The 72,089-nt window shown below is 47.3% G+C and overlaps 1 protein-coding gene across 4 annotated transcripts; it reads right to left on the bottom strand.

Moving 5' to 3' along the window:
• Positions 1–30,992: 30,992 nt before the first annotated feature.
• Positions 30,993–67,702, bottom strand: znf653 (zinc finger protein 653). Of its 4 annotated transcripts, none has more exons than XM_087983104.1 (8): positions 67,410–67,702; positions 55,781–55,830; positions 50,093–51,013; positions 46,305–46,389; positions 43,778–43,889; positions 41,409–41,523; positions 34,647–34,746; positions 30,993–31,289 (listed from the first exon to the last, which is right to left on the bottom strand). In XM_087983104.1, exons 1-8 carry the CDS (start codon positions 67,700–67,702, stop codon positions 31,112–31,114), a joined length of 1,854 nt encoding a protein of 617 aa, XP_087839230.1. In that variant the 3' UTR covers positions 30,993–31,111. The 4 variants fall into 4 exon arrangements, with proteins under 4 accessions (XP_087839230.1, XP_087839231.1, XP_087839233.1 ...); XM_087983106.1 differs by having other exon boundaries at positions 31,164–31,289; positions 34,609–34,746; XM_087983105.1 differs by lacking the exon at positions 55,781–55,830 and having other exon boundaries at positions 67,410–67,701.
• Positions 67,703–72,089: the final 4,387 nt, after the last annotated feature.

Below are 72,089 nucleotides of genomic sequence, written 5' to 3'. Positions count from 1 at the left end.
TCTGACCCCTCAGGTGGAGGATATGGATCGGATTGACCCCTCAGGAGGAGGAGGATATGGATCAGTCTGACCCCTCAGGAGGAGGGTATGGATCGGTCTGACCCCTGAGGAGGATATGGATCAGTCTGACCCCTCAGGAGGAGGAGGATATGGATCAGTCTGACCCCTCAGGAGGAGGATATGGATCAGTCTGACCCCTCAGGAGGAGGCTATGGATCAGTTTGACATTGCCTGAAGTGAAAAGATTTTGTACCAGACTGGCTCTTGGAAATTAAGTCAATAGTTTAGTGTGTAGGCCTTCTGTTTACAGAAAGTCAAATGGTTTTGAAGAAAAGACAAGCTAAGGGTGCGTGGAGATAACAGATGGGCTTTCAGGCTCTTAGTTACTGTCTTGGATAAGATTATGGGTGTCTTTACATTACTGTTATCTCACAACCCGCAAGACCTAGGCAGTCAGTAAGGAGCTGCAAGCCTCATTCCGGCCATCAGCAGAAGTTTCTGGCATTCTGATAAAATTTCCAAATGTCAGTATTTCTAACTACCTTGTAAACCCTGAAAAAACTGAATTGTGAGCTCAAGACTCAGATGCAATTCAATTTCAGTCTGAACTGAAAATCTTCTATCAGCCTCTACTGTCGCCCTTCAGTATCTTCAACAAGGACAGCAGTGTGGGTGGCACGGTGGCTCAGTGGTTAGCACTGCTGCCTCATAGCACCAGAGACCTGGGTTTGATCCACTGCCTGTGTGGGGTTTGCATGTCCTCCCTGTGCCTACATGGGTTTCCTCCCATACATCCAGAGATATGCAGGTTAGTTCAATTGGCCATGGGGAAGGCTGGGTTACAGGTAAAGGGAGTGGGTCTGGGTGGGATGCTGTTCGGAGGGTTGGCATGGGCTGAAGGGCCTGCTTCCATACTGCAGGGATTCTATGTGGTGGAGTGCGAGAAGTCGTCATGTTCTAGTCTTTGTTTTCAGACCCTTGGCAGAGACACACACACACACACACACACACACACACACCGTCTCACATACTTTGACCCCTTTATGCTCTCACACACACACATATACACTCTTTCTCACAGACACTCACAACCCCCACACCCACCCCAGACACACACACACACACACACGCACCCTCTCACAGACTTAGACCCCTTTACACACACACTCTCTCTCTCTCTCACACACACACACACCCTCAACCCCCCACCCCAGACACACACACACCCAAAACCCAACATGCATACATACACATATACGTTTGTGGGGTGAATTTGTACTTGCAGAGTTACATTGTATTTTGCTCAAAACCTGCATGAATCCGTGTAAGATTCTGTTAACTCACTTTTTAAATAAGAATCAGTCTAAATATTATGGCACAGACAACAGAACACGGGGGGGCTAACACCTTCAACATCTTCTCTGGGCTGACACCAATTATTACAGTTAACCTGAGAATGTAACTTTTAAAATAAGTTTTGTGATTTACATATAAAAGAAACTATCATGGTCATTCTAACAGATGAGAGACTTAACAATCAAGGTATTTTCCAATGTATAACTTCAGTTACATCACACTATAAATTCTGTGCCTTACAATTGTGTACCCCACAACCACCTGATGAAGGAGCATTGCTCCGAAAGCTAGTGTGCTTCCAATTAAACCTGTTGGACTATAATCTGGTGTAGTGTGATTTTAACTTCATCTTCTCCTGCTATTTAAAAAAAAACACAATTATCTCTGCAGAGATTAATTGTATTGTGTGAGTGTGTCTGTTTCGGGGATTAAAAAGATACAGTTCTAACCTGGATTATAGATTATTTGTTAACCAGTGCTTGTCCAGAATATGTTCAATGTTATATTAGATGGATTATTTTGGGTGACAGACTCTTTTATTTTGGAAAGCATACAAAAGGGAGTCAACTGGCAATGCTGATGATGAAAACAATGTATTATTACAGCTGGTGGAAATTGATTATATTCCACCCATCAGTTGTGATAATCCAAGACCCCAAGCACCCCTTCCAAATGAAGTTGTGCTTCCCCCTAACAGCAATGTGGGTCCACCTACAGCATATGGACTGCAGTGGTTCAAGAAGGCAGCTCACCCCCCACTTTCTCAAGGCGGGGGGGGACAACTAGGGACGGGCAATAAATGGTGGCCCAGCCAGCAACGTCCACAGTTCATGTGTAAATTAATTTCTAAAAGATCCAGTCTAGCTGTATTTGCTGCGAACAATATAGTGTCCTCCACATTGGGGATTCTAGAACCAGGGATACAGACTGAGAATTAGGGCCAGAATGTTCAGGAGAAATGTTCGGAAGCCCTTCTACACACAAGGCTTCTCTCCACAAACAACGGATGGCAAATCAGTTGTTAATTTTAAATCGGAGATAGATAATTTTTTTTGGGTGGGCAAAGATATTTAGGGCTATGACCCAAAGGCAGGTGCATGAGGTCAGGCTACAGATCATTCCTGATGGAGGGCTCCGACCCGAAACGTCGATTCTCCTGCTCCTCCGATGCTACCTGACCTGCTGTGCTTTTCCAGCAACACACTCTCAACTCGGATCTCCAGCATTTGCAGATCTCACTGTCTCCCAGGCTACAGATCAGCCATGATCGCAGTGAATAGTGGAACAGGCTAGAGGGGCTGAATGGTCCCTACCCCTCTTCCAATGTTCCTGTAAGTGCAGACTAGTGACTGCTTTGCAGACAACATCACCCCTCAGTCTGCAAAGCATGAGCTCGAGTTTCTGTTGCCTATCAACTTAACTCACCTCTTTGGTAACCTCCTCCAACTTACCTCTTACATTCTGGTCCTTGGTCTGCTGCAGTGTGCTCCAGTGAATGTCAAAGCAACTGCAGGAACAACACTTCATCTCCCTGACTCAACTGTAAGTTCCATAACCTGAGAACATATGAGCAAGGGAACAAGTGTCGGTCACTCTACCCCTTGAGGCTGCTGTACAGTAAGATCATGGTGGATCTAACTTTAACCTCAACCCGCATACCCCCACCCCTCATTCATTCCCTCGATAATCAAGATTCCATCGACCTCTGCCTTAAAAATATTTAAAGGTTCTGCATCCGCTGCCTTTTCAGGAAGGGGGTTTCCAAAGACTGACAAACCCTTTGAGAGAGAAAAAAAAAATTTTTTCCTCATCTCTGTTTCAAACGGGCCCCTTATTTTTAAACTGACCCCAGGCTCGAGATTCACCCACACAACTCGGTGGCTCAGGGGGTTGGCACTGCCTCCTCACAGCCCCAGGGGCCCCAGGTTCGATTCCACCTTCGGGCACTTTCTCTCCTCCCACAGTCCGAAGACGTGCAGACTGGGTGGGTTGGCCGTGCTGAATTGAATTTATTGTCACGTGTACCGAGGCACAGTGAAAAGCTTGGTCTTAAGAGCGATACAGGCAGATCACAGAGTTAAGTGGCATAGATCAGTAAATAATAGGTAAACAGCAGCAAAAACAAAAACACAGGTACAGGCGAATGTTAAGAGTTTGTGAGTCCATTCAGTATTCTCACAACAGAAGGGAAGAAAACTGTTATGAAACCGGCTGGTGCGTGTGTTCAGGCTTCTGTACCTTCTCCCCGATGGTAGAGGTTGTAGAGAAACATTGCCAGGGTGGGATGGATCTTTGAGAATGCTGGCGGCCTTTCCTTGACAGTGGGCCCGGTAGATGGATTCTATAGATGGGAGGTTGGTCTTTGTGATTGCCCCGGCCATGTTCACCACTCTCTGTAACTGTCCCCGATCTTGAATGGTACAGTTGCCATCCCAGGTAGTGATACACCCAGACAGAATGCTCTCGATGGCACACCGATAAAAGTTGGCAAGGGTATTCGCCGTCATGCCAAATTTCCTCAGCTGCCTGAGGAAGAGGAGACGTTGTTGGGCCTTTATCCACATGACCGAAATTGCCCAGGGACATGCAGGCTGGATGGATTAGCCCATGGCAAATGCAGTGTTACAGGGGTTGGGTCTGTGTGGGATGCTCTTACAGAGGGTCGCTGTGGACTCAATGAGCGGTTTCCACACTGTAAGGATTCTGTGAAAGCATGCTCTGAAGTTTGATTTTTACCTCGGGCAGAGCTGCTGACCATTTTGCCATTCATGCCCACTCTGGGCAAAGGCTGAAACAAAAACAGTACTGGAGGAACCAGACAGCTGTAGAAAGAAAACAGAGTTTACCTTTCAAGTCCTGTGACACTTGGTCAGAACTGGAGAGAGCTGGGAAGTTGTGGGGGGGGGGGTGCGTGGAGGATGGGGGTGATATTTATGCTAATGATGAAATGGCTGGTGAGTAAACAGGGTACGTGGAGATAGAACAAAATTAGGAACTGTTGGAGAAACTCAGCAGGTGTGGCAGCATTTGTCGAGAGGGGGAGCGGAATGAGCATTTCAAGTCCAGTGAATCTTCTTCACAACACGGATATGGAGCCTACAGAGAACAAAAGGGAGAGGCAAACAAAGAGATAGGTGATGTTAAGCTCGAGAAATAGATTAATGCTAGGTAAGGTGCTAATAAGAAGTGTTCTGATAAAGTTGTCATAGAGTGCCCACAGTGTGGAAGTAGGTCATTTAACCGACTGAGTCCACAACGCCCCCAACAAAAAGCGTCTCATCCAGACCCACCCCTTATCCTATCCCTGTATGCCTGCTTTCCCCACAACTAATCCACCTGGCCTGCACATCCTTGGATATTATGGGCATTTTAGTACAGCCTGCATATAGAATAGAATCCCTACAGTGTGGAAACAGGCCCTTCGGCCCAACAGGTCCACACTGACCCTGTGAGGATACTGCCTGACCTGCTGCGCTTTTCCAGCAACACATTTTCGGCTCTGATCTCCAGCATCTGCAGTCCTCACTTTCTCCTGTGAGGAGTAACCCACCCAGACCCATTCCCCTATTATTCTCTATTTGCCCCTGACTACACATCCCTGAACACTGTGGGCAATTCAGCATGGCCAATTCACCAGACTTACACATCTTTGGACTGTGAGAGGAAACTGGAGCACCCAGAGGAAAGCCACACAGACACAGGAAGAATGTGCAAGCTCCACGCAGAGACAGTCACCCAAGGCTGGAATCGAACCCAAGTGCCCGGCGCTGTGGGGCAGCAGTGCTAACTGCTGAGCCACTGTGCCGCCCCATAAAAACCGAGAACCGATTATCTTTATCAAGTTACCGGAATTGAAACAGTAACACTGCCTTCTCCCCACAGATGCCCCCCGACCCAAGTTTCCCCAGCCATTTCGGTTTTTCTTTGCAATCAGTTGAGAACGGGGTGCCTGAGCAGGGGGTTACGGGGTACCTAGGGCTGTGGAGGGAGGATGTCCAACACAGAGCATGGTGAGCTCGCTCTGAATCGGTCAAACTCTGAACAGATGCTTTTGTATCTTTCTGCAAGCGTTACCACACACTGTGCCTTTTGTTTCAAGATGTCTAAATTAATATCTCTCTCTAACCAGTCCCAGACCTGTGTCCTTTCTATCCTTCTCCCCTCTTTTAACAACGTAAATAAAACTCATCAACTTCCTGTAAATTCCTGAAGAAAACATTTAAACATTAACTCTGATTTCTCTCCATTGCCAGACCTGTGTAGCTTTTCCAGAACTTTGTTTCTCCCTCCTCAGGTGCTGCCAGAGCTGTGCAGATTTTCCAGAAATTTCTTGTACTTCCTCCTCAAGTGCTGCCAGAGCTGCTGAGTTTCTCCAGTGTTCCCAGGTTTTATTTCAGATTTCCAGCATCTGTGGTATTTTGCGTTTACTGAAGCCTAAAGGGGATCTCAGTTGTTATGCAACATCTCATTAACCTCGTGTTTCTTGGGTTTTTTTTTAAACATGCTGCTTAACGCTCTCCATAGAGTTGGCAAAAGGCCTGTAATCGTGGAAAGGATCTACTGAATGTACCTGCATAAAGACAGAGAGGGAGGAAAAGAAAGGATTGTTTAGCCATCTTAGCACAATGTCAGTCTGACCTGGGTCTTTGTAATTAACTGGTTGTTTGTGTATTTTCTTCAGCTACAATGGGCTAATGGGCAAACAGCCTGTCACAAGCTCACTCTCCCACTCCACCGCCTGCTTTTTCAAAGAGAGATTTTCACATTTATTCACTCCGACTAAACCCTTTTATTAATGGCACTGCCGCAGTCTGAATCAAACCTTAATATTCATCAGTTCTCACATGCAGCTGTGCTTTTTAAAATCACTTTAATTGACATGGTAATTTACGCACTTCACATCAAAATAAACTGCATCTTCTGGGGAACATTAGCATAATGTATTGAAGTGGTCTTTTTTTTTGTTATTCAGATGCTACGCTTATGGAAGGAGTGAGAAGCCAGGAGGGAGGTGGTTGGGGAGGGGATGATGATGAGGGCGCGAGTAGAGGTAATTGAATTTGTGGGGGCTTTTTTTTGTCAGTCCCCTGCCCCCTTGTTGCCTCACACTTTGGTGAATTGGGATCTCCTCTACATGTCTAGCAACACTCGAGTGATCAAATCGGCTTGTTAATACCGAGGCTCAGCTTACAATGGGACAATTGCACATATATGGTGCACAAAACGAGAGCGCAGGCGAGAAGGAGACACAGAGAGAGATGGAGAAATGCACTGGGTATGGCAGCAACCGTGGACAGGAAAGGAGACGGACATATAATGGCGGCACAGGGAAGGTAGGCCCAGGAGCCTGACTGCTGCCAATCTGCTCCAGGCGGCCACTTTCTCCCTCCTTTCCTACCCTTTTCATCCTCCTTTCCTTCATCGTCGGCCTGTCGGTGGTGCCAGAGTGTGCAACATCACGGAGTAGAGCGGCTGGAGTGGGTCTCTTGGTGACTTGGCAGCAAACCTAGGCACTCCTGGCTATCGGTGTAGCATTGGCAACAGCTCCTGACTGTGGTAGGCCGAGACCCAGGGTCTGCTGGTTGGCAGTGGTGAGTGTGGGTCCATCCTGGCATCGGTGAGGTGGCCCAGTGACACAGGGATGGCACCTGAAGAGTGGTGACTCCGACGTTAGCAGGTATGGCACAGGCGACAGAAGGATGGCAGCACAGGTATCATTGGTTAGCGGGCTCAGGGCGTGGTGTAATGAAGATGGACTTTCTCTTTCAGCGATGTCCTTTTGTTCTTAAACTATTCAAAATGGTGGCAGATTGTGGCGACAGCTGAAGCTTTTCACTGTATTTAACTGTGTTGTTCATGGTGGAGCACAAGTGGCAACAAATCACCATTTGTATAAGCTTGAGACTGAAATCATCTTCTTTGGATGAACGGTCTCAAAGCATTAGCTGTTCCTCCCTTCACAGTTGCTGCCAGATCTGCAGAATTTCTCCAGCACTTTTTGTCCTACGTTTTAGATTTCCAGCATCCTCCGTATTTTGACTTTACTGCACTTGCATGGTCACTTTCATGCAGTTGAATATCCCATGACACTTCACAGAAATGTAGTAAAATTTCCATATTTCCAAACAGCTGCTGTCACATGAGAACGAGCGAGAGAGAGCGCGCGGGAGAGAGCGAGAGACTTGACCTGGTGGTAGTTTAACCTGATGGTCATCATACCTCTTGTGACGAAAGACTCTGAGAAGGGTAATCTTACCTGGTGCAGGAACCCCCTGAACACCAGCTAATCAATCCTCTCCACAATTGTAGTTCAATTGGCTGGATGCTATGTGAAGGCAACAACTTGGGTTCAATTCCTGCACTGTCTGGAGGTTGCCATGAAGACCTGAGACATAGTGGCCTTAGAATAAACCAACATAATAGAGTTGTACAGCATGGGAACAGACCCTTCAGTCCAACCAGTCCATGCCAATCATAATCCCAAACAAGTGCCACCTATCTGCGTTTGGCCCACACCTTTCCAAACATTTCTGATTTATGTACTTAAGAGTCATTGAGTTGTACAGCACGGAAACAAATCCTTTGGTCCAACTGTCCATGTCAGCCAGCTATCCTAAATTAATCTAGTTCCACCTGCCAGCATTTGGCCCGCATCCTTCTAAACCCTTCCTATTCATATACCCATCCAGATGCCTTTTAAATGTTGCAATTGTCCCAGCCTCCACCACTTCCTCTGGCAGCTTATTCCATACACCCACCACACTCTGTGTGAAAAAGTTGCCCTTTAGGTCCCTTTTAAATCTTTCCCCTCACCCCTTAAACCTATTCCCTCCAATTTTAGACTCTACTACCCTGGGAAAAAGACCCTGGCTATTTACCCCATCCATGTCCCTCATGATTTTATAAACCTCTATAGTGTCACCACTCAGCCTCCGACGGTCCAGGGAAAACAGCCCCAGCCTCTTCAGACCCTCCCTATAGCTCAGACCCTCCAACCCTGACAACATCCCTATAATTCTTTTCTAAAGCCTTTCAAGTTTCACAACATCCTTCCTACAGCAGAGGAACTCCAAACATCTTTTAAAAGGCATGACTGTACCTGAATCCACTTCCTCTGGAAGTTCATTCCACACACAAACCACTCCCTGTGTAAAACAAAAATTGCCCCTCATGTCTTTTTAAAATCTTTCTCCTCACACCTTAAAAAAATGTCCCCTAGTCTTGAATTTGCCAACCCTCGGGGAAAAGAACATCTGCCATTCAACTTATATCTGTCCCTCATGATCTTCCAAACCTCTACGGTCACCCTTCAACCTCCTGAGCTCCAGTGAAAAAAGTCCCAGCCTATCCGACCTCTCATAACTCAAACCCTCCATTCCCGGAAACAACCTGGTCAATCCTTTCCAATATCCATCTGTTAACAGGGCGACCAGAACTGGACAGACTACTCCAGATGAGGCCTCATCAATGTCCTGTACAACCTCAATATAATTAGAGCATGGGACTCTCGTGAGACAATACCACGCCTCGTACGGCAATAGTTTGACAACGGTTTGGTCAGAGTAACCCTTAAGAAGCTGTAAAGTTTAAAGGTGGTGGAGAGATGACAGCAAGAATGTCTCAGCTACCAACTGCAGTCAAAACAAAAATGAGGAAAGCAGAACAAGATAGAATTGGAGAGATGCAGAGCTTTGGTGAAGAAGTTTCTCCTAATCTCTGTCCTAAATGGTCTACCCTGTATTTTTAAGCTGTGTCCTCTGGTTCGGCACTCACCCATCAGCGGAAACATGTTTCCTGCCTCCAGAGTGTCCAATCCTTTAATAATCTTATATGTCTCAATCAGATCCCCTCTCAGTCTTCTAAACTCAAGGGGATACAAACCCAGTCGCTCCAGTCTTTCAGCGAGGTGCAAGGGGTGCAAGGCTGTAGATTATGGGGTTGCGGTCAGTCCTTCTTCAGTTCAGGTATCAATTTTGAAGCTGCCCAAGTTTATTTCACTAAGTATTTCCCTGGAAACGAGGGGCCGCCACCTTTTCATAATATATTCTTCAGGATTCAGTGCACTATCCCTACATTTGGCTGAACTGCTGACTGCGCTCCTGAGGAGTCAGACTAACTGCTAGCAATGGGGAATACTCCAGTTGGATCTCTTCATCTTCACTTCATGCACAAGCGGGCACAACCGGAATTCAACCCAAGATTCAGGATTACAGTCCCTGAGCACACACCCACCAACTCTTACCTCCCCAACTTTACAGGCAGACAGGTCCGCTAAGCCATTTATTTGCTTAGAGTTAAAGTAAGGAAAACAATAGACAATAGGTGCAGGAGTAAGCCATTCTGCCCTTCGAGCCTGCACCACCATTCAATATGATCATGGCTGATCATCCTTAATTAGTATCCTGTTCCTGCCTTATCTCCATAACCCTTGATTCCACTATCTTTGAGAGCTCCATCCAACTCTTTCTTCAATGAATCCAGAGACTGGGCCTCTACTGCCCTCTGGGGCAGAGCATTCCATACACCTACCACTCTCTGGGTGAAGAAGTTTCTCCTCATCTCTGTCCTAAATGGTCTACCCCGTATTTTTAAGCTGTGTCCTCTGGTTCTGGACTGACCCATCAGCGGAAACATGTTTCCTGCCTCCAGAGTGTCCAATCCTTTAATAATCTTATATGTCTCAATCAGATCCCCTATCAGTCTTCTAAACTCAAGGGTATACAAACCCAGTCGCTCCAGTCTTTCAGCGTAAGGTAGTCCTGCCATTCCAGGAATTGACCTCGTGAACCTACGCTGCACTCCTTCAATAGCCAGAATGTCTTTCCTCAAATTTGGAGACCAGAACTGCACACAGTACTCCAGGTGTGGTCTCACCAGGGCCCTGTACAGCTGCAGAAGAACCTCTTCACTTCCATACTCAATCCCTTGTTATGAAGGCCAGCATGCTATTAGCCTTCTTCACTACCTGCTGTACCTGCATGCTTACCTTCATTGACTAGTGTACAAGAACACCCAGATCTCTTTGTATTGCCCCTTTACCTAAATTGATTCCATTGAGGTAGTAATCTGCCTTCCTGTTCTTGCCACCAAAGTGGATAACCATACATTTATCCACACTAAACTGGGATGTGTTAATCAGCTAGAGTCTCATTTCTCACAAAGTCAATAAACGACCATATCTAATCTCCTTCTTTATTCACTCAAGATGTGGATATCACTGACAAGACCAACATTTGTTGCTCAGTGTCTTTGAGCTGAGTGGCTGCTTAGAGGACAACTAGGAGACAACCCCATTGCAATGTGACGATGATGTCATATACGGGCCAAACCAGATAAAGATGGCCGATTTCCTTCCCTGGAGGACATTAGTGAGCCAGCTGGGTTTATGATGACAGCTTCATATTAATCCTTAGCACAACCACTTTTATCGAATTGCTTTAATTTAAATTCCATCAGCTCCTGGGGCAGCATTTGACATGATATCCGTAGGGCCATTATTTTCAATTACTAGCCCATTCACTCTGCCACACCGCGGTATTATTGCCTCAATTCTCATGATAACAGGACCATAACTGGAACATGTGCGTCAGAGGAGCTTCACTTAGTCAACAATAATTTAGCATATTTGGTCGACCTGAACAAGTTGGACCAAAGGGTGTGTTTCTGTGCTGTACATCTCTAGGACTCTATAACAATTAATTATGAAAACCTCCAGCCCATCAAAATGGTACTGGCATGATAATCTGAATGGTCTCTTCTATGTAAGATTATCCTGCAATTCTATTACCTTCCTGTCTTTCTTTACTGTAATGAAAATAACAATTCCTCTTGTTTCTCCTCATAAGCAAACCATCATTCCTTTTCCGCTGAAAATATTTGACATAAAATGGGGCTCACACTGGATAAATATTTAATTTTCTAAAATAAGTGCAGATCTTGAAATTCTCACTCTGGCCCAAGGGAAAGACTCAAATAGTTAAAATAAACTACAGCAGAGCTATAAGGTTGACCCTGAGCATCAGAAGTCCCAGTTATGAAAAAAAAAGCTAACTGAAACTGAGAAGGGAACAGTGAGAGATGGTTTGGAAGAGAGAAAAAAAAAATTAGGAAACTACCTAGAGTTGAATCCTTGAGCCAAGATGAGGGACTTACAAATCTGAACTGATCAAATCCAAACTAATCAAATCCAATTCAGAATGGATGAAGGAAAGTTGTGCTTTACATGACATGGAACTCCCAACCCCTTCTCAACATATCCTTAGCCTTTGACACGGTTGGCCATGCTGGCATTGTCTTTCAACATCATCCATTTGACCTTAGACTGCTGACGAGTCTCATGACCTTTGAACTTCAGAATTGTAGTGCTGAACATGTTATACCAGATTCTAAACATCTTGCTTCTCTCACCCCATGTGCTGAGAGACCTGAGGAGTAGCTCCAGCATTTTCTGCTCCTCTTTCAGATTGCTGGCCGTTGGTAGGGAGCATTTTGCTTTCATTTCAGGCACTGCTCATGATCCCATCATTGCTGTTTATGACTGCAGACTCACCTTTTGTTTCTTTAGTTAAAAAATCACACAACATCAGGTTATAGTCCAACAGGTTTACTTGGAAGCACTAGCATTCGGAGCACCACTCAACCAACTGATGAAGGAGCGGTGCTCCGAAAGCTAGTGCTTCCAATTAAACCTGTAAGACTATAAACTGGTGTTGTGTGATTTTTAACTTTGTACACCCCAGTCCAACACCAGTATCGCCAAATCATTTGTTTCTTTAGATATCCCACTCCCATTTCCTTTTGGAATTTCATCACTCCAGCCTTCCTTCCCCTCAATCACCTTGTGCTTTTCTCTCTCCTCTTCTCTCCACTTTTCCCTGCCCCTGTACTTGGCTAATACCTTAGAACTTAGCATTAGCATTATTGTCAAATCAGTAGAGTGAAAAGTTTACAAGTCGCCACTTACACTGTCATCTTCAAAGGTACCTAGGCACAGATTGTTAAGTACAAATCCCTGGGAAAACAACGAGGAAAATACAAGAAATAAAAAAAGTCCAGCATTACAGATCATAGGAATGAATAAGAAGACAGAAATGAAAAGATCAGAAAAACGGTCTTGCCAACAAAGTCCAGTGATGCAAAAGGATTGACCAGATGTAAAAGTTGAAGTTCTAAATTGGAGAAAGGCCAATTTTGAAGGTATTAGGCAAGAACTTTCAAAAGCAGATGTTCGCAGGTAAAGGGACGGCAGGAAAATGGAAAGCCTTCATAAATGAGATAACGGGAGTCCAGAGAAAGTATATTCCTGTTAGGGTGAAAGGAAAGGCTGGTAGGTGTAGGGAATTCTGGACGGATAAAGAAATTGAGGGTTTGGTTTAAAAAAAAGAAAGCATCTGTCAGGTATAGACAGGATAGATCGAGTGAATCCTTAAGGCAGGAGGAGTATACTTAAGAGGGAAATCAGGAGGGCAAAAAGGGGACATGAGATAGCTTTGGCAAATAGAGTTAAGGAGAATTCAAAGGGTTTTTACAAATATATTAAGGACAAAAGGGTAACTAGGGAGAGAATAGGGCCCCTCAAGGACCAGCAAGGCGGCCTTTGCATGGAGCTGCAGAAAATGGGGGAGATACTAAACGAGTATTTTGCAACAGTATTTACTATGGAAAAGGATATGGAAGTTATAGACTGTAGGGAAACAGATGGCGACATCTTGAAAAATGTCCACATTACAGAGGAGGAAGTGCTGGATGTCTTGAAACACATAAAAGTGGATAAATCCCCAGGACCTGATTAGGTGTACCCTAGAACTCTGTGGGAAGCTAGGGAAGTGATTGCTGGGCTCTTGCTGAGATATTTGTATCATCAATAGTCACAGGTGAGGTGCCGAAAGACTGGAGGTTGGCTAATATGGTGCCACTGTTTAAGAAGGGTGGTAAGGACAAGCCAGGGAACTATAGACCAGTGAGCCTGACCTCGGTGGCGGGCAAGTTGTTGGAGGGAATCCTAAGTGACCAGGATGTACATGTATTTGGAAAGGCAAGGACTGATTAGGGATACTCAACATGGCTTTATGTGTGGGAAATCTGGTCTCATGAACTTGATTGAGATTTTGGAAGAAGTAACAAAGAGGATTCATGAGAGCAGAGTGGTAGATGTGATCTATATGGACTTCAGTAAGGCGTTCAACAAGGTTCCCCTGGGAGACTGGTTATCAAGGTTAGATCTCATGGAATACAGGCAGAACTTGCCATTTGGATACAGAACTGGCTCAAAGGTAGAAGACAGAGGGTGGTGGTGGAGGGTTGTTTTTCAGACTGGAGGCCTGTGACCAGTGGAGTGCCACAAGGATCCGTGCTGGGTCCACTACTTTTCATCATTTATAGAAGTGATTTGAGTGTGAGCATGAGAGATATAGTTAGTAAATTGGATGTGTAGTGGACAGTGAAGAAGATTACCTCAGATTATAAAGGGATCTTGATCAAATGGGCCAGTGGGCTGAGAAGTGGCAGATGGAGTTTAATTTAGATAAATGCGAGGTGCTGCATTTTGGGAAAGCAAATCTTAGCAGGACTTATACAATTAATGGTAAGGTTCTAGGGAGTGTTGCTAACAAAGGAAACTTGGAGTGCAGGTTCACAGCTCCTTGAAAGTGGAGTCGCAGGTAGATGGGATAGTGAAGGCGGCATTTGGTATGCTTTCCTTTATTGGTCAGAGTATTGAGTACAGGAGTTGGGAGGTCATGTTGTGGCTGTACAGGACATTGGCTAGACCACTGTTAGAATATTGCATGTAATTCTGGTCTCCTTCCTATGTTGTGAAATTTGAAAAGGTTCTGAAAAGATTTACGAGAATGTTGCCAGGGTTGGAGGATTTGAGCTATAGGGAGAGGTTGAATAGGCTAGGGCTATTTTCCCTGGAGCGTTGGAGGCTGAGAGGTGACCTTATAGAGGTTTATAAAGTTATGAGGGGCATGGATAGGATAAATAGACAAAATCTTTTCCCTGGGGTGGGGGAGTCCAGAACTAGAGGGCACAGGTTTAGGATGGAGGGGAAAGAAGTGGGAGACCTAAGGGGCAACATTTTCACACAGAGGGTAGTACGTGTATGGAATGAGCTGCCAGAGGATGTGGTGGAGGCTGGTACAATTGCAACATTTAAAAGGCATCTGGATGGGTATATCAATAGGAAAGGTTGAAGAGGGATATGGGCCAGGTGCTGGCAGGTGGGACTAGATTGGGTTGGGATATCTGGTCGGCATGGACGGGTTGGACTGAAGGGTCTGTTTGCGTGTGACTCCATGACACCTAGCCTCCACACCGCACTAGGCTACACCATAAGGTCAGCAGTCCACACTGTGACCACACTGAGATCAACTGTTCAGGACATTGCTGAGAGGAAAAGGAATGAAAAACACAAAAGAGGGGAAAAAAAAAAAGAGTAAAAGAAGCAGATGGAGCAGAGAATCTCCAGTTGGAAATTCCTATTTCACTGCCAGGTCATTTTCCACAAGTGGTGATGGCCCAGTAACAACATCACTAGACCAAAAGAATGGCCCCCTGCAGATGGTGAAATTTGAAATCAATAAAAATCTGGAATTAAGCATCTAACGATGACAATTGCCATCTGGTTCACTACCGTCCTTTAGGAAGGAAACTGCCATCCTTACCTCCACAAGTCTCCAGACCCACAGCAATGTCATTGATTCTTAACTGTCCTCAGGACAATTAGGGATGGACAATTAATTTTGATCTTGACACCTACATTCTGAGAATTAATAAAAAAGCATGGGTTGACCGGAGCTGTTAACTACGTTTCTCGCTCCAAGAGTTCTGGCTGACCTGCTGAGCAGTTCAGTTGTTTTCTGTTTATGTCGCAGAACATACAAACTTCAGCGAGAGATTTTGACCAACATTAGCATCGCTCATCATCTCTGTACTTTTGATATAATTGACGAAAAGTCTCAATTGGTGCATTCACTAGACAAAATTGATAAGCAGTTGACCTGAATCTTTAGTAAGAAACAAATTTCTCACGGTGTAAGGCACAGAAAAATAAAGTGAAGCTGCAAGTACATAATTGTTGCATTGTGCAATGGTCTGGAGGTATGAGATGTTAGTTCCACGTGCCCCTTTTACACCAAGCACTCTGATGTAAGGCACAGCAAAGGTCATACAGACTATACGCATAATGTTTCTTTTCAACATAATTCTCTAACCTTAGACGAGCAATTCATAGAGCTTCAACGTCATGATTCTTCTCTCTACAGACCACTGTTGTGGTTTATGAGTTACATACCTGGTTGACAGCTCGATAGAGCAGCAGAAACGTCATCGGATTAGTAATTCAGAACCCCCGGCTAATGTCTGAGAGACATGCGAGTTCGAATCTCACCACAGCAGGCGGCGAAATGAATTCTATTTATTAAATAGAAAATGCTGGGACAAAACATTGGTCTTATGGTAGCCAAGTAAGAACTTGGAGTGCTGTAAGTAACCATCTCACTTACAAATGCCCTTTGAGGATGGTAATCTAGTCTGGTTTATCTGTGACTCCAGACCCACAGCAACGTGGTTGACAATGAACCGCCCTCTGACATGACCCTAGCAACCAGAGAAAGTAGGGTGGACAATAAATGGTGGCCGAGTTAGCTATGCCTGCCTGCCATGAAAATTTGAAGTTAGCCAGATGGGGAGAGCAGAGCTGAAAAATGTGGTGCTGGAAAAGCGCAGCAGGTCAGGCAACATCCGAGGAGCAGGAGAATCCACATTTCGGGCATAAGCCCTTCTCCAGGAATGAGGAGGGTGTGCCAAGCAGGCTAAGATAAAAGGTAGGGAGGAGGGACTTGGGGGAGGGGCGTTGGGAATGCGATAGGTGGAAGGAGGTTAAGGTGAGGGTGATAGGCCGGAGAGGTCAGGAAGAAGATTGCAGGTCAAGAAGGCGGTGCTGAGTCCGAGGGTTGGGACTGAGATAAGGTGGGGGGAGGGGAAATGAGGAAGTTGGAGATGGGGAGAGCACTCAATATCAGTGCTGGTGCAATGCCAGTTGTATTAGGCGGAAATCCCAACAAAATTGACCAGTTTGTTCCTGAGCTCATTCCTAATTGGCACAACACAGGAAAATTCTGAAACAAAAAGTCTACTAGACACAATTACACGATTGGGTAGCACTCAGTGAACAATCTGGAGTGCACTAACACCTACAGTAGCAAATAAAGATGATTAATTAGGCACATACAGTGGCTCATTTATGCTGGTTAGAAGCAAAAATGTTTTCTGTATAAGAGATAGCTTGAAATCTTATGCATTTGCTGAATTACTCAAGAGCTTTACTCATATTTGGGAAAGAGTGGATGCATTAGGGATAGTCAGCACGGCTTTAAAAGGGGGAGTGTGTCTCATAAATTTGATTAAAATCTTTGAGAAAATGACAATGGTATTTGAGAGTAGAACAGTCGATATAGTCTGGAAAGAGTTTACTAAAGCATTCGACAAGGTCCCTCATTGCAGGCTGGTCCAGAAGATTAACTCACATGGGATCCACAGTGAGTTGGTAAGTTGGATACAAAATTGGTTCAGACTTAAAAGACATAAGTAGTTATGGACGTGCAGTTTTCTGACTAACTCTGTGACCAGTGGTGTTCCACAGGACCAGTGCTGGGATTTCTGCTGTTTGTAATATATATTAATTTGGATGAAAACGTAGGTGGTCTGATATGTAAGTTTGCAGATGACAAAAAGATTTGTGGAATTGTGGATAGTGAGGAAGGTTGTCAAAAGATACGACAGGATACAAATCAGTTGGAAAGTTGGGCGGAGAGATGGCAGATTGAGTCAACTCCCAGCAATGCAAGGTGAGACATATAGTAAATGGCAGGACTCTTAGGAACATTGATATGCAGAGGGATCTTAGGGTACAAGTCCATAGCTCCCTGAAAACAGAGACACAAGTGGATAAAGTCGTAAAGGTAGTTTACAACATGCGTGGCCTGATCTGTTGGAGCACTGATTATAAAAGTTAGCAAGTCATGTTACGGCTGCATAAAACATTAGTTTGCCACACTTAAGAGTATTGTGTGTAGTTCTGGTCGCCACGTCATAGGAAAGATGTGGAGACCTTTGCACTCAGTCCAGAAGAGGTTGACCGGGACTGGAGCATGTTAGCTGTAAGGACAGATTGGAGAAACTGGATTGCCTTCGCTCGAACATCAGAAGCTGAAGGGCAACCTGATAGTTTAAAAAATTACAAGTGGCATGGATAGGGTGGTTAGTTGAGTCTTTTTTCCTCCAGGGAGGAAATGTCAAATACAAGGGATATATAGGTTTAAGATGGGCGTGGGGTGGCAGAGTTTAATGCAGATGTGTGAGACAAGGATTTTGCACAGAAGGTGGTAGGTGCCTGAAAAGCACTGCTATGGAAAGTGGTAGCTGATGTGACAGCCAAGTTTAAGAGGCATTTAGACAGACACACAAGCAGGTAGGATGTAGAGGGACGCAGACCATGCACAGGCAGACGGGATTGGTTTAGAATTGGCACCATAGTCAGTGCAAACATGGTGGACAAAGGTGCTGCATGCTGTACTATTCTGTGATTTTTAAGAAGCCTACTGTTCCTCTGTCTAGGACCAGAGGAAACAAACAGTCTCAGAATTAACTGAGGTGAGCAGGAATTTCTTCTCTCAGAGGGTCAAGGGCCTTTGGAACTCTTTGCTACAGAAAGATCGAGATGGATAGACTCTCAGTCGGGGAATCAAGGGAAAGGTTGGAAAAGTGGACATGCAGAGTTAGATCAGCCATGTTACTGAATGGCAGAGCGGGCTCAAGGGGCTGAATAGCCTGCTCCTACGTCTTGTGGTCTTCGGTCAAGGCATTGTCTTGAGGGAAGCAAATCATTTGATCTGCCCACCGACCTTTCCCCCGTGAGTAAACATTGTTGCAAATGTTTGCATCCCAAGTGCAAGATGTAAGGCTTCATCAGCATTGTCGCCCCATCCAGCAACATTTGTGAAGTTCGACCAGCTCCAATTGGAAAGCGTCACCTCTGGCTCAGTGAGTAGCAGCCCGGCCTCAGTCAGAAATGTAGCTGTTCCTAAACGCGAACCTGTACCGTACTGGAACCACAGTGAGCACAATAAAAAACAGCAGCTACAAAACCAGAGGGATACCAAGAGCAATTCATCGTACAGAATTAATCACTCGGTTATGGCATAGATGGCTTCAGAGTGCATAAATTAGACTAAACTGTGAGTGCAGTAATCAGGGTATGTGCACTGTTGGAGATGCTGTCTTTCAGAGGAGACCAGCCAGAGGGCTTTATCTACCCTCTCACCAAAGCTTGCATAACATTATTTGAAAATGAGTAGCGTTTTGCCCCAGATCCTGGCCAATATTTAACCCTCAACAAATGTGCACAAAAGATTATCTTGTCATTTTCGGCCTTAGGAAAACATGCTGTCACCTATCTGATTTCTAACACCACGACTGCCTCAGTACTGAAGTGTCAGTCGCGATTACGCTCTCAAGTCCTGAGGTCGGGTTGGACCCCCCCCCCCACCCCCGACCTGCTGACTCAGCTGTGAGAGGGATGCAGCCGGGTCAAGCAAACAAGACGCCAACTGCGTGACAACCACCGAAGGCCCGCAGGAGAAAACAAACTGGTTAAGGGATAAATGGAAACACTGCACCAAGTTCCTGCTGAGATCTAACCGATGTCATCCAGCAGCTTCAGTGCTCTATTGAAAATCTTAAGGAATGAGACAATTATTTCTGACAGGTACTTGTTCAGAACACACCAAGTTCAAACACACTGAAGCTCCTCAGTTACTGAGGAACGCTTCCTCCTATTTGGATGCAGCACACTCCTCCACACCCACTCTTTGGGAGGTCAGAGTTTCAGATCAGTATTTGACCAGGCAACATTATGCGAAACAGCCTTAAGTTGCTCTCCAGGTTTTCCCACACTGGCTGTATTGGGAAAACTGTCACCAATTTGGAGATCACCTGATGAGAATAGGGAAGAGTCCGGTATGACTATGATACACCCAGTGGAGCAAACGGAGGCTTTTATGACAGCATCACAGTACTGGGAAAACGGTTGCTGGCTCTGAAACTGTACCTGAACACCTTCCAGGACTGGAAGGCCCAGAGACAGACAGAGACACAGACACAGAGGGAGGAGAGAGACAGACCGACAGACAGAGAGAGGGAGAGGGAGAGAGAGAGAGAGGGAGAGAGGGAGGGAGAGGGAGAGAGAGAGAGAGAGAGAGGAATATCCCTTTTTGTGCACCACCTGTTCACACTGGAAACACTGAGGTGTTGGTCAAATAAATCAATTGTTAATTGCCACCTTTTAAAGGAAAAATGAGCTTGCATCCAGAAAATGGGAAAAAAGTTACTATCAAAGGAGCGGCGCGGTGGTTCAGTGGTTAGCACTGCAGCCTCACAGCGCCAGGGACCTGGGGTCGATTCCAGCTTCGGGCGCCTGTCTGTGTGAAGTTTGCACATTCTTCCCGGGCCTGTGTGGGTTTCCTCATGGTCCGCCGGTTTCCCCTCAGTCCAAAGATATGCAGGATAGGTAGATTGGCCATGCTAAATTGCCAATAGTGTTAAGGCGCATCAGTCAGAGGGAAGTGGGTCTGGGTGGGTTACTCTTCGCAGGGTCGGTGAGGACTGCTTGGGCCGAAGGGCCTGCTTCCACACTGTAGGGAGTCTAATCTAATCAACTGTTACAAAACACTAGCGTATTTGGCTGTGCTACAAGGCCCAGGTGCCTGACTGGGTAATGTACAGCTCAATATCCAGTAAAGATGTCAGGCAGGGTCTTGGGTACTATTGGGTAATGGACTCATTTTCTCAACTGTAATAGAACTGACCCGATCATGCACGGGCTGTCTCAAAATCAAGAGAGTTAATCACCCCACACGTTAGATCTTGCACCACAGTGGTGAAACCTCAGCCTGAAGTTCCAGTACCAAGCCCCACTCCAAGACTGGATGGCCAGGGAAGGTGCACTCATAATGCAGGAAGAGGGGTGAAGTATGAATCCACAAAACCTTCCAATGCATGTCAATGGTAGGCAGTGACAGCCAGAGAGAATCCTGATCAGCCATGTGATAGGAAGAATATTGGGGGCTCTGCCATCTGTGTCTGTGGCTCCAGAACGCAACAGAGGGAAAAATGCATGCTACGACAGCAGCTTGGACTCTAAGTTGACCGTAACACACCACCACTCATCCTGCAGTTCCCTCCCTGAGTCATCCACTGCTGAGCTAGAAAGGAGCAACCAATCTTGTTTCTTTATAAGCGCACAATACGCACACAACCTGAGCCACCGGCCTGCTCAAGGGCGTGCAGGGACTGCACTTGTCCAGCCTCAGTGAGTTCAGCTCGGGAGGAGACAGAGATCAGCAAAGGTTTCCATGCCTGGCTCTCTGCCTGGAAACAGCATGCTGCAGCCAGACTAGGGCAGGGTCATGGCAAGGGAGGGGTGCACTGTATGGTTCTAAAGTCGGGCAGAATACACACATAGCTTTGCGTCTGTGGAACGATTACACAGTCCCTGTTGGTACTCTCAGGGAAGGCAAGCGAGAAACAGCAAGGGACAGGCAAACAGAAGAGGTGGAACATAACCCAGCTGAGATCCCATGGATTACCAGTTCAGCTACTTCTCAACTGATTCTTATTGTGTGTTTTTTATTGCCATGATTACAGCTTCGCAAGTGGGCATCGAGCCATTTTAAAACGAATATCTAGTCAAACTGCTAAACCTTGGAAGAGATCATCCATCTAATTCCGCCCCTGGAAACCCGTCATTTAAGGATGGTCATGACAAATGAATCAGTCGGGTTTTCAACTTCTGAGCTGTCGCCTCCATCTGCTGGTGCACTGCAGACACTGCAAAGGGAGAAAATCCACACAAAAAAAAAATCATAAGGAAGGATTGGAAATAAAATGATCGCTTGTGAAATCATCGTAGAAGATTAACCCAAGATTTCTTCAATCGCAAATTAAGATGCCCTACCATTATATTTGCGATGGTAAAAAAAATTTAACATTCATAAATGTGACGGCACGTACTCAAATGCAGGGAACATTGGAGGCAGTCCACAGCAGGTTCACCAGATTGATTCTGGGTGTGGAGGGACTCTCTTATTTGGAACTTTGTACTCAACTAGAATTACGAACGAGAGGCAATCTTATTGAAACATGCAAGATTTGTAGAGGACTTGACAGGGCAGATGGGAAAGCTTATTTCTATTTGTGGAAGAGCCCAGAACATGAAGTCATAATCTTAGAATATGGGATCAACCACATAAGACAGAAACAAGGAGGAATCTTTTCTCCTTCTCAAAAGGTAGTGAATCTGTGGAATTCTTTGCCACAGAAAGCTGTCAAGGCTGGATCATTAAATATAGTCACGGTTGAAATGGACAGATTTGTAATCTGTAAGGATTATTGAGATAAAGTGGAGTGGAAGGTGATCAGATCAGACATGATCTCTCTGAGTAGACTTGATGGGCTGAATAGAGTGTGTGTTGCTGGAAAAGTACAGCAGTTCAGAAGCAGAGGAGCAGGAGAATTGATGTTTCGGGTAAAAGCCCTTCATCAAGAATCCTCATCGACGTGCTGAATGGCTACCTATGCTCTCACGTTTTTTGATCTTATGGATTGTTCCTTCTGGAACATGCTGAACCACATCCCATCGCTGCACTTCTCCCACACATTTGGGAAGCAACGGACAGAGATTTGGGGCCAAACCGGAGCACCACGACAGAGCCGCTCCTGGTAACTCTGTCAGTATGAAACAACAAAGTGCACTTTCTTTGTAAAAATATTAAACCTTTATGAACACAAAAGGCCACATATACAATCTCTCGACCTACATTCATACACCACCACTGTCCCAGCTCGGTATGCCAACAGTCCGCGTTGTGTCTACATTTCTCAACTTTCAACGGAGGCTGAAGTGCTTGAGGCTGTTTTTGTTAAAGAAGGTTAAGAGGAGACCGAACAGAGACATACAAGATGATCAAAGGTTTAGATAGGGTGGGCGGTGGGAGCCTGTTTGTTAAGGTGGTGATGGCTAGCAGAAGGGAACGTAGCTTTAAATTGAGGAGTGATAGATTTAGGACAGATGTTCAGAGGTATTTTGTTTACTCACAGTAGCAGGGGAGTGAAATGCACTGCCTGCAACAGTAGCGGACATGCCAACATTAAGGGCCCTTAAATGGTCATTGGATAAATATATGGATGATAACGTAATACTGTAGGTTAGATGGCCTTTAGATTGGATTCACAGGTCAGCGCAACATCGAGGGCCTGCACTGCGCTGTAATGTTCTATGCTAAAGTAACAGGGCTGGGCATTACCTTCACATTCACACAGAGCCCCACAATCTGATCCTCCAGCCTCCCTGGAGTCAGAGGCCCACAGTTAATTCAGCCTCAAACTGCAGGAGCCAGAGAAGGTGAGATCTTAACGCACTGTGGGGTTAAACTGCCCAGTGTGTAGACGGCTGGCGCGTGGGGAACGGTTACACAGCCGCTGTCAGCGCCCTCAGGAAAGGCAAGTGAAAAACAGAAAGGGACTCTGAAGTGGGAGTTCATCCATCTGAGACCTCATGATTTGCCAGCTGAACTGATCTGACAAACATGCGTTTCCTGGCAGTACTTGCGACAGGTAAATTAAATTGCAATAGTACACGACCCTTTGTACAAATGCAGTATCCCATTACTCTCAGTCCAGCCTAAAGGTATTGTCTGCTCTTGGGAGTACAATTCCACAGATACTTGTCTCTCTCTCTCTCTCTAGCACTTTGTCAAATTGTCTTTCTACCTGAAACTCTAAACACAGAGAATGTCAACAGTTACTGATGCATTCAAGTAAGCCCATGTACTTTCCAGCTTTGTTAGCTGCCTAGTCCCATGCTTACAGAGCTAACTGCAAACCCAGTAATGACTCGCTTTTCCAATCTCTTGCCATTCAAATAATTACTATTGAAGGGTGCTGATATCAAAAACATGAGCAACACATACATAACGAGCATGAGGCCAAGAGGAAAAGACCACAAAATTCCAGCACTCGAGTTCTCCTTTATGCTGGTGTGAGGGTGAGAAATTAAATTGCACTTGAAATAGAAAGAACAAACCCAACACCTTCAAGTTACTAATAGCAAAAAGCTTCTTAATTGTCATGTTCAAAGATTTAACTAGAGTTTGCAACTCCAGCCTTAGGCTGCTTACTCTCAACTCTCTTCCCAGCTGTCTACTGAATCGCACTCTGCCTGCTGTGATCTCTTTTCGATGGAATGTAAACAGGATCAATTTGAGCTATAGGGAGAGGCTGAACATGCTGGGGTGTTTTCCCTGCAGTGTCGGAGGCTGAGGGGTGACCTTATAGAGGTTTACAAAATTATGAGGGGTGTGGGTAGGGTAAATAGGCAAAGTCTTTTCCCTGGGGTCGGGGAGTCCAGAACTAGAGGGCATTGGTTTAAGGTGAGGGAAAAAGATATAACAGAGACCTAAGAGGCAACTTTTTCACGTGTATGGAGTTAGCATTTCCAGTGCGAGCAGCAGCGAAGGTAAGACCGTTTGGTTTTAAAAGTACTTACCGGTAGCGGGCAGCGGTGTTTTTTTTCTCTTTCACTCTCTCTTCACAGAAAGAGCGGGAGCACCAGGGGGAAGTGACGACGACCAGAGGGGCAGCCGGGAAGGAAAGCGGTGAGTATTTATACTCACCCTTCGAAGCCGTTGGTCATTTCCAGTGCGAGCAGCAGCGAAGGTAAGACCGTTTGGTTTTAAAAGTACTTACCGGTAGCGGGCAGCGGTGTTTTTTTTCTCTTTCACTCTCTCTTCACAGAAAGAGCGGGAGCACCAGGGGGAAGTGACGACGACCAGAGGGGCAGCCGAGACCCGGAAGCAGTTAGTGTAAGCTTACCTGGGTAGGTTTTTTCCCCCTTTAAAAGCGCGAAGGAGAGGAACCCGAGGCACTACACGGGTAGTGCCTCCCACCCGCCCTCCTCCTCTAACCTAATAATAACATCTGTTGTGGTAAGTAGGTAAGTGCTGAATTTTGCTTGTTGTATTCTTTAGACCCAGTTTTTTTTTAAAATAAAAGTTAGCTTTAGAGGGATGGCAGTGAAGGCAGTGCAATGTTCCTCCTGCAACATGTATGAGGTGAGGGATGCCATCGACATCCCTGCCGATTACACTTGCAGGAAGTGCACCCATCTCCAGCTCCTCCAAGACCGTGTTAGGGAACTGGAGCTGGAGTTGGATGAACTTCGGATCATTCGGGAGGCAGAGGGGGTCATAGATCAGAGTTATAGGGAGGTAGTAACTCCAAAGATGGCAGATAGATGGGTGACAGTGAGGGGGACTGGGAGGAAGCAGCCAGTGCAGGGACCCCCTGTGGCCGTTCCCCTCAAGAACAAGTATACCGTTTTGGATACTTGTGGGGGGGATGACTTACCAGGGGTAAGTAACGGGGCTCAGGTCTCTGGCACGGAGCCTGTCCCCGTTACTCAGAAGGGAAGGGTGAAGAAGAGCAGAGCAGTAGTAATTGGGGACTCGATAGTTCGGGGCACAGATAGGCGGTTTTGTGGGAACGAGAGAGACTCACGTTTGGTATGTTGCCTCCCAGGTGCAAGGGTAGGTGATGTCTCTGATCGTGTTTTCCGGGTCCTGGAGGGGGAGGGGGAGCAGCCCGAAGTCGTGGTCCACATTGGCACCAACGACACAGGTAGGAGGAGTGCCGAGGATGTTAGACAGGCTTTCAGGGAGCTAGGTTGGAAGCTCAGAGTTAGAACGAACAGAGTTGTTGTCTCTGGTTTGTTACCCGTGCCACGTGATAGAGATTCGAGGAATAGGGAAAGAGAACACTTAAATGCGTGGCTACAGGGATGGTGCAGGAGGGAGGGATTCCGGTTTTTGGATAACTGGGGTTCTTTCTGGGGACGGTGGGACCTCTATAAACAGGATGGTCTACACCTGAACCTGAGGGGCACCAGTATCCTTGGGGGGAGGTTTGCTAGTGCTCTTGGGGGGGGTTTAAACTAACTCTGCAGGGGCATGGGAACCCAGGTTGTAGCTTCAGGGTGCAGGGCCTGGAGTGTAGGGAGGTTAGGAACATGGCATCAATTTCCAAGGAGGGTGCCTGTAAACAGGAAAGTGGCTTGAAGTGTGTATACTTCAATGCAAGAAGTATATGAAATAAGGTAGGTGAACTTGCAGCGTGGGTTGGTACCTGGGACTTCGATGTTGTGGCTATTACGGAGACATGGCTAGAACAGGGACAAGATTGGCTGTTGCAGGTTCCAGGATTTAAATGTTTTAGTAGGGTCAGAGGTGGGGGTAAAAGAAGGGGAGGTGTGGCATTGCTTGTCAAAGATAGTATTACAGTGGTGGAAAGGACGATGGATGAGGACTTGCCATCTGAGGTAGTTTGGGCTGAGGTTAGGAATAGGAAAGGTGAGGTCACCCTGTTAGGAGTCTTTTACAGGCCTCCTAATAGTCCTAGAATCATTGAAGAAAGGATAGGGAAGGTGATTCAGGAGATGAGTGATAGTAATAGGGTGGTTGTTATGGGGGACTTTAACTTTCCTGATATTGATTGGGAAAGCTATAGCTCAAGTTCGTTAGATGGGTCAGTGTTTGTTCAATGTGTGCAGGAGAGTTTCCTGACACAATATGTAGACAGGCCAACAAGAGGTGAGGCCATACTGGATTTGGTTCTGGGTAACGAACCAGGCCAGGTGTTAGAATTAGAATTAGTAGGTGAGCACTTTGGGGATAGTGACCATAATTCGGTGATCTTTACTCTCGTGATGGAGAGGGATAAGTGTGTACTACAGGGCAAGAGTTATAGCTGGGGTCAGGGAAATTATGATGCGGTGAGGCATGACTTAGGATGTGTGGCTTGGAAAAGTAGACTCCAAGGCAAGAGTGTAAATGATATGTGGAGCTTGTTCAAGGAGCAACTATTGAGTGTCCTTGATAATTATGTACCTGTCAGGCAGGGAGGAAAGGGTCGTGCGAGGGAGCCGTGGTTTAATAAGGAATTGGAATCCCTTGTTAAATGGAAGAGGGTGGCCTATCTCAAGATGAGACGTGAAGGTTCAATTGTGGCGATTGAGAGGTATAGGGTAGCCAGGAAGGACCTGAAGAGAGAGCTAAGAGCAGCAAGGAGGGGACATGAAAGGTCCTTAGTCGGTAGGATTAGGGAAAACCCTAAGGCTTTCTATAGGTATGTTAGGAATAAAAGAATGACTAGGGTAGGAATAGGTCCAGTCAAGGATAGTAGTGGGAAGTTGCGTGTGGAGGCGGAAGAGATTGGGGAGACACTGAATGAATACTTTTCTTCAGTATTTACTCAGGAACAGGGCATTGTCGTTGATGTGAATACTGAGTCACAAATAAGTAGAATGGATGGCTTTGAGGTATGTAGAGAAGAGGTGTTGGAAATCCTGGAAAAGGTGAAAATAGATAAGTCCCCTGGGCCTGATGGCATTTATCCTAGGATTCTCTGGGAAGCAAGGGAGGAGATTGCAGAGCCATTGGCCTTGATTTTTATGTCCTCTTTGTCTACAGGAGTAGTGCCAGAAGACTGGAGGATAGCAAATGTGGTTCCCTTGTTCAAAAAGGGGAGTAGGGATAACCCTAGTAACTATAGGCCGGTGAGTCTCACTTCTGTTGTGGGCAAAGTCTTAGAGAGAATTGTAAGGGATAGGATCTATGCACATCTGGATAGGAATAATGTGATCAAGGATAGTCAGCATGGTTTTGTGAAGGGCAGGTCGTGCCTCACAAACCTTATTGAATTCTTTGAAAAGGTGACGAAGGAGGTTGATGAGGGGAAAGCGGTAGATGTGGTATATATGGATTTTAGTAAGGCGTTTGATAAGGTTCCCCATGGTAGGCTACTGCAGAAAATACGGAGATATGGCATTGAGGGTGAGTTGGAGGTTTGGATTAGGAATTGGCTGGATGGAAGAAGACAGAGGGTAGTAGTTGATGGCAAAGTTTCTTCATGGAGTGCCGTCACTAGCGGTGTTCCGCAAGGATCTGTTTTGGGACCATTGCTGTTTGTCATTTTTATAAATGACCTGGAAGAGGGGTTAGAAGGTTGGGTGAGCAAGTTTGCGGATGATACGAAAGTCGGAGGAGTTGTTGACAGTGAGGAAGGATGTGGCAGGTTACAGCAGGATATAGAGAAGCTGCAGAGCTGGGCAGAAAGGTGGCAAATGGAATTCAATGTAGCTAAGTGTGAGGTGATTCACTTTGGGAAGAATAACAAAAAGATGGGGTACTGGGCTAATGGTTGGATACTTGGTAGTGTGGATGAGCAGAGGGATCTTGGTGTCCATGTACACAGATCTCTGAAAGTTGCCACCCAGGTAAATAGTGCGGTGAGGAAGGCATATGGCGTACTGGCTTTTATTGGTAGAGGAATTGAGTTCCGGAGTCCTGAGGTCATGATGCAGTTGTATAAGACTCTGGTGCGGCCGCATCTGGAATATTGTGTGCAGTTTTGGTCGCCATACTATAGGAAGGATGTGGAGGCACTGGAACGGGTGCAGAGGAGGTTTACCAGGATGTTGCCTGGTATGGAAGGAAGATCGTATGAGGAAAGACTGAGACACTTGGGGCTGTTTTCATTAGAGAAAAGAAGGTTTAGGGGTGACTTGATTGAGGTGTACAAGATGATAAGGGGGTTAGATAGGGTTGACAGTGTGAACCTTTTCCCACGTATGGAGTCGGGTATTACAAGGGGACATAGCTTTAAATTAAGGGGGGTAGATATAGGACTGAAGTTAGGGGTAGGTTCTTCACTCAGCGAGTTATAAGTTCATGGAATGCCCTGCCAGTAGCAGTGGTGGACTCTCCCTCTATGGGCATTTAAGCGGGCATTGGATAGGTATATGGAGGATAGTGGGTTAGTATAGGTTAGGTGGGCTTGGATCGGCGCAACATCGAGGGCCAAAGGGCCTGTACTGCGCTGTATTGTTCTATGTTCTATGGTGGAGGCTGACACAATTGCAACATTTAAAAGGCATCTGGATGGATATATGAATAGGAAGGGTTTGGAGGGATATAGGCCAGGTGCTGGCAGGTGGGACTGTACGTCTCTATGACCCTCTGTAAGTAGCCAAACAGAACATATCATGAACCTCCACACTGGGAAATCGAAACACTGGCTGGGTGACAGCTTTGCAGAACATCGAACTTCTGCCCGCAAAAATAATGTTAAGCTTCCTGTTGCCTGCCACTTCAACGTACTACCATGCTCCCCCCGGCCAAGATCAGGCTTGCTGCAGTGCTCCAGTGAGGCTCAGCACAAGCTGGAAGAACAGCAACTCATTTTCCACTTGGGAACTCTTCAGGACTCAATAATTCTAGATCGTGAGCACGCTCTTCTACATGCTTTCCCCAAATCCCACACACCAGGCCTTGTTGTCACATGGGCTGCTTCTACAACCATCCCATTGTCAGTCACTAATGGTCCCCATTAGCAGCTACTGATTCCACCCCCCCCAAACCCCCAAAAAGGCTGACCATTCCACATTTCTTCCATCTGGGTTACATCGCTACCGTTGCTCCTTCCCCAACCCCACCTTCAGCCCATATACCAACCTTTTCCATAGCTACAACAAATTCTGAAGAAAGGTCACTGGACCAGAACTGTTCACTCTTTTCTCTCCACAGATGCTGCCAAACCTGCTAAGTTATCCCAGCAATTTGTTTTTGTTTCAAATTTAACCTCTACCATTGGGGAGAAGGTACAGAAGCCCTAACACACGCACCAGCCAGTTTCAACCCTACTGTTGTTAGGATACTGAATCCAGGTACGTGGCAGGATTATATGTCACGCAGTTGACAGGGACATTGCTTTCAAAACCAACAGCCATTGTGGAAGGCTTCGATTCGGTTTTGAAAGGCTTAAACAGAAGGGGATTCACCAAACCTTTGAGAGTATCTCACATACAGTGTGGATACAGAAAACAGCCAGTTACACGCTAATGACCACAGTGTAAACATTCTGACACTAAAATCTACATTTAGTTACAGAGATGTACAGCACAGAAATAGACCCTTCGGTCCAACCCGTCCATGCCGACCAGATATCCCAACCCAATCTAGTCCCACCTGCCAGCACCCGGCCCATATCCCTCTAAACCCTTCCTATTCATATACCCATCCAAATGCCTTTTAAATGTTGCAATTGTACCAGCCTTCCCCAAATCCTCTGGCTGCTCATACCACACACGTACAACACTTTGCGTGAAGAAAGTTGCCCCTTAGGTCTATTTCCCCTCTCACCCTGAACCTATGCCCTCTAGTTCTTGACTCCCCGACACCAGGAAAAAGACTTTGCCTACTTATCCTATCCACGCTCCTCTTGATTTTATAAACCTCTGTAAGGTCACCCCTCAGCCTCCGACGCTCCAGGGAAAACAGCCCCAGCCTATTCAACCTCTCCCTATAGCTCAAATCCTCCAACTCTGGCAACATCCTTGTAAATCTTTCCTGAACCCTTTCAAGTTTCACAACATCTTTCCAATAGGAAGGAGACCAGAATTGCACGCAATATTCCAACGGTGGCCTCACCAATGTCCTGGACAGCTGCAACATGACCTCCCAACTCCTGTACTCAATACTCTGACCAATAAAGGAAAACATACCAAACGCCTTCTTCACTATCCTATCTACCTGTGACTCCACTTTCAAGGAGCTATGAACCTGCACTCCAAGGTCTCTGTTCAGAAACACTTTAAGACCTTACCATTAAGTGTATAAGTCCTTCTTCTCCTTGTCCTGCCATCCTTCATATTTTTCACTTGAACATCTTTGCAACGGCAGCCCTTGACTTCCCAATGACCGCACAGACTTGTCTATCCAGTGCACAAACTGGAAACCCACTGATCAACAGACCCCAGCTGAGGAGACACTGGGCCACCTGCCTTGTTACATGTGCTTGGTAGTCAACAGTAAAGGCCACGCAAAAATCATGATCATTTGAGCATGGAACCACACTGAAAAAAAAAAACACCTGTCGAATTAAAGAAAAAAAATGATGTTCTGGGTGCGCTGTTTCTTTTATTGCCATTTGTAGCTGTTTCGAAATTGTAAACGATTACCCTTTTTCCTGCTTGCTAACCTGCTGCACATGTTGAGCTGGGCACAACATTGTCCCATTAAAAGAGTTGTCTTAAAGTGGCCTAGACGGTTCCCAAAAGGCTAACCTTTATCAACCTCTTGGAGGTTAGGCGACTGGAGCTTGATCGGGTCACATTATTGACTGTCACTGCTGCACAGCAGCCCCGTGAGATAATTCACCAAAGCACTGAGGCAGAAGAATGCTGACTAAAGGCAGTGTTGCTGCCACCAACAACCACTGTGCCCTGTCTAGCCTGCAGAATGCCAAGCGCAGGCACACGGGAAGTCAGGAACGATGCCATTTAATTGTAAGTTCAGCATCAAATCCACCTTTGGCTTCATCAGCAGTCGGTTCAGAGTGCATTGCGGAAGTGACAACATCCCCCTCAGCACAGTGATTGCACTGGCCCAAGATTCAAGTAAACTCATGGTGTTCACCACCCGCAACTTCACTGTCCCTCGCCTGAAAACACATGACAGAGAGAAAGCTGAAAATAATATAAAATTTCATTTTCCATATAGTCACAGTACTTGCACAGAATTTACATGGAGTCAAGGACGGTTTGTACACATTCCTCAAGTATTACGGCGATTTAAGTCCAGTAGCGTCACATGGTTTGACATTCGGGGTGGCTTTTTAACTTGTGAAATTTGACACTTTCCATTTTCTCAAACTTCTTGCCACAGTATTCACAGGTGAAGTTGTACTGTATCTCGGTGTCGTGCTTCTTCATGTGCCAGTTTAGCGACGCCCTCTGCCGACACTGATAGCCACAGATTTCACACCTTCAAATACCAAGGGGGAAAGCAATTATCAATACCAGTCAAAAGATCACTGCCAAGCAACATTTGATATTCAGATTCTCAAGCCAAGACTCTTTCCCACATCAAGGACTGAGCTTGTGTGGAGAACTCTCCTTGCGTTGCAACAATCAATTGGGCGTAAAATTACATGAAAAGTTTTTTGCTTTTGCTACGCTGTAAAGGAGCTAGTGAATCCGCATCGAAGAGTGCTTCCTGATAATCAGTCTTCAATTTGCAATCACCATGCCATGATAAGCCCACTGTTTGCAGGAGCTTGCTGCACATAAATTGGTTGCTGTGCTACCTGTTTTACATACTTCAACAGTATTTTAGTCATCAAGGTGCGCGGGACATCGCAAGGTGGTTGAAACTCGACAGGACTGCAAGTCACAGACCTGAAACGGATGCGAATGTTGCCAGACCTGAGTATTCCCAGCATTTTCCTGTTTCTTTCTCCCAGATTTCTAGCATCCTGCTTGTCTCAATTTTTTACCTTTTACTTATTTTTCCTCTTTTTTGCAAGTATACATTTTATCAGCTTGAAACAGTGCCCCCAATTTTCAATTGAGCCAATTTAACGTTCCCACCCCTGTTATCTATCTCGTGTTAACAATTACTTCTTGAACATCTCCAGTTCAAACTGAAAAGTCTGATCCCCAACCCCCCCCGATCAGCTGTCACTCAGAGTCAGAGATATACAGCACGGAAACAGACCCTTCGATCCAACCCGTCCATACTGACCAGATATCCCAACCCAATCTAGTCCCACCTGCCAGCACCCGCCCCATATTCCTCCAAACCCGCCCTATTCATATAGAATACCAAACGCCTTCTTCACTATCCTCCCTATGGTTAGGCTGGCTAGGAAACAAATCTGGGCCATTACAGTGCAATAAACACAGAAATTGCTGGAAAATCTCAGGTCTGGCAGCATCAGAGTTCACGTTTGAAGCGGAACGACCCAAAATCTTCAGCTCTGTAGCAGGATCACTGGAACTGATACGTTAACTCTGATTTCTCTCCACAGATGCTGCCAGACCTGCTGACATTTTCCAGCAAATTCTGTTTCTGCTTCAGATTTCCAGCATCCGCAGTTCTTTCAGTTTTTTTGTCTTGCGTCATTACAATGCGTTCTCTTTGCTATCAACTCTTGGAGGTGACCACCAGGTTGCTGGTGACAAAGTGAGATTCTATATGCCAAAGCTGAAGGAAAGGGTGAACCAACAGATGGGGGGGGGGGGGGGGGGGGGGGGGGGGGGCTGACATTCAACTCAAACAGAGCTCAAACTAGACAGATCAACCAATCACAATAGATCTTGCTTCCCCACCCACCTTTTCTGTTCACTGCCCAAATCCTTCTGCGAGAACCCCCCGAGGGGTCATCAGAAACAGACCAGAGCTAATATGACTTCCTTCCCTAGCTCAAGGGAGGTTGTGTCAATTTCAGGACTCCCAACTGAGACTGCCCAGATCAACACTGACTGGAACTTGAACAGGAAACCTCCTGGCTCACTGGACACAGCAACACCTCACCCACGTTAAAATACAGCGCATTTACTCCCAGAGGGAAGCCTCACGAGTATTCTAGCCTCGTTGAGTCCCTAATGGAAAAATAATCCATCTCTACCAATGGGTTCTACAGCAGAAATTCTACAAAACCAAAAGCATTCTCCTACCTCTTCGAATTTATCCTTTACTCACAGAAGCATAAAGATAAGGTATAAATTACTATGTACACAGTCTTTCTTATACCATATTTCATACAGGTAAAAGGAAGGTAATTTGGAAAAACAGGAAAGGTAGAAGGCTGACATATTAAATAAATGCAAATTGCTGGAGAAATTCAACATTTTGCAGAAATAATTTCAGACTTGAAATGTTAACCCTGCTTCACAGATGCTGCGAGTCTTGAGTTTCTCCAGCATTTTCTATTTTCATTCCAGATTTCCAGCATCCGTAGTGCTTGGCTCTTACGTTGACAACGTTTCCCTTTCAATCCTGTTTATCTGCTCAAACGAATTATTGCACAGTTGGATGAACAGAGCATAACATATGTAGATGTGTCCTTTCTCAATTTAGAAATGAACATTACCATGGTTTACAAGCTCAGCAATTTGACCTTCTCTGTTATCATTGCTTTTCTTTGATGATTAGAACGATTACCCTGTCAGGTATATTTTTAGTCCCGAGAAACTGGGCCTTCCGAAGTTTTAGGGTTTACGTTAATGTTTTCCAGTATTAACATCTCGCTAATTCTCGGTTATAAAGTACCACTTTTCAGGGAACCAAACCATATTGTAGTAATCCCTCATGTCTGGGAGCTGGTAGGATAATAGCACCATAACAGCGATGCTACTAACCCAGAGGCCAATGCCTAAGGCTCTGCTGGAGTCAAATTCCACTGTGGCATTTAAATTCAATTAAATCAGGAGTTGAAAGATATCCCAGGAATAGTGACTTACGAAATTACATTTGATTTTTGCGAAAATCCACCTTGCTCATTAATGTCCTTCAGGGAAGGAAATCTGTCACCCCTTGCCATATGCATGGTTCCAGACCCACAACATTGACTCTTATGCTCTCTGAAATGACCTAACAATGGCCACTTACCTCAACGAACGGGCAATGAACCCTGGCCTTCCCAGTGACACCCACATCGCACAAAAAAATCCAAAAAACTTGAATTGTAAAGTTTATACTAAGGTCCAAGTACAATAAAACTTTGGCACTAAGAGGAATCACAGGTGGGACAAAATTACAGAATTATCTTGCATATGGCAAGGGGTGACAGATTTCCTTCCCTGAAGGACATTAATGAGCAAGGTGGATTTTCGCAAAAATCAAATGTAATTTCGTAAGTCATTATTCTTGGGAAAGTATAGAGCTCGACTCTGTCAATGGCAACAGACAATGCCCAATGCAAATGAATTCTGCTGACGTCCATTTGCAAGGCAATTTGTGCGCGAGTCAGAAGACAATGCAAGACAATGGAAAGTACCGGAAACGTTCTTATGTTGCGTCTTTAGAATTAAACCGGTTTGGGATCGCATTTATCAATACAAGCATTCGTAAGTCAGACGTTCGCCGATTGGCCATTCCTTCTACACTGCAAATGGTTTGGAAGGGCATCGATATTTTGTGAGCAAAGAGAAAAGTCCCTTTTCCTAGTGACAGTTTTAATGCCAGATGAATGAAATATTTAACAAATCTGAAGACGCGCAGCTTAGTTGCCTGATGAGGTTCAAAAAGTGCCCAGCAAAGTGAACACAAAGCAACGTACAAACTCAATTCATCAACCTGCCTTCCTTAAACAGAGCTGGAATGCAACAAAGGACCTACTGGAGTGGAGTCTCCCCCGTGTGCATCCTTCGGTGAACTTCAAGGTGGTTTTTCCTTTTGAATGACTTCCCGCATGTTTCACAAATAAAATCCCGCACACCTAGACAGCAGAAAACTGAAATCAGAACCAGCAGTTTTGAGTTCATTTTTAAGTCAAATCAGATTGAAAGCAACTACATGCATGAAACTAGCTTGCGAAAACCAAGAACATTCACACATTTAACTTTATTAATTCCAAGGGTCAAACACAGCTGGGAGACCAACACAATCTTCACAGTCCTAGATAGAGGTGTCTGATTAATTCAGATGAGATTAGATTCCCTACAGTGTGGAAACAGGCCCTACTGCCCAACAAGTTCACACCGACCCTCCGAAGAGTAACCCACCCAGACCTATTCCCCTACTCCCTACTAATGCACCTTTCACTGTGGGCAAATTAGCATGGCCAATTCATCTGAATTGGGAACCTTTGGACTGTGGAAGGAAACCCACGCAGACACAGGGAGAATGTGCAAATTCCGCATAGACAGACAGTCGCCTGAGGCTGGAATCGAACCTGGGTCCCTGGCGCTGCGAGGCAGCAGTGCTAATCACTGAGCCACTGAGATGAGATGATCCACTTCTCTTCCCGAAAATCCCACATGCTCACCCTGCGGAGCTGCACATTCACAGCACAAAAATCAAACCTAACTCGTTCTTTCGCGGGACTCCAAACTCTGGAGCTGTTTTTTTTGTTTTAAAGGCCACCCTCAGTCACACCACCTGCATTCAGTCTAGTCTTTTAAAACCCAGGCTAGGTGCTGACAAGTCAATATTTTTGGATTACACAAGCTTCTCCCCATCCACTTGGCAGTTCCCCACTCAAACACAAGGGACAGCTTAAAAGAAAAATCACCTGGGAAAGCAGTAAGCAAAGTCTGCTTCGGTGAGGGCACTGCATCAGGTCAGAACATGATACAAGAAACAAGACTAAATCACTCTACCCTTTGTGCCTGCATCTTCAGTCAATGCAATTATAACTAATCTTCTGTTTCAACTCTTCCCCACCCTTTCCTAAATACTCCTGGTGTTATGGACCAGACCAAACCCCATCCAAATATTCAGTAGTCCAGACCCTAACCTTTTCTTATTTTCAAGATTAATGTAAGGTGTTGCGTTCCTGATGCAATTCGATTGGTCAAGCTACCGGACGTAAAGCAAAACACACTTTATTCACCCACTGTGGTTAAAGTACAACAAAGGAATTGGAATAACTGAAGAATAATAGAGAGTAACTATTAGTGAGTAACTCTTCCAATATGGTAACACCCCATTAACACACCCATAACAAAAGACAACTTCAGAAAACAGAATGTGTCTCACACACAACTCCAGCAGTAGGAAGAGAACTCCCTGCTTTCGGCTGTAACTGAGAGGGGAAGAAATAACTTCCACTTCTTCAAGACCCCTAACAGTAACTGCTGAAAGCTAAAGCTAAAACTCCTGGCTCTGTCAGAGCTTGATGACACCCATTCAGGCTGCTTCTGTTGCTCCAGCTTTTAAAAAAATCCCAGGGCCTCACAAGCTTCGAGTGGTTAGAGCAGATTGCTTGACACCTCTCCATAAAACCTCTCTTCAAAATTATAACCAGGACAAAATACACCTCTTAAAGCCACAGTATCAGCACTCAGAACTACCATCAGTGCCCAAGAATCTATCAACCCCAATCCTGAATATATTCAATCTTTTGAAGCTTCACAACACAATGAAGAAATTGCTCATCACAGCCCAAAACAAACCTTATCCCAAAATACCAAACTGCACACAGCTGAATTTCCAATAGGGTATTCTGAAATGGAGATCTCAGCCGTGTCCTTCAAAGTAACTCAGTCCTTGTTATTTTTCAGTATTGGAGGAATCTGCCAAGCATAGTATTTAACTTCTGCTGCATCACTACTAGTTATATCAGAAATTAATGCAAATTAACAGCAAATTAAATTCAAACTTCTGGATGCTACATGATTTGCATTTCTGTGGCTAATCGTGGCAGAAAGATTGGTACAGGGTTAAAACTGCACCATTAGATATTACTGGTAGAATTTTTTTTTGACTGAACTCTTGGGACACCGTTGAACTCCAAGAAGTTGCACTTACTGCCCATGTTCAACAACCCCAATTTGCGGAGCTTGTCCACTGCAAGCACATATGATAGCTCACTTTAGAAGGCATTAAATCATGTTTACTTTCACTGACATTCCCTCCATTGAAGGATATAATCAAACGAGATTTTTCTTGCAAACAGCAGATTCCTTTCATGGTCATTTTGCCGTGGTCCAAACCTGCAGATGATCAGACTTATTCAATTCCCTTTTATAGCTTATCACAATGGGATTTATACATTGCAATCTGGTGTTATAACCATGGCATCTCTGTGTCTAAGATCAGGCTGTACTACCAAGCATATTAAAGAATTTCATCATTAGACTACTCAATTCACGCCTCTTCTGAAGTCAATAATGGTACACAGCTGCAGCTTGTACCCTGTCCAATGGTGCAATGGTAGTGTCCCTACCTCTGAACCGAGACACCCAGGTTCAATGTGTATAATAACATCTCTGAACAGGTTGATTAGAAAAACAGTTGTATTCTTCACACAAGCCCTGGTGAGGACAGACTGATCATTTTATCTTTAATCAAATTCTGACACAGATGAAACATGACATTTGCCACTGCTGAGGTACCAGCATTCTGACTTTGATGGAACTTTAGAGAAAGATTCTGCATCCACACATAGTGTAGAAAACAGTTGGACAGGTAGCAGGTGCTGCACTGAGCAAAGTCATTTGCCCTAGACTGGTTTCAGAAAGTGCAAACTCTTTCTTTCACTGCGGCTACAGCGCCCGCAATGTTCAGACTCAGCGCAGCAGGTTGTATCTGCCTAGGTGTTACGTTTCTTAAAATGCTCCTGCAGTCAGATGTTTGCCAAAAGGTAGAAGGACTACTCTGTAAAGTTGGTTAAAACTACATGCTTAAAACTTGAGGCCTCTGTCCATTTCCATGAATCACAGGGTCCTACCAGTCGCACTTGTTAATGCCCTGCAGTCCATTCTGCAAGCTGCAACAGCTGAAGTGAAGAAGTAGGTTTTAATGTTAGTTACATTCGCTGAAAACATTGCTTTATGTAATGCTGCGACCAGGAGCAAGTTACCGAGCTGTCAGTCTCATTTTGTCAAAGGGCTCTGCTGTTTATACACTGCAGTCTCAAGTCTGATACAAATTGACCCCAGATGGAGTTTTAATCCCACTGTTCGGTTACAGATCCTCATCTCTCCCCAGGCGCATTATGTTTTGAGGGACCTCGTTCCAATCAATAGTGTCATTGGGACTGACCTTTCACGTTACTGAGAGCTGCTACATGAATCCATTTGTTCTCTCACTCGGCGTTGGCCACGAGCTAGACTGGGGCAGGACGTGTGGAATGCTGCACGTATGATTGCCTGCAGGAAACCATCCTCCTCAAAAAAACACTACTGGCCAACAGTGAACAAAGTTCAGGTGGGTGGGGAAAATATATCCATACAATTAGTCAGAATCCCACAGTCCCTACTGGAGCACACCCCCTGCCCTACAAACTAGTGACAGCCTCACTGCTTGATGGAGCGCCTGCAGTCGAAAAGCAAAACATCACCCACCATGATGTGGTGACTGAATCCGAACAGCAAAGTGCCCAGTTTCAACTGTGGCCTACCTGATTTATGATGAACTTTGATAAAGTGGTCATAAAGTAAAACATGCTGGGAAATGGAAGCCAGCCTTGACTAAATTGACCACGTCAATCCCCACGCTGTAGAATCCAGACAGGCTGCAGCTGCCCACAGACTGTTTACAAACAAATCTGACAGCTGCAGACTCTGCAATACACACCTGAAGTTGGACTTGAATAGGACAATGGAATGTTGCCCTTGGAACAATCAGGAATATCGAGTCATTCGCCAGCCACAGAGGCCCCTAGCACCTTGACTGGAAGCAGCTACGTGCACCTACCATAATGGACACCTAAGGGCCACCCTGCCATCAATGCATCAACCCCTGGTTGGGTCTGATCGATCGTGGGAATCAAAACTGATCAATCCGTTGGTAGATCTTTTAGACCCTCCTAAAAAGGCACAAAGGTTTTGAAGGATAGGAATTGCTGTAAAACCCCACTCAGGGCAGTAACTCGAGAATAACCGCTGAAAGCGAGGACATCGCAGAGACCCTTGGGAGAAGACCACACGATATCACCGAGTGTAGCCCCAAGTTCTAGTGTGGTGGTATACCGTCGTACAAAGTTAAGTTAAAGCGCAAGATATTTTGTAATGTTTATTAGATTATAGTATACTCTATTGTTCTAATATCAAATGTACAAGTGTTATAGTCTATCATTATCAAGAGTCGACTCACAGCCCTTTTGCTGAATATAAGAATTTAAATAGTGTGGCACACACAACATAACCGTTCGTGGAAGCCTTCGACTACCCTCAGCTACACCAAGGCAGATCGTGGAGAGAGTGGCCTCTTGTTTCATGTAGCAGCAGCTATCAGAGTCAGACCGTGACCCACAGAGTGAACTCTGGGACCCACGATATTACAACCACTCATGCTGTTCCAGCTGAAGCCCTGAATTACATGGTAGCTGATTATCTACACCAATACCATTTCCTCATGCTACTCTCATTCCTCCATGTCACTGGTCTTCAGGCATCTATCAATCACTATCTTGAACATGTTCAATGACTAAGCTTCCACAGGCCTCGAGTAGAGAATTCTAAAGATTCACCGCCCTCAGAGTGAACAAATTCCGCATCCCTCTCTCAAATGCTCTACCCCTTGAAATACTTAAAACAGTCTAGCTCCACGGTGACACAAATTCTCTAAGTTTCAGTCAGGTCACCTCAATAAGACAATATGGTCATCCTCGGGAGTAATCTATCGAACCTTTCTTGCAACCCAGTATGGCGAGTGTACACTCATCCTTAGATAACAATATTCCAGGTGGTCTCAGCAAGGAACTACAGAGGAACTTCAACTACTCAAACAACACAGACGAATGCCGGATAACACAATTTAGCCAAGCACCTTACGATCTTATCGGATAATCCGCAATTCGTATAATCGAATGCTAGATAATCAAGATTCCACCGTACACATCTTTACTCCTGTCCTCAAATTCCCTTGCAATGAAGGCCAACACATCATTTGACTTCCTAAATGCTTGCTCACCCGGATGCTGACCTGTGTGACTCAAAGGAGGATACCTTAGTCTCCAACCCCTCTCTATTTAAGCAGTTCTCAGCTTGTTTTTTCGATCAAAATAAATAATTTCACATTTACCGGGCCAATTTGTGTAACCCATCCAAGTCCACTTGAACCCTATTTGCTTCCTCCTCAGAATTTATATTCCCAACCAGTTAGCAAATTTAGAAATATCACAAGTGGTACCCATATCCAAATCATTAATAGAAGATTGTGAACCACTAATAGCAGTCTTCAATTCAAAGAATAAAATGTTTACTCCTGTTCTATTTCCTCATCTTTCTCAATCCATAGTTGTACTTTTTGCCCCCAATCCCATACCTTAATTTTATTTACTTATCTCCTATTGGGAATTCTATCAACAGCTTTGTGAAAAGCAAAATACACCATATCCACTTGTCTCTCTCACCAAAAGGTCCAACGAGAGTTTTATAAAATCATGAGGGACATGAATAGGGGGAATACACAAAGTCTTTTTCCTGGGGTCGGGGAGTCCAGAACTATAGGGCATAGGTTTAGGGTGAGGGTGGAAAGATTTAAAAGAGACCTAACGGGCAACATTTTCACCCAGAGGGTGGTACGTGTATGGAACGAGCTGCCAGAGGAAGTGGTGGGGGCTGGTACAATTGCAACATTTAAAAGGCATTTGGATGGGTATATGAATAGGAAGGGTTTGAAGGGAGTTGGGCCGGGTGCTGGCAGGTGGGATTAGATTGGGTTGGGATATCTGGTCGGCATGCACGGATTGGACCAAAGGATCTGTTTCCATGCTATACATCTCTATGACTCTATAACACATTATAGTCCAACAAATTTATTTGGAAGCACTAGCATTCGGAACATTGCTCCTTCAGCAGGTGTTTTTTTCCTTATCAGGGCCCATCAGGATCTGTTTAGTAGTTTGATAATTTGGCACTTAAAAGGGTAGGTAATATGCTCCTGGTCTGAACCCGTTCCATCATTTTCTCTAAAACCTCACTACTGGCCATCTGAAGACTAAAAACGTGCAGAGTGAGTTACAAGGGCCTAATTACCCAATTGAGCTTTCTAGTTTAACCATGCTGGAAAGGGCTCAAATTACCTTCATGTGCAATAAACTGGCACTACATACAAATCAGCTCATCAGTCACAAGAGAGTGCAGCTGGTGAGCAGAGATCAAAAGCTCACAAGAGCTTCTCATTGATGGTATCCTGCATTATTCAAGTAAATTGCAAGCTTAAAGAATATGTTTGCGTGGCTTCAACCTAAACGAGCAGTCTGCAACCTGCAAAAGGCAATTTTCTCGTCAGATGTGGTAACTGAAATCTCTGATCTAACAGCTGCGAAATTCAAGGGTCTTGTGGTGCAGCGGTGGTGTCTCCCACCTCTGGGACAGAAGGTCCAGACTCAGGTTCCTCCTGACACAGGAGTCAGTCATACCGTGTCTGAACAGGCTGATCAAAAACATTAAATAAAGTAACGGCTGAAGAGTTTTATCAGGAACTTACCCGAGTGAATGATCATGTGTCGCCGGAGATGATTCGATAAGTAAAACCTCTTGCCACAACCTGGATGCGAACAAACTTTCGTTTTCCCCTTTCTGTGCACAAGGTTGACATGGTTCTGATCAGAAGGAAATTTATTTTTATTAAATGGGGCATCCAGATAAACAAGATAGATTTGGGATCTTAGATTTGACATTCTATATCCTTTTCTTATATTAAGAAACGATATAATCTCCACAGTGCATTCAGCCCATCGTGCTTTCACTAACTTCCGAAGACCGTGCAACCTCCCCATCTCCACCCCCCAAATCCCTTCAATCCTGCATTTCCCATGGCTAATCCACCTAACCGGCACATCTTTGAAGGAAACCGGAGGACCTGGCAGAAACCCAAGGGGGGAACGTGCAATCTCCATACAGACAGTGACCCAAGGCTAGAATTGAACCCAGATCCTTGGGATGGTGAAAAAGCAGTGTTAACTACTGCGTCACTGTAGAGATCACATTCATTTTTCTGCATTTGATCCATTGAGTTACTTTCAGTGTACTGACTGCAAGTCAATGTACAGTTGTGGCTCTGAATCAAATTCAGCTTTTCTCCCTGCAAATTTACAATGTATTTTAATTAAATTATGCACTAAATTCTGTTTAAAAAATGATTTTATTTCCCCGAATCTCATATTAGATCCGGAACAGGACTTGTGCTTCATCTCTGTAGATCTGCTGTCCTGAGTTGCCGTTTTCCAAGTCATAGAAGCAAACTTCGCATTAGTCCATCTACTTTTGAAATCACGAGTGAAAACCCATGGCATAATTGTGAATATAACCAACTAGCTTTTACACAGTATCTCTCATGATCTCAAAGCCCAAAGTGCTTTTGACATTTGGTCACTGTTGTAAGATGGAAAATACAGAATTTATACAGAGGAAGCTCCCACAAACAGCAATGCAATAATCACTAGACAATCTATTTTAGTTAAGCTGGTTGAGGGATTAAATGATTTAGAATTAAAGAATGGCGTTGTTTTTGAATGAGTTATAAATGACAAGATTGCTCATTTTCAATTTGCAGCCCGAGGAGGATTCTGAGCTATGTGGAGAAGGTTTTGCAATGGGTTGCTGGCACAATAACCATTGTGACAGCAATTTTTAAAATCACTAATGTTTGGGATGCCCTTCCCTAACTAATTCTGCAGATAGACGGAGTGATGAGCACTCTTGAATTCTCTGAACAATTTTCCAAATTTAAAACACTCGGTCTAAGTAATGGGGGTTGTGACCAAGGAGAAGAAAAAAAAAATCACTGCCATAACACCTTCGTCTAAAAGTATCTTGGTTCAAATCAAACCACTCAAATTAATTTGGGAACCAGATTCCCACTTTGCTGTGTTACTTGGATTACAGAATGTAAATTGTTGGAAGTTTCTTTCTTGGTTAGAAATGAAAAAAGGAAGTGTTTAGCTTGTCAGCAAACCTCTACCAATTCTCTCTGTATGGAAAAGAGAGATTAAACTATCAGATTTTGTTGCCGTGGGCATTAAATTGTCAGTTTGTGCACACTAACTTATTGAGGCGTTTCAGATTTCACAGATATGGCAAAGATACCAGGGTATGTGTGTCAAATTTTGGGAATGACTTTGCTAACATTTGCCTTGAGCTTCAAAGGTCAGTGAGAACTTGCTTTTTCTGCCTCTGCCTCCCCTTGAATTAATGACAAATATAGGGGAACCTCGGTTATCTGAATGTGATGGGCAGGCACTATTTCGATCGGATAATCGATTATTCGGTTAATCGATTAAATGCCTTTTCTCTGGAGCTCGGAGATTTTTAAATCTGCTCCCCGTTCAAGAGACTTCAGCAAGACACTGTACGCGAGACCCCGCCAACACCACCCCCTGCCCGACACTGCTCCCTCTCTGGGGCAGCTGGATTGTACACCAACAAGACTGCTGCTGCTGCCTTTGTGGGGTAAGTCTCCAAACAGCGCATACACATACACAAACCTTTCTATTGCAACTTTTTGGCAGGTTCCATATTTGTCCACATTGTCAACAGGACAATGTTGAAGAGATTATCTGGGGGGGGGGGGTGGTTTAGGGTACACCCTTGTGTAGAACTCCAGGGAATGTGTGGGAGGAGAGCAAGTGAGCGAGCGTGGGAGGTCAGTCATTTGGAGATGAAGCCTGTTTAATCACCGTAAACAAAAGACGCGATCATTGCTGGAAACAAGTCTTTGATGTAATGATTCCATCGGGACCTCGAGATCTCCTTCAGATAGTCCGATTTTCGGGTAACTGGTATTCAGATAATCGAGGTTTCTCTGTATTTGACAACTTAATCTTTCCAACAGGTTTGCTGAGAGTCAGTACTTGCCTGGAAGCTGTTCAAAGTGATGTACACCTGGCTGCATCCCTCATGCGGACAGTGAAACAGCTGAAACATCCCGTCAGCATCAATAATGTAGCCGCCCTTTTTCCTCTTTGGTCTGTGGAGAGGATACAGAATTTAAATTTGCTCCATTTCAGTGATGCAATGGAGAAACCTGTAACATGAGTTATCTCCGTATTTCAGCATCATGTACTGTGGTAAGCAATTAAGCCAGGTTAAGTCAGAAGAGCCCAGGTTGGAGCTCTGCTCTGAACGCTACTGATCTCAAGTTGGTTGACAACAGAATTGCATCATAGTCAACCACAAAATTTTCACACCTAATCCCACCTTTTCACACCACCTCCTCCAATTGTGAACATGGAGTCAAAGTACTAAACACTAGGGTTAGAAAGAATGGCCCTCATGATACGACTATTCCTGAGGACCACGGCCCAATCACTATGGAACGAGGAGATTTTAGAAATGAAAACCAATTGCCCACAAATGCAAAGGGGACTGAGGAGAAGCTTCTTTACTCAGAGTGGGGAGGGCTTGGAACTTACTGTCACAACCGGTTGAGGGAAGTAGCATTGATGAAGTTAAAGGAAAGCAAGAGGGAGAAAGGAAAATAGAAGAACCTTTCGATGAGCTGAGATCAAGTAAATAGAAGATGAGGAGAATCACGTGGAGAATAAACTGCTGTGCAGACTGGCTGAATGGCCTGCACGCTATAAATGCTACATAATCCCCATTCTATAATTCGGGTATAGTTTCTCCTGTAGGTGCATTTCAGGGCCACAGGATGGAGCTCAGCAGGTTGCAGTGATTCATACACATTATCTAAACTGGCTGCTGTCCTTACTGATTTCAGTACGAGCATGAAGCGTGGACAATCTATCAGGGCACACAAGTTGGATAAGATTCACCGTAGACACTTCTGCAGTTATACTTTGTCCCTGTACCAATACAAAGTACATGAGAATAGCATACGCATTAAGAGTTCAATAATTAACATCCAACTTTGTGGGACTAGACTCGTTGGGATAGACAACAAGCAAATACAAAGCAGGTGCTTTATGGAGAAATAGATGGCAGAAGAAAACACAGCAGGAAGCGAGGGCGCTGCAAGGACACGGTGAAAAACTCTCAAAGCAGGACAATACTGTAACTGATTCTTGGTGAAGACTGGTCACCTTTGGAGGTTAAGGGCTTACTGAAGTAATAGGAGCGTCGGGCGCTGAGCTACATATACCTTTACAAAGGCAGGACAAATGGTATGCACAAGTAGTGGCAACATCAGGGATAAACAGGAGGACCCTAGCCAGGAAGACGTTCACGCAACATTTGAGAGCATCAAGTCCTACTGTCTATAGTCTGCAGAGTCTTCCGCATACCTACCTATTCTGAACCTATGCTCACCATCACCTTCAGGTAAGAGGGACACAATGCTGTGTATCAAGGGCTTCACGAAAGGTACTCATGTTGCTCCGATGTCCAGTGGGCGATTCCACACCACATGGTACAACAATGTACAATTGATATTTGTTTCGGAGCTTCACATCCCCAAGACAGTGGGATCCACTGCCCTCCTGCTACCTGCTCAATTCAGAATACTGCATTTACCTCTGGTCTCCCAACTACATCTAAGATTTTATGAAACTTGACAGGGCTCAGAAAAGAGTTACAATGATGTTGCCAGAGTTGGAGAGTTTGAGCCACAGGGAGAGGCCGAATCGGCTGGGGCTACTTTCCATGGAGCCTTGGAGGCTGAGGGATAAAATCATGAGGAGCACAGATAGGGTGAATATCCAAGGTCTTTTTCCCAGGGTAGGGGAATCTAAAATGAGATAACATTGGTTGAAGGTGAGGGGGAAAATATTTAAAAGGAACCTGAGGGATAACTTTTTCATGCAGAGGATGGTGCATGTAAGGAATGAACTGCCAGAGGAAGTGGTGGAGGCTGGTACAATTACAGCATTTAAAAGGCATCCGGATGGGTATATGAATAATGAAGGTTTAAAGGCTATGGGCCAAATAGAGTCACACAGATGTACGGCACAGAAAGAGATCATTTAGTCCAACTCGACCATGCTGATCAGATATCCTAACCTAAACCAGTCCATTTGCCAACACTTGGCCCATATCCCTCTCAACCCTTCCTATTCAAATACAACATTTAAAAGGCATCTGGATGGGTAATTGTACCAGCCTCCACCACTTCCTCTGGCAGCTCATTCCAAAGATTAATTTAGGACATCTGGTCAGCATGGATGAGTTGGACTGAAGGGTCTATTTTGTGCTGTACAACTGTGACTCAATGAATCACAAGCAAAGATTACCAACATATTCCAGAATTCTTAGAATAGCAATTCATGTCACTTCAACCTGCCTTACCTCGGAAGATACAAACGAATACTTTAGAAAGTAGTACCAGCCGACAGATAGAAGCACAGGAGATTATTGGGAATCAGGGGTCTTCAGTATGAAGGCTATATCCCATGTCCCACCACACAAACTTGAACCAAACACTCACTTGTGTGGCGTTTTCTGTGCAACTTCCTTTGGTTCAGTCGCCGGCAACGCAGAGTCATCAATGACTGTTCTCTCTCCTATCACACCTGCATCAGTAAAGAACAAAGCTTCTGTCACCTTGAACTGCCACCAATTCAATCGGAAAGCAGAAGTGCATTCAAGGAGCCACTGAAAATAATTTGTTGTTACAGCAATGAGGTACTACTATCCAGTCAGAGTCATAGAGATGTACAGCATGGAAACAGACCCTTCGGTCCAACCCGTCCATGCCGACCAGATATCCCAACCCAATTTAGTCCCACCTGCCAGCATCCGCCCCATATACCTCCAAACCTTCCTATTCATATACCCATCCAAATGCCTTTTCAATGTTGCAATTGTACCAGTCTACACCACTTCCTTTGGCAGCTCATTCCATAAACGTACCACCCTCTATGTGAAAATGTTGCCCCTTAGGTCTCTTTTATATCTTTCTCCTCTCATCCTAAACCTATGCTGTGGTGTAAAATTCCAAGCAGTGGAATGTGGTGAAACGGTTAAAAATTATGTCCCAATACATGTGTGAATCTAACCGGAATGGAGGTGTTGCTTAGTCCCGTGTGAATCTTCTTATCTGTATGTAACCAGAATGGAATGTGTTTTTTAGCCTTGCTCTGCCGTTCACATGAATGTTTATATCTGGAAAAGAGTATATCAGCTGGAAAAGTCTCCAGTTCGGTGAGTCTGCTCCGGGGTTACGTTTAACCGCCGAGCGTGGGTTGTTGGCAACCGCTCTACGAGAACTGACGGCTCCCAGTTTTTGTAACATGTAGAGTGAGTATAAGCCAGACCCGTTGTGCGACGCTGCGGGGAATAAAATGCCCATATTCTAGCAGTCTCGCCTCTTGGTCGTTTGTTCTGTGTCAGACTACTCTCCTACGAACCTGACCTTGAGAATTTTTTAAAACATTTGGCGTAGTCGGCAGGATCAATCGCAATTGAGGAGAGATTTTGATACAGAACAATGTTTTGGAAAAAGACTAAGAAACCAGAAGAACAAACTGTGGAGGTCCCGACCGTCCCAGGATGGCATGGATGTGGGCATGTACGTGGCAGTTTGTTTGAGAGAGGATCCCAGTCCTGCCGAAGAACCCCTTGCCTGGGGTACAGCGGAGGATGTGGGCATGTCCAAAAAGCTGAAGCGGAGTTAACAGAATTGAATGGGATTGAACTGAACTGAACTGAGTGGAACTGAAGTGAATCAAATTGAACGGAACAAAATGGAACTGAGCTAAATTGAATTGAAATGGACGGAACTGAATTGAACACAATTGAATTGAACTGAACAGACCTGAACTGAGCTGAATTGAATTACACTGAATTGACTGAACTGAAATTAACTGAAACGAATTGAACTGAATTAATCATAATGTAACACATGTATTGGGCCAAGGATTGGAATGTGGTGTAAAATTCCAAGCAGTGGAATGTGGTGAAACGGTTAAAAATTATGTCCCAATACATGTGTGAATCTAACCGGAATGGAGGTGTTGCTTAGTCCCGTGTGAATCTTCTTATCTGTATGTAACCAGAATGGAATGTGTTTTTTAGCCTTGCTCTGCCGTTCACATGAATGTTTATATCTGGAAAAGAATATATCAGCTGGAAAAGTCTCCAGTTCGGTGAGTCTGCTCCGGGGTTACGTTTAACCGCCGAGCGTGGGTTGTTGGCAACCGCTCTACGAGAACTGACGGCTCCCAGTTTTTGTAACATGTAGAGTGAGTATAAGCCAGACCCGTTGTGCGACGCTGCGGGGAATAAAATGCCCATATTCTAGCAGTCTCGCCTCTTGGTCGTTTGTTCTGTGTCAGACTACTCTCCTACGAACCTGACCTTGAGAATTTTTTAAAACATATGCCCTCTAGTTCTGGACTCCCCGACCCCAGGGAAAAGACTTTGCCTATTTATCCTATCCATGACCCTCAATTTTGTAAACCTCTATAAGGTCACCCCTCAGCCTTTGACACTCCAGGGAAAACATCCCCAGCCTGTTCAGCCTCTCCCTGTAGCTCAAACCCTCCAACCCTGGCACATCCTTGTAAATCTTTTCTGAACCCTTTCAAGTTTCACAACACCTTTCAGATAGGAAGGAGACCAGAATTGCACACAATATTCCAACTGTGGCCTAACCGATGTCCTGTACGGTCACAACATTACCTCCCGATTCCTGTACTCAATATTCTGACCAATAAAAGAAAGCATACCAAACGCCTTCTTCACTATCCTATCTACCTGCGACTCCACTTTCAAGGAGCTATGAACCTGCACTCCAAGGTCTCTTTGTTCAGCAACACTCCCTAGGACCTTACCATTAAGTGTATAAGTCCTGCTAAGGTTTGCTTTCCCAAAATGCAGCACCTCGCATTTATCTGAATTAAACTCCATCTGCCACTTCTCAGCCCATTGGCCCAAAGGAGAAAGTCTTATTGGTCCAGAGTTCAGCAGACTTCAGGCCCTGCGGTCTGTTTCCATGCTGTACATCTCTATGACTCTATGAATTCTATGACTCGACACATCGTTCTGACCAATGTAGGCAAGCATGCCAAATGCCTTCTTCAGCACCCTGCCTACCTGCGGCTCTCCTTTCAAGGAACTGTGCACCTGCAACCTGGGGTCACTGTTCAGCAATGTTAACTGAAAAGCTGCTGCATCCTCTGCAGACTGCAGTGGAGTATAACTGCGCTAATAGTCTGAGGCTAGTAACAGCAGAGTCAAATACACATGGCAAGATAGCATTTTGCTATGAACTTAAACTACACTTCTAAGAGAGGGTGAGCGCATGCCGAGTGTGAGGCCACAAACTGCATTCAGCAAGTTTTCCCTGAATGTTTTACGCTATTCCTGCTGCTTCAGTGCAGCAAGTTAAAAGTTAGTCCTTGGCAAGATAGTAAGCTATAAACAACAGACTGAGCGCTTCATAAATTTGGCCTGACCTTGCAATGGACCATCTACATGACATGCAATACAATGTCTGCAAGTCAGATCAGACCTTCAGGAGGTTAGTGCAACATGTGGATGGCAAGCAACCCATTTTTATTCCAAACAAGAAACTGAAGATGAGAAGAGGTTGGGTGGATACTGGTATTCCTCCTTTTGTTTTGCAGCACCAGGGGTGCTCATGTTTTTAGAAACTGCAATCATGTGAAACAGGCAGCAGTACAGAATTTCAGGGTTTGACCAGCTCAAGACCACTAAGATTTGGAACCTTTCTAACCAAAAATTGTTTAGCACTGTCACGTACAAATGAAAATACTCCCAGAGTTAAATGTGAAGCAATGTCCATTTTACATCACTAGTGCAGGTTTGACTGTGAATCTGCCTCTAACAAAACCCATCGAGTTGCAACAATGTTGGGTAGACTATGGTCCAACATGTAATGACTCCCTTCACACTATTCCATTATGCACTCCCAGAACAGGAACACCATTCAATTGGGTTGTGATAGTTCAATTAAGAATTAACATTAAGCTACAAAACCTTAAAGCGTAGACACATCCAGTCTTTCAACACTACGAGGTACCCAAGTCTGCAACGCCTTTGCAATGATTTGACTTGTTAACAAAACAATTTGCATAACTCATGATTTTAGTAGAGAAAAAAACATTAAACGCTCCCAAACATTTTCAGCAATATCAGGAAGAGTAAAGTCACCAGCGATTCCTGTAACCAGCAGTACAAATTACTTGGTTGGGTGGGGAGAAAGGGAAGGCCAAATAATGAAACCCCAGAGAAACAAAAAAAAACCCTTACCTGGATGCTCGCTCCATTCTGTGCCTTCAGTCTGTCCCGTAATGGTATAACATTCACCCACTGGATTCACGTAAGTCAATTGCTCCGAAAAAGTACACGTCATCTCCTCGTACTCAGTGGGGTTTACTGGCTGCGCAGTGTCCAAAGGTACTTGCCCGAACTCTGACTCCGTGATGCCGGTGATCTCCGAACTCTGCACTGTGGAAAGCTGCACAGTCACAGGACAGTTGGCAGTCAAGGAGCTCAGTGCATCTTTCTCAACGGTCTGCAGTACATTAGTTAGCGCTGGCAGCTCTGCTGGCAAAGCCAGATGGTCTTCCCCATTAGAGCTCTTGCACGGTGACTGAACTCGACATGGAGAGGCCAGCTCGCCAACCTCAGTACCGTGGCCGTCTTCATTTTTGTCTGCCGCTTCGTTAGGTTTGCCCCCTGAACTCAAGACTTTGTCGTTCACGCCACCTTCTTTGTTTGCAGTGTCATAAACAGAGTCATTGGCATCAACATCAATGAGTTTCACGTTGAAATATTCCTCAAACTTCTGCTCGGAGTCAGACCCGTCACAGGTGGAAGTGTCCGATTCGCACTTCACGTACAATTCATTAGACTGTCCCGGCTTCCGTCTGGCTGTGCCTCTCTTCCCCTTCCTCACCTTTTTGGTCGCTGGATGGTGCTGTTGACTCTGGCTTTCCTCCGCCACACTGTCCTTGGCAGCAGGTCCAGCATCCAGGCTGTGGCAGTTCTTCTGGACTGGCTCTAAGCACTGCAGGTACTGGTGACCTGCTTCACACTGCCACACAATGGCCACCGAGCACTCGCAGACACGCTGCAGTTCGTAGAGTACAGGCTCCTGTTTGCACGTCTGCTTATGATGCTCGTACCACACCACCAGAGTCTTCAGTGAACTAACTGCTTGTTTCTTGACTGTGGGTGAAACAGAAAAGTTGTTATAACTTCACAGTTAAACCCAAATTGCCTGTGGCATTGCCCATAGTTAAGTAGATGAAAATCATTTTCCTACATAATGACAAATTAGGAGACCCCACAAAGTTGCTCCACAGAGCCACTGATTGCTCAAGCCTACAACCGCAAAGAAAAGCTGAAATAACTCGACTGGAACAACACATCCATCCTAGGAAAAGCCAAACAGAGACACGTTCGAGAATTCCTCGAAGCATAGCATTCCAATCGGAACTCTATCAACAAACACATCGAGTTAGACCCTATCTACCACCCCAAGAAAAAGAACAGGAAGTGACATCACCAACCCAAAGAAACCCAAACGTATAAATAGAAAGCAGGCATCATCAGCAGTGCTTCGCCTGAGGCCCACTGAAGACGTTACCTAGCAGGGTGACGAAACGCCTGAAAATGAACCTTCCAGCTCAGCGAGCACACCTACATCCAAAACCTCAACCTGAGCTACAAATCTCAAAACTTGCTAAATCACGTACAACAATAAAGGCTGACAGGAAACTGTGATGAACAATTCTGACAAGAGGAAACTAATAGTTGGTATCATTGAAGTACTCAGCCTAAGTAACATTCTTAATTCATAGAAGCAGTATCCCAGCTTCTCTTGAAGACACTGATATCTGCTGTGAAGCAGTTTCATAACACCACGCCTGCAGAACTTGGCCAAGTCACCATTTCACAACTCAGCCAAAATTCTGCTCTTACTCGGTGGTCAAAGACAGGCTGCTGCACAGTAATCAGAAACAATAACCATGACCAATTTGGTGTGCCCCCAACAAGCAGCACAGAATCATGCAGAGAGAAATTACACGATTCAGAAAAGAAGTGTAGGGATTGGACCCAGGACTTTCCGTTTCTACGACAAAGCTGATTAAGCCTGTGAAAGGAGAGAGGAATCAACCACAGTTTTTTAATGGTACATCATAACTAAACAAAGTATGCTCAGCTATGTTAACACAGTGCAAGGTTCTAAACTCACCCTCACTTCAGGTTTTTCAACCCTAAACTTTTAAAGCCAAAGTTATTACATGAGTTTAATAATCAAATATCTTCAAGGTTAATTTATTATATGCAGTTACAAGTTGTTCTGCTATAACACGCATTTCATCATTGTGAATTGAATATGAAGCAACTGACGAAATGTGGAAATTGTTTGGGTAATGTGAACTTTCTACTCAACGGATTTAGCGACTTTCTACAGGGTGATTTTCTATAGCATGAGGAATACAACTGTTGCGTTATAGCAGAATGACCTGTACCCTGGTCATGAGAATTTTAAAGAAAATAAGTCTTCCTTTTTCCCACTGGGTCTCGAGGTAAACAGACTGGCAGTCTACACCTGACAAGGGATGCAAACGAGTGAGAATGTGTTTCATTTCCCACCATTGATTCCCTCACAGCTGTGAACACAATCTTCACTTATATATATATTTCCAAAAAGTACCCGAGAATCACTGAATCACAAAATCGCTACAGTCTGGAAGCAGGTCACTCGGCCCATTGAGTCCATACCAACCCTCCGAGGAGTATCCCACGCAGACCACCCCCCCCACCCCCTTCCCTATAACCCTGCACTACCCATGGCTAGTCTACCTAGCCTGCATATCCCCGGTCACTACAGGGCATCTTTAGCATGGCCAATCCACCTAATCTGCAGGAGGAAACCACAGCACCCAGAGGCAACCCATGTAAACATGGGGAGAATGTACCAACTTTATACAAACAGGCTGGAATCCAACCTGGCGCTGTGAGGTAGCTTGCTAACACATTAAGGCGAAAGTGAGGACTGCAGATGCTGGAGTACCAGAATTGAAAAATGTGGTGCTGGAAAAACACAGCAGCCAGGCAGCATCCGAGGAGAAGGAGAATCGATGTTTCGGGCATAAGCCCTTCTTCTGCTCCTCGGATGCTGCCTGGCCTGCTGTGTTTTTCCAGCACCACATTTTTCAACTCTGCTAATACATTAAGCCCCCCATGCAAACCCCAACAATGCAAGGTGATTTCTAGAAATTGTCTAAAATGTAGCAAAGCACTTTAGCAAAGGTTCTGAAATGCACAACTGGGCCTCAACTTAAACTTAAGAATCTAGACTTCTGCAACAATATATGTTTAAGAACATAATGAAGGGCAAGATTTCTAATGTGATAGATTAGAGTGGTGCTGGAAAAGCACGGTAGGTCAGGCACCATCCAAGGAGGAAAAATCGACGTTTCAGGCAAAAGCCCTTCATCAGGAATCACACTAAACCAGCACAACCCTAATCTTGACTCTGATTCCAGCATCTGCAGTCCTCACTTGCGCCCTTTCTAACGTGATACCCTAGCCTCCACACAGAGCTATTCTTGTCTTTACTTACAGAGAGGAAGATTTACTCAGTTCTCTCATGTCACAAATTCACATCAGAAAGACACAGATATGCAAGTGAGGATTTGGTGAAACACTACTGCATAATGCCAGAGACAAGCAGTTAAACAAACAATATCGAAGGACTAAAATTGTGTGGCTTGTGAATTCATCATTTCCTTCACAGTATGGGACGGTGTTCAGGACCAAAACAGCAATGTGAAAGCCTCAAGCTCTGCAAAGGAAAACATGATGTGTTGAGCAAGTTTTATCCAACAGACCAGTGGGATTTGCTCCAGTCATTATGTTCAGCAGCAGCACTTCTTTCACCTCTACTGTTCACGAAAACCCCAAGACACACTAACATTGCTGGAAATTACTCAGGTAAATTTCCTCACACAGAGGCAGTGCAAAAGTGTTAATGTCACTGATCTAGGAATCCAGAACAAAAGGCTAATATCATGGCAATACGGGTTGAAATCCTGCCAGCACAAATGGGGAAATCTGAATCCAATAGAAATCTGGAATAAAAAGCTGAGTCAATGATGACCATATAACCACTGTCAATTCTTACAAAATCCCATTTGGTTCATTAACGTCTTTTAGACAAGGAAATCTGCCATCCTTACTCAGAACCACAGCAGTGCGGCTGACTCTTAACCCTCCTCCAGCCTAGCCACATGTCATGAATAGATGGGAATAAATAGTTTGTTCCATGCCTTCACAGAAGCAGCTGGAGAAAATCACATGGATAGTTATCGTTTCACATCCTCTTCTCAGGAGGATTGCAATTTTCTATGTGGTATTATCAGCTTAAGCGGGGTGGCCATTTCACCCAAAGTGCATCTTCAGCCTGGCCAATTTTCTCAAAGGAAGATTGTCACTTTTATGAGCAGGCTCCTCCGCCTCCATTACAGAGGAGAAGAGCTGAAGAAACTGGCCTCACACAAGCATTGACTGACATCAGCTGCGTCGGCTGAGCAAAGAGTGACATTTTATTGTGAAAACAAAATATAGCAATGTTGTGCAATCGATTATAACATTTCTGACTGCAATGTTAATACTCCTCCCTTCTTTCTACAATAGCACCATACCAATATCCTTTAACACCCAATGTTGATAAGCCACAACATGCTGAAAAACAGGTCATGTAACACATGGGCACATTTTGAATGCAACCATAACACACTCACCCAAATTAGGTGCATGTGTGTTATGGGGGATGCAGTGACTTAGCGGTAATTGTCACTAGACTAGTGATCCAGCCACACAAGCCAATGCTCTGGAAAGAGAGGTTCAAATCTCAAAGTTTAAACAGAATTAATTTTTAAAAAGTTTGGATGGTAGATCATTTTCAGTAATGGCATTCATGAAACCCATCTGGTCTACATGCTATTCAAGACCCACAACAACAGCACTGACTCCTAACAGTTTGCTAAAGTAATTAGGAATGGGGAATAATTGTTGGCTTCGCCAGCAATGCTCACATCCCATTGATGAATAAAAGAAAAATTATGCACATAGCAGATAATATCAGAAAGAGACCCTGCCAAGGGTAGAATCACAGAATTCCATTGGAAACAGGCCACTCAGCACATTAAGTTTCACTGACCCTCTAAAGAGCATCTCACGCCGACCCACACCCCCCTACCTTATCCCTGTAACTCCACATTTCCCATGGTTAACACCTAGCCTGCACATCCCTAGACACTAGGCAATTTCCCAGGGCCAATCTACCTAAACTGCACATCTTTGACTGTGGGAGGAAACTGGAGCACCTGGAGGAAACACAGACAGACACGGGGAGAATGTGCAAACTCCATACAGTCAGTTACCCAAGACTGGATTCGAACCCAGGTCCCTGGCACTGTGAGGCAGCAGTGCTAATTACGGAGCCAAAGATACAAGAATTCTACAGGGTGACCAGTTTACCAACTTCCAGAATGTTTTGTACCAATTTGTTTGAGTTAACGTGAGACACTAACACATCTGGATTTGGGAAATCTCATCTGAGATATTCTAGTCTGATGGTTAAAGCATTGTAAACTGACTGAATGAAAACTCAAAGTTGGAAAATGCTGCATTTTTGCAAAATTTGTCTGAAGGTCTGGAAACTCGGCTCAGAATATTTAAATGCAGGCAGAAAACTAGTGCTAAACATTCCTCAATTTATTGCCAGTGAATGCCAATGGAAGTATAAAATTGATTTTCTCAACTTTATATACATGCCAATTTCAGTAAAAATTAACTGAAGTAAAAAGATATACCCCCGGCGATTAATGCTGCAAATGCCATGCTAAGTAGCTATATTGAGCTCCAATTTGCATTGATATCACTGAGAAACATCCTCCCACAGCTAATCAACAGGCTTACCTTTTTGTGAGGAATTAATTTTCGAGTTCTGTTCCTCTGCACCGGATTTGCTATAATGAAATAAAAACGGTTATGAAGGCAGAGCATCTTTCACTGTTCTTGCACGTAGTAATTCATTATCCCGACTACAGCAATGCAGATATTGTGCACACTAAAAATCTGAAATACAACCCAAACACTCAGTAGATGAGGGAGCATTTACAGCGTTAACACTTCAGATCAATGGCCTGTTCTGATCCAAGGTCATCAAGCAGAAATGTTAACCCTGTTCTTCATCCCGCAGGTACTCGGGCCTCAGTAATGCCCAATATATTCTCTCTCTTAAAAGATTTCGCCTCACATCTTGTGTAATGATTACATTGTTGAGATAAACAAGCATGGGGACGTTACCACACAACTTGATGGCACGGTGGTTAGCAGTGCTGCCTCACAGCATCAAGGACACAGGTTCGATTCCACCCTCAGGTAACTGTGAGATCTCCTTCCAAATGTTCCCATGTCAGCGTGGGTTTCCTCCAGGTGCTCTGAGTTCCTCCCACAGTTCAAAGATGTGTAGGTTAGGGTGGATTGGCCATGCTAAATTACCCATAGTGTTCAGGGATGCGCAGGTTAGGGTGGATTGGGCATGCTAAATTACCCATAGTGTTCAGGGATGTGCAGGTTAGGGTGGATTGGCCATGCTAAATTGCCCCATAGTGTTCAGGGATGTGTAGGTTAGGGTGGATTGCCCATGCTAAATTACCCATAGTGTTCAGGGATGTGCAGGTTAGGGTGGATTGCCCATGCTAAATTACCCATAGTGTTCAGGGATGTGCAGGCTAAGTAGATTAGCCTGAGAAATGCAGGGTTACAGGAATTTGTTTTTTTGGGGGGGGGGGGGGCGGGGGTGTGTTCAGGGGGTGAGTGTGGACTTGATTCCCACTCCATAGGGTATCTATGAACAATGTCAAAGAATACCAACTACACATCAAGTACAGTGATTGTCTGGAGGGAAATCAATGGCCCTGGAAAACCAAGCCAATCTCACCATTACATCAGTGCTGTTTGAGTCATTGCGGAATACTCAAAACACTTAACAGATGCAATGAAAATTTCAAATGCCCTGCAAAGATATCAGCTCAAGCCATATGCCAGTGTTGGCATTGATGTTATTAATTGGCGACAAGATTTCCGTAAACTTCAGCAGCCAATGTAAATTACCTTTTACAACTGTGACAGCTGCAAAATTTACCTATTCATCTTACATTCAATATCTGCAAACAGATCATGAATGGATGGAGTTGGCAGACAGTCCAGATCGAGGGGACAAGAACAGGCTCACTTTTGTTTCAAACATTGCCTAAGTACAGTGATTCCCAAAGTACTGCATGAGGCAAACCCATCTTCACTCCAACAGGCAGCACCAACAAACCAATATCAAATGTTTTCTCTAAAAATATCAATATTGGTTGATTGCCAAAGTTTGGCAATCTGAAAACCAGATATTATTGTCAAGGATGACCTGTCTGCTGGTCCCAGAAGACTAAGCATGGGGGAAGGTTAAAAAAAAGGACAAGTAGGATGCACTGTCTACGGACTGAATCAGAATCTATTGCAATGCTTTAACATCTGTATTACCCCTTCCCAAAGTCTTCCCCTATCTCCAGGCACAAAGCTGCCTGTTCCATCAGTAAACAATCCAAAATCTAGGAAAATCCAAAATTCGGCATAGTCTGACAGTCATAATTGACTCAAGTTAACTTGATTTCTCAGTCTATAAGGGCTGCAGAACTGCAGAGTATTTCCGGACTTTTCTGCCTTTAACCAGTTTAAGAACATAAGAACTAGGAAATAGGAGGAGGCCATTCAGCCCCTCAAGCCTCCATTTAATACGATCTTGGCTGATTTCATCTTGGTGTCATCACCACTTGACTGCCCACGCTCCATAATCTTTTGACCCATTTTACTAATTAAAACTCTCTCTCTCTCTCTCCTCAAATGTAGTGTGCCCAGCCATCCACTGCACAACAGGGTCATGAATGCCCCAGATTCTCTCATTCTAGATGACCACACCAGGGGGAAACACCCCCACTATGTCTGTTTTGTCAATCCCCTTTAGCATCTTCTAATCCTGTAATTAGATCTCCTCTAAAGTCCTTCTAAACTCTCAAGTATTGGGCTAAACTCTTCAATCTCAGCCGGTCTGTTTGCCCTGCTTGTAGCTACTTCTGCCAGGAGGTCTGTTGCCAGGGTCACTTGCCCTTGTGCCATCTGTAGTAGCTACCTGCAACTGCTCGGTTACATCCAACTACACCCAGGTTGACTTCCCTTCATGATGCCTTCCACTCTGCCCTCCAGAAGACAGCTCTTTTAGCTTTTCAGTTTTGATCACATGGTCAGAATACTGACATTCTCTTCTGAAGGATGTAATATTTTTGAGTGTTCTTTATGGCCTTCAAGTTAAATTGTTTTAGGGTCTGTACATGGACGTTTGTTTATGCATAATTGTGCAGTATCCACAGTATTTTAATCTTGTAAAGTGATAAGGAATAAGTATCACTTTGGTGACATTAATTGCATAGGAAACATGATAGAGTTTTCATTTTTGCTACATCTTTGGCAGAGTCAAAGTCTTCCAACCATCCACAAGGTGTCTGATTATTTACTGAATTAAACCCAAAATGTTACTCCTTCAATAACCTGAATGATACAGGTCCTTCCCCAGATGCCCAATCTTTGTAGGTGAATCGAAACAGAATATTCAATCATAAAGGACAATTAAAACCCCAAACAATGCATTCAACAACTAAAATGTGAAGGACAGAAGACCCAGACCACATCACCAATACATGAGTAAAGATCTATAATTTAATTATAATTATCATTTTTATTCATAGCATAGCAAGGTTTCAGCCGAGATTTCAAGAGTTAACCCAAGTTGATATACCAGTCTGGTACTAAGGTGGTTCCACATTATCTCATAAGTTTTTAACCTGAAGCATAATGTGCCTTTTGAGATGAGCACAGGTAGTTCCAAAACAAACAGGGGAACTCTCCAACATTCTGCCCATCATTCAGCCCTTAACCGACATCTAAAACTCATGCCTTGTTCTGCTTTCAGAAGGGCTTTGCTAAAATGGCTAGAAGTCCAGCAAACATGTCACTCCAATGCACTTGGGAACCTTGCCGCCTTCATGACTCCACATTGAGTTCAATAATGTTAGGGTCTCGCACCTTCTTCCATGCCTTTCTCACCACCCTACCCAACCCACATACAGCAGGTCCTGTCAGCACGTGGACTGCTACCGCAACCAAACCATTGTCAGCTACTAATGGACATTCACGCGTTCCTTTGTCTGCCCAACTGTTCTCTGTCTCTCTGGGCTCCATCTCCACCTGTTTATACCTTCCCCATTCCCCAACCCACTTTCATCATATATTCCAACATTTTCCCAGTGACAATCAGTTCTGAAGGCGGCTCACTGGGCCCGAAACATTGACCGTGCTTTCCCTGCACAGATGCTGCCAGACCTGCTGAGTTTTCCCAGCAATTTCTGCTTTTGGTTGGGCTTTGTTATCACAGTCTGCTATTACAAACAACCCATTGTAAGGCCCTAATTGTCCCCATCAGCAGCAATTCATTCTCCCAGGCTGACTGTTATCCACTCCTTTGTCTGTCCAATTGCTCTTCTCTCTCTTCGGGCAGTACCTCCACCTATCATTTACTCCTTAACCCCTTCACCCCCACCCAATCTTCTGCGTTAAAAATAACATTTTCCTAGCTACCATCAGCTCGAGGGGTCACTGAACCCAAAACGTTAACTCTGGTTTTTATCTACAGATGCTGCTAGACCTGAGACTTGACGGCAATTTCTGCTTTTTAGATTTCCAATCTGTGGTGCTTTTGTCACTCCAGTCAATGTACTATCTACCACCAATATGCAGAACTGTCCTCCATATTACTGCTTAGGGAGCTGCATGACATCATCAATTAAGATGTGCCTTACAAAAACACACCATCCCATTTAAAATCTAAATAAAAGTTTATACATTCCATATCCAGCATAATGATTACACAATCAGATCAGCCGTGGACTTATTAATGGCGGGGAAGGCTCAAGGGGGCAAACAGTTTATTCCTGCTCCCAATTTATACATAAAGCACCCACATTAAGAGTTCATTATACACTGATCAATGCAGATCTCTCCATGGACAGACAACCCAAACAGTTAGCAATTCACCATTTTTTCTAACAACTGCGTAATTTAGCACATCCATTTTTTATACATATGTATCATGAATGGATGTTTAGAGATGTTAAAGTGTGTGTGCTCAGTCAATGCAAATATTCAAAACAGGGTTGATAAGATATAGCATAATCAGAGACTTAGGGAATGGTGATACAGTGATGTAGTTGCGTTTGTGCAACTGATAAGAATCAGACTTCACTGTACTGAGTCACAGTGAGTAAACTCAAATGTTCACTTGTATTGCTTAATTCCTTATCAATAGCAGAATGCCAACCACTCCTGATGGTTGCGCGAGTGCTGGATTTTATTGCCAACTCTAATGACAGCTTCAATACATGGTGTGTCCCTCTCATTGGGGTGCCCAACTGGTACAGATACAGGCCCACTGCATCCACAACTGGCTTTGATCCCACACCGTTGGCATCATTCTGACCTTATGCTAGCCAGCTCTCTAACTTTTCTCTTGTCACTTAGCATCAACTTGAGATTATTAGTTTAACAAGTTTACACATGCATATGGAATCTCGCAGCAGGTCAGCAGGTAAAGGTCAGCTACAGAAAGAGTATAAGTCTGAGATGCTGGTCCATACGAAGTGAAAGCAAAATGTTGCCACTGTTCCAATTATTACAAATCTCGAAATAGTTTACATAGCTTAAAAGTCAATATAAATGGCCTCGCACTCCTAGGGAGAGCTTGAATCTATGTCTAAAAGTTGGGCGTGATGGGGGGGGGGGTGTGAACGAAGATGCATGCTGGAAAATAAGTATACAGACAAAGGAAGGAATGGGGGAGCGCTTCAATTAAGTACAAGGGAGTTGGGAAGCCCCTCACCTGTGCCCGTTCGGGGGAGGGGATCTGGTAAGCCCCTTACCCTCACCCCTGCAGGTGAGAGCAGTAAGCCCCTTACCCATGCAGGCGACAGCCCCTTACACACAGCCTGTGCGGGTCAGTGTGGGAAGCCCCTTACCACTGCAGGTGACAGCGGGAAGCCCTTTATGTACAGCCCCATGCCCCTGCGGGTCAGGGCGGGGAGCCCCTCGCCCCCGCGGGTCAGGGCGGGGAGCCCCTCGCCCCCGCGGGTCAGGGCGGGGAGCCCCTCGCCCCCGCGGGTCAGGGCGGGGAGCCCCTCGCCCCCAGCCCCTGCGGGTTAGGGCGGGGAGCCCCTCGCCCCTGCGGCTCAGGGTGGGGAGCCCCTTACCCCAGGTGCCTGCAGGTCAGGGCGGAAAGCGCCTTATCCCCGCCCCTGCGGGTGTGTGCGGGATGGCAACTACCCCCGCCACTGCGGGTGTGCGGGAAGCCCCTTGCCCATGCAGGTCAGTGCGGGAAGCTCCTTACCCCCTGCCCCTGCAGATGTGTGCAGGAAGCCCCCGCAGGTTTGTGCAGAAAGCCACCTACCCCGCCCCCGCGTGTCAGGGCGGGGAGCCCCTAACACGCGCCCCTGGGGGTCAGTGCGGGAAGCCCCCTACACCCACCCCTGCGTGTCAGTGCGGGAAGCCCCTTACCCCCAGCCCCTGCGGGTGTGTCCGGGAAGCCCCTTACCCCCAGCCCCTGCGGTTGTGGGCGGGAAGCTCCTTACCCCCAGCGTTGTGGGCGGGAAGCTCCTTACCCCCAGCTCCTGCGGGTGTGGGCGGGAAGCCCCTTACCCCCAGCCCCTGCGGGTGTGGGCGGAAAGCCCCTTACCCCCAGCCCCTGCGGGTGTGGGCGGGAAGCCCCTTACCCCCAGCCCCTGCGGGTGTGTGCCGGAAGCCCCTTACCCCCAGCCCCTGCAGGTGTGGGCGGGAAGCCCCTTACCCCCAGCCCCTGCGGGTGTGTCCGGGAAGCCCCTTACCCCCAGCCCCTGCGGGTGTGGGCGGGAAGCTCCTTACCCCCAGCCCCTGCGGGTGTGGGCGGGAAGCTCCTTACCCCCAGCCCCTGCGGGTGTGGGCGGGAAGCCCCTTACCCCCAGCCCCTGCGGGTGTGGGCGGGAAGCCCCTTACCCCCAGCCCCTGCGGGTGTGGGCGGGAAGCCCCTTACCCCCAGCCCCTGCGGGTGTGTGCCGGAAGCCCCTTACCCCTGGGGGTCAGTGCGGGAAGCCCCTTACCCCTGGGGGTCAGTGCGGGAAGCCCCTTAACCCCAGCACCTGCGGCTGTGCACAGGAAGTTCCATACCTCCAGTCCCTGCGGGTGTGTACGGGAAGGCCCTTATGCCCTGCACCTGCGGGTCAGTGCGGGAAGCCTCTTACCCCCAGCCCCTGCGGGTGTACGCGGGATGCCCCTGACCCCCAGCCCCTGCTAGTGTGGGCAGGAAGCCCCTTACCCCCCAGGCCCTGCGGGTGTTGGCGGGAAGCCCCTTGCCACTTACCCCCTGCCCCTGCGAGTGTAGGCGGGGAGACCCCTATCCCTGCGGGTCAGTGCGGGAAGCCCCTTACCCCCAGCCCCTGCGGGTGTGTGCGGGAAGCCCCTTACCCCCAGCCCCTGCGAGTGTGTGCAGGAAGCCCCTTACCGCCCGCCCCTGCGGGTCAGTGCGGGAAGCCCCTTACCCCAGCCCCTGCGAGTGTGTGCGGGAAGCCCCTTACCCCCAGCCCCTGCGACTGTGTGCAAGGAGCCCCTTACCCCCTGCCCCTGCGGGTCAGTGCGGGAAGCCCCTTACCCCCAGCCCCGACAGGTGTGGGCGGGAAGCCCCTTACCCCCAGCCCCGACAGGTGTGGGCGGGAAGCCCCTTACCCCCAGCCCCGACAGGTGTGGGCGGGAAGCCCCTTACCCCCAGCCCCGACAGGTGTGGGCGGGAAGCCCCTTACCCCCAGCCCCGACAGGTGTGGGCGGGAAGCCCCTTACCCCCAGCCCCGACAGGTGTGGGCGGGAAGCCCCTTACCCCCAGCCCCGACAGGTGTGGGCGGGAAGCCCCTTACCCCCAGCCCCGACAGGTGTGGGCGGGAAGCCCCTTACCCCCAGCCCCGACAGGTGTGGGCGGGAAGCCCCTTACCCCCAGCCCCGACAGGTGTGGGCGGGAAGCCCCTTACCCCCAGCCCCGACAGGTGTGGGCGGGAAGCCCCTTACCCCCAGCCCCGACAGGTGTGGGCGGGAAGCCCCTTACCCCCAGCCCCGACAGGTGTGGGCGGGAAGCCCCTTACCCCCAGCCCCGACAGGTGTGGGCGGGAAGCCCCTTACCCCCAGCCCCGACAGGTGTGGGCGGGAAGCCCCTTACCCCCAGCCCCGACAGGTGTGGGCGGGAAGCCCCTTACCCCCAGCCCCGACAGGTGTGGGCGGGAAGCCCCTTACCCCCAGCCCCGACAGGTGTGGGCGGGAAGCCCCTTACCCCCAGCCCCGACAGGTGTGGGCGGGAAGCCCCTTACCCCCAGCCCCGACAGGTGTGGGCGGGAAGCCCCTTACCCCCAGCCCCGACAGGTGTGGGCGGGAAGCCCCTTACCCCCAGCCCCGACAGGTGTGGGCGGGAAGCCCCTTACCCCCAGCCCCGACAGGTGTGGGCGGGAAGCCCCTTACCCCCAGCCCCGACAGGTGTGGGCGGGAAGCCCCTTACCCCCAGCCCCGACAGGTGTGGGCGGGAAGCCCCTTACCCCCAGCCCCGACAGGTGTGGGCGGGAAGCCCCTTACCCCCAGCCCCGACAGGTGTGGGCGGGAAGCCCCTTACCCCCAGCCCCGACAGGTGTGGGCGGGAAGCCCCTTACCCCCAGCCCCGACAGGTGTGGGCGGGAAGCCCCTTACCCCCAGCCCCGACAGGTGTGGGCGGGAAGCCCCTTACCCCCAGCCCCGACAGGTGTGGGCGGGAAGCCCCTTACCCCCAGCCCCGACAGGTGTGGGCGGGAAGCCCCTTACCCCCAGCCCCGACAGGTGTGGGCGGGAAGCCCCTTACCCCCAGCCCCGACAGGTGTGGGCGGGAAGCCCCTTACCCCCAGCCCCGACAGGTGTGGGCGGGAAGCCCCTTACCCCCAGCCCCGACAGGTGTGGGCGGGAAGCCCCTTACCCCCAGCCCCGACAGGTGTGGGCGGGAAGCCCCTTACCCCCAGCCCCGACAGGTGTGGGCGGGAAGCCCCTTACCCCCAGCCCCGACAGGTGTGGGCGGGAAGCCCCTTACCCCCAGCCCCGACAGGTGTGGGCGGGAAGCCCCTTACCCCCAGCCCCGACAGGTGTGGGCGGGAAGCCCCTTACCCCCAGCCCCGACAGGTGTGGGCGGGAAGCCCCTTACCCCCAGCCCCGACAGGTGTGGGCGGGAAGCCCCTTACCCCCAGCCCCGACAGGTGTGGGCGGGAAGCCCCTTACCCCCAGCCCCGACAGGTGTGGGCGGGAAGCCCCTTACCCCCAGCCCCGACAGGTGTGGGCGGGAAGCCCCTTACCCCCAGCCCCGACAGGTGTGGGCGGGAAGCCCCTTACCCCCAGCCCCGACAGGTGTGGGCGGGAAGCCCCTTACCCCCAGCCCCGACAGGTGTGGGCGGGAAGCCCCTTACCCCCAGCCCCGACAGGTGTGGGCGGGAAGCCCCTTACCCCCAGCCCCGACAGGTGTGGGCGGGAAGCCCCTTACCCCCAGCCCCGACAGGTGTGGGCGGGAAGCCCCTTACCCCCAGCCCCGACAGGTGTGGGCGGGAAGCCCCTTACCCCCAGCCCCGACAGGTGTGGGCGGGAAGCCCCTTACCCCCAGCCCCTGCGAGACAGTGCGGGAAGCCCTTTAGCCCCAGCGGGTGTGTGGGAATCCCCTTACCCCTGCGGGTCAGTGCGGAAAGCCCCTTACCCCCAGTCCCTGCGAGACAGTACGGGAAGCCCCTTACCCTTACCCCCACCCCTGCGGGTGTGGGCGGGAAGCCCCCTACCCCCAGCCCCTGTGGGTGTGGGCGAGAAGCCCCTTACCTCCAGACCTTGCGAGCGTGTGCGGGAAGCCCTTTACCCCCAGCCCCTGTGGGTGAGTGCAGGAAGCCCCTTACCCCTGCGAGTCAGTGCCGGAAGCCCCTTACCCCCAGCCCCTGCGGTTGTGTGCGGGAAGCCCCTTACCCCTGCGGATCAGTGCGGGGAGCCCCTTACCCCCAGCGGGTGATTGCGGGAAGCCCCTTACCCCCAGCCCCGCCGAGTCAGTGCGGGAAGCCCCTTACCGCCAGCCCTTGCGGGTCAGTGTGGGGAGCCCCTTAACCCCAGCGGGTGATTGCGGGAAGCCCCTTACACAGAGCCCCTGCGAGTCAGTGCGGGAAGCCCCTTACCCCCAGCCCCTGCGAGTCAGTGCGGGAAGCCCCTTACCCCCGCACCTGCGGGTGATTGCGGGAAGCCCCTTATCCCCGCCCCTGCGGATCAGTTCGGGGAGCCCCTTACCCCCAGCCCCTGCGGATCAGTTCGGGGAGCCCCTTACCCCCAGCCCCTGCGGATCAGTGCGGGGAGGCCCTTACCCCCAGCCCCTGCGGATCAGTGCGGGAAGCCCCTTACCCCCAGCCCCGGCGAGTCAGTGCGAGAAGCCCCTTACCCCCGCACCTGCGGGTGATTGCGGGAAGCCCCTTATCCCCGCCCCTGCGGGTGTGTGCGGGAAGCCCCTTACCCCCAGCCCCTGTGAATCAGTGCGGGAAGACCCTTACCCCCGCCCCTGTGAATCAGTGCGGGAAGACCCTTACCCCCGCCCCTGCGAGTCAGTGCGGGAAGACCCTTACCCCCGCCCCTGCGAGTCAGTGCGGGAAGACCCTTACCCCCGCCCCTGCGGGTGAGAGCGGGAAGCCCATTACCCCCAGCAGGTCAGTGCAGGAAGACCCTTACCCCCGACCCTGTGAGTCAGTTCGGGATGTCCCTTACCCCGAGCCCCTGCGGGTGTGTGTGGGAAGCCCCTTACCCCCGCCCCTGCGGGTGTGTGCGGGAAGCCCCTTACCCCCAGCCCCTGTGAATCAGTGCGGGAAGACCCTTACCCCCGCCCCTGTGCATCAGTGCGGGAAGACCCTTACCCCCGCCCCTGCGAGTCAGTGCGGGAAGACCCTTACCCCCGCCCCTGCGAGTCAGTGCGGGAAGCCCCTTACCCCCAGCCCCTGTGAATCAGTGCGGGAAGACCCTTACCCCCGCCCCTGCGAGTCAGTGCGGGAAGACCCTTACCCCCGCCCCTGCGAGTCAGTGCGGGAAGACCCTTACCCCCGCCCCTGCGGGTGAGAGCGGGAAGCCCATTACCCCCAGCAGGTCAGTGCAGGAAGACCCTTACCCCCAGCCCCTGCGGGTCAGTGCAGGAAGACCCTTACCCCCAGAGACTGCGGGAAGCCCCTTAGCCCCAGCCCCTGCGGGTCAGTGCGGGAAGCCCCTTACCCCCAGCCACTGCGGGTCAGTGCGGGAAGCCCCTTACCCCCGCCCCTGTGAGTCAGTGCGGGAAGACCCTTACCCCCAGCCACTGCAGGTCAGTGCGGGAAGCCCCTTACCACCGCCCCTGTGAGTCAGTGCGGGAAGCCCCTTACCCCCAGCCACTGCGGGTCAGTGCGGGAAGCCCCTTACCCCCGCCCCTGTGAGTCAGTGCGGGAAGACCCTTACCGCCAGCCCCTGCGGGTCAGTGCGGGAAGCCCCTTATCCCCAGCCACTGCGGGTCAGTGCGGGAAGACCCTTACCCCCGCCCCTGTGAGTCAGTGCGGGAAGACCCTGACCGCCAGCCCCTGCGAGTCAGTGCGGATAGCCCCTTACCCCCAGCCCCTGCGGGCGTGCGGGAAGCCCCTTACCCCCAGCCCCTGCGGATCAGTGCGGGGAGCCCCTTACCCCTGCGGGTGAGTGCGGGGAGCCCCTTACCCCCAGCCCCTGCGGGTGAGTGCGGGGAGCCCCTTACCCCCAGCCCCTGCGGGTGAGCGCGGGAAGCCACTTACCCCCAGCCCCTGCGGGTGAGTGCGGGGAGCCACTTACCCCCAGCCCCTGCGGGTGAGTGCGGGGAGCCCCTTACCCCCAGCCCCTGCGGGTGAGTGCGGGGAGCCCCTTACCCCCAGCCCCTGCGGGTGAGTGCGGGAAGCCCCTTACCCCCAGCCCCTGCGGGTGAGTGCGGGAAGCCCCTTACCCCCAGCCCCTGCGGGTGAGTGCGGGGAGCCCCTTACCCCCAGCCCCTGCGGGTGAGTGCGGGGAGCCCCTTACCCCCAGCCCCTGCGGGTGAGTGCGGGGAGCCCCTTACCCCCAGCCCCTGCGGGTGAGTGCGGGGAGCCCCTTACCCCCAGCCCCTGCGGGTGAGTGCGGGGAGCCCCTTACCCCCAGCCCCTGCGGGTGAGTGCGGGTGAGTGCGGGGAGCCCCTTACCCCCAGCCCCTGCGGGTGAGTGCGGGGAGCCCCTTACCCCCAGCCCCTGCGGGTGAGTGCGGGGAGCCCCTTACCCCCAGCCCCTGCGGGTGAGTGCGGGGAGCCCCTTACCCCCAGCCCCTGCGGGTCAGTGCGGGAAGCCCCTTACCCCCAGCCCCTGCGGGTGAGTGCGGGAAGCCCCTTACCCGTGTCGGCGGTCCCGGGGGCCGCCCTGGTCCAGCTGTACCAGGTGCAGCGCCAGCCTCTTGTCGGACCAGCCGTATCGCTCGCGGAGGGCGGCCCACACCACGTACGACTCCCCGATGTAGATCCGCCGGTTGTCGTACTTCTTGCGGCTGTTGAGGCGCCGCTGCAGCCGGTCAGTGTCACTGAGCCGCGGGCGGCCGCGGCCCCGCTTCGCCTCACCATCCCCGGGAGGAGGGTCCGGCAAACGCCCGGGCTCCGAGTCCGCCGCCGCCGGCTCCATCCCATCCGCCATCTCCGGACTCCTTCCCCCTCACCCCCCCCCCTGGGGCACCGGCTTCCGCTTCCGGGGGTCAGGGGTCATGTACCCTACCAAGATGGCCGCCCCTCGGGCCGGAAGTTGGCGTAGCCATGGCACCGGAAATGCCCCTCCTGTGTTCTATCCAATGTGAGTACAAAGCTTGAAGGAGATGAAAATTACATTTAATATCATTGTGTACCATAATAATGATTATTATAATCAACCCGAGTCCAAATACAACATGATCTGGACAATATTCAGGCTTGGCCTGACAAGTGGTGACCAACATTTATGCCACACAATGACCATTTCACCAAAAGACAATTTAACTCCCATCCTTTGACATTCAATGGTGTCACCTTTGTTGAATCCGTCAATACCAACAACCTCGTGGTTACTATTGACCAGAAACTCAACTGGACTGGCCACATAAGCACAGTTAGTGACAAAAAGAAACCTGCTGATGCTGGAATCCAAAGTAGACAGGCAGGAGGCTGGTCAAACACAGCACCTGAAACGTCGACTTCTCCACCTCCTGATGCTGCCTGGCTTGCTGTGTTCTTCCAGCCTCCTGCCTGTCCAAATAAACACAGTGGCAGCAATACCAGGTCAGAAGCTGGGAATTTTGCAGCCAGTAACTCACCTCCTGACTCCCCAAAGCCTGTCCATCATCCACAAGGCACAGGTCAGGAGCGTGATAGAATACTCACCACTTCCTTGGACAAATGCAGCTCCAAAAACACTCAACAAGCTTGACACCATCCAAGGGCAAAGTCGCCCACTTGTTTGGCACAGCATTCACAAGCATCCATTCCCTCACCACCGACACTCAGTAGTAACAGTGTGTACTATGTACAAGAAGCACTGCAGAAATTCACTAAAGATTCTCATAGACACCACCTTTCAAACTCACAACCACCCAGAAGGACAAGGGCAACAGATAAATGGGAACACCACCCCCTGCAAGCTCCCCTACAAGCCACTCACCACCCTTAGTTGGCAATATATTGCCATTGCTTCTAGGCTACTGAGTCAAAATCCTGGAATTCCCTCCCTAAGGGCATTATGGGTCAACCCACAGCAGGTGGACTGCCACAATTCAAGAAAACAGCTCACCACCAACTTCACAAGGACATCTAGGGATGAGCAATAAAAAATGCTGCCCCAGCCAGCAACACCCTTGCCCCTTGAGTGAACAAAATAAAATAAAAATGAAATACATTTTCCAAATGCCAAGTGACTTATATACATCAGGTTTCAAACTGAAAGACCTAAGAACAAGGTTGCTTGATGAACACAATTGTGCATGCATGATGAAAAATAAAACACGTTCAATAAAAGCACAATGATTGGTTAACCTGCATGTTAGTATAGAAGCAGAAATGTCAATAAGACATAGGAGCAGAAGTTGATCCGTTGAGTCGACTCCAGCATATAATGAGATCATGATCAATCTGAGATGGTACAAGTGGGAGAAGAGAGAGTGGCTCAGGAGAAGGATTGAGGGTGGGTAAGGAAGGAAGGAGAGGGAATAGAAGGGGTAGCAGAAAAGATGGGTAGGGAGGGAGGAGAGAGGGTGCATAGGAATGGTTTGAAGGACAAGAAGGAGGTCAGGGGAGAGGTAAGGGTGGGGAATAGCAGAGGAAAGAAGATGGAGTGGAGGGATGGGAGATAGAAGGAAATACGGAGGGGGAAGAGTAGAGGGAAACTACTTTCATTAGCACTTCCTTTACCTTTTGGTCTGGACACCCTCAATATCTGCATCCCCAGTTTTGTCAACCCTTCTAACCCCTGTCAGTTCTAATGAAGAGGTTCTAACTAATTACTCAGTTTCCGTCTCCGTGCATGCTGCCAGACCAGGTGAATTTTGTTCCCAGTACTTTCTATATTCATTTCAGATCTCCAACACTGCAATACTTTACATTTATTCTCTGAGCAAGTTCACTGTCTGTCAGCAATGGGACAGCTGCATGGGCTGTCTGCATTTCTCCTACAGTCATAGGTGAAAACAAATGCAGCTGTATTTCAATGAGTCAGGTCTTATTTTGTCTCTCAGGTGTGGAATTGTGGGGGAACATTTAACATTGCATGATGGGGAAAAAAGTGGCCACACAGCTGGATTATAGATCAGTAAGTTAATAAGGACTGTGGCAAAAGGCCAATTTGACACTGAGAGCTAATATCTCTTACTTCAGGGCGTAGTTGCTTATCTCTTGAGTCCAATAATCTTGGCCTTGATAATGATCTCCTCTCACTTTAAATAATGGGCACAACTACTTCACAATAATGTTGCTGATGTGATATGTCTACAGCCTAAGAATGATTGGATTGGGTGAAGAGAAATAATTCCAGAATTGTCTTAATTCAAGTCTGTTTATTTGCATTTGCGGTTACTGTTGAGGCTGAATGCGGCTGATTCACCTTCTACCAAGCCTATTATACCTCATTTTGGAGTGCATGATGTGAAGAAATCTTTACTCTGTATGTAATTGTCCCCCATTGTGGCCCGTGGTGCTAAATATGGGGAAGTATTATGTCATAATTGCACAAACGATCAATGAAGACAGTAGGTGGTGCTGTTACAACAATGCTGGGCAATGTAGATTCATGTTATTTATAGACAGTGGGGCTTATTGCTTTGTTTCCTCAGTTAATTGCTTAAGACATCAAACTCATCTCTGCCAACTGCCTGCTCCTCTTCCATGGTTCCATTCGTACCCAGGGTGTCTGCGGAGAGGGAGTGCGTGGTGTCCGTCAATACTCTCGATGCCTATAGAGAGACATGGGCACTGTGGGTTGGGGGTGGGGGATTGGTGTGTAGTCCCTTATTTCATCGTCCAACTCCATTTTGATTTAATCTTATCCCAGTCTCTCTCTCATCCACCCCCGCCCCCACCCCCCTAACATCTGATGGCATGCATTGCCCAGAATGGGTTTTCCATGTGAATATTGAATTGGCCGCATTCCTGGTGTTGGTAACACATCCGGGTCAGAAAAATAAACATACAACTGAAAACAATCTGCACTCATCTCAGACACCCCTTTGAAATTGGAAACCCGACCAGAAAGCAAAATAGAATTGTCACTGGTTTCTTAGAGATGTATCATTGCCCCAATATTAAATATTATCTTTTTCATTATTCCAGTCAATGATGTATCACATCCTTTTGATAAAGGACCACAGCTCATTCTAACAGTCTGTGAAATGAACACTCTTGTGGTAACCATTGACCCCCTCAATACGATATCAGTGGGTTGTAAGGTGAGTGTGTAACCCCATTCCCTCTGCTCCACCAGCGCTGCCCATGGCCAACTCTTTAATAATGCCTTCAACCTGTCTCAGTTCAGCTGATGCTCAAACCCATATTGATGCTCCTCTTTTTTCCAGACTTGACAATTCCAATCCTCTGCTCGCTAAATTCCCATATCCCACCCTCTGCTGTCCCATTACCTGCTGTTCGCTGAGCTACGTGAACTCTCAGGCCAGTGACATTTTAATTTTGAATTCTTATCATTGTGACCAAACACCTCCATAGTCATTCCCTGACTTTTACTGAAACCATCTCCAACAAGACTTTCACACTATCCAGATTCAGCCTGACTGGTGGTGAGTAACATTCATGCCACATATATGCCAGGCAATGATCTTCCCTTCACATTCAATGGTGTTACCATCACTGAATCCCCCACTATCAGCATCCTGGATGTTACCATTGACCAGAAACTCAACTGGACCAGTCGCATAAACTCTGTGGCTACAAGAAGAGGTCAGAGGCTAGAGATAATGTGGTGAGTAACTCACCTCCTGACTCCCCAAAGCCTGTCCACCATCTTCAAGGCACAAGTAAAAAGGGTCATATTTACTCCCCACTTGTCCTGGATTGGGGAAGTTCCAAAAAACACTCAAGAAGCTTGACACCATCCAGGACAAAGCAGCTGCTTCACTGGCACCACATCCGCAAGCCTCCATTCCCTCCACCACCAAGGCTCAGTAGCAGCAGTGTGTGCCATCTACAAGATGCCCTGCAGAAATTCACCAAAGATCCTCAGACAGCACCTTTCAAACCCACAGCCACTTCCATCTGGAAGGACAAGGTAGCTCAGTGGTTAGCACTGCTGCCTCACAGCGCCAGGGACCTAGGTTCGATTCCAGCCTCGGGCGACTGTGTGAAGTTTGCACATTTTCCCCGTGTCTGCGTGGGTTCCCTCTGGGTGCTCCGGTTTACTCCCACAACCTAAAGATGTGCAGGTTAGGTGGATTGGCCATGTTAAATCACCCGTAGTGTTAAGTACCTTAGTCAGAGGGAAATGGGTGTGGGCGGGTTACTCTTCGAAGGGTCGATGTGGACTTGTTCGGCTGAAGGGCCTGTTTCCACACTGT

The sequence above is a fragment of the Chiloscyllium plagiosum genome, unplaced genomic scaffold (assembly GCF_037043375.1).
Source record: "Chiloscyllium plagiosum isolate Xiang-an unplaced genomic scaffold, Cpla_swu_hap1 HiC_scaffold_45, whole genome shotgun sequence".
NCBI classification, from domain to species: domain Eukaryota; kingdom Metazoa; phylum Chordata; class Chondrichthyes; order Orectolobiformes; family Hemiscylliidae; genus Chiloscyllium; species Chiloscyllium plagiosum.
The sequence above is the reverse complement of the archived record's forward strand: the minus strand, read 5'-3'. Positions and strand labels throughout refer to the sequence as shown.

Coding starts and splice junctions, on each gene's coding strand:
- znf653 (XM_087983104.1), bottom strand. CDS start 67,702: ATGGCGGATGGGATGGAGCCGGCGGCGGCGGACTCGGAGCCCGGGCGT. Junction 43,890..46,304: donor GCACAGAAAACGCCACACAA/GTGAGTGTTTGG, acceptor TCCTCTCCACAG/ACCAAAGAGGAAAAAGGGCG. Junction 41,524..43,777: donor TCACTTTGAACAGCTTCCAG/GCAAGTACTGAC, acceptor CCTTCTGATCAG/AACCATGTCAACCTTGTGCA.